Source organism: Fistularia commersonii, chromosome 9 (assembly GCF_037954325.1).
Source record: "Fistularia commersonii isolate RoL2024-O1a breed Wild chromosome 9, RoL_Fcom_v1.0, whole genome shotgun sequence".
NCBI lineage: Eukaryota > Metazoa > Chordata > Actinopteri > Syngnathiformes > Fistulariidae > Fistularia > Fistularia commersonii.
This window is the reverse complement of record NC_141292.1, coordinates 2,593,293-2,654,638: the sequence shown is the minus strand read 5'-3', so window position 1 is coordinate 2,654,638 and position 61,346 is coordinate 2,593,293. Positions and strand designations below refer to the sequence as shown.

The 61,346-nt window shown below is 40.7% G+C and overlaps 6 protein-coding genes across 16 annotated transcripts; 3 read left to right on the top strand and 3 right to left on the bottom strand.

The window, feature by feature from the left end:
* The first annotated feature begins 3,310 nt into the window (after window positions 1-3,310).
* On the top strand, window positions 3,311-17,969 carry LOC147230941 (prostaglandin G/H synthase 1-like). Its single transcript, XM_086151885.1, has 11 exons — window positions 3,311-3,419; window positions 3,535-3,618; window positions 8,827-8,943; window positions 10,635-10,775; window positions 10,872-11,015; window positions 12,459-12,640; window positions 14,055-14,138; window positions 14,461-14,707; window positions 14,851-15,137; window positions 16,397-16,544; window positions 16,838-17,969. The coding sequence occupies exons 1-11, from the start codon at window positions 3,413-3,415 to the stop codon at window positions 17,185-17,187; spliced, it is 1,791 nt and encodes a 596-aa protein (XP_086008011.1). The 5' UTR covers window positions 3,311-3,412; the 3' UTR covers window positions 17,188-17,969.
* An 878-nt stretch (window positions 17,970-18,847) lies between these two features.
* pdcl (phosducin-like) lies at window positions 18,848-24,413 on the top strand. Its single transcript, XM_086151886.1, has 4 exons — window positions 18,848-18,978; window positions 22,171-22,358; window positions 22,501-22,682; window positions 23,351-24,413. Exons 2-4 carry the CDS (start codon window positions 22,184-22,186, stop codon window positions 23,912-23,914), a joined length of 921 nt encoding a protein of 306 aa, XP_086008012.1. The 5' UTR covers window positions 18,848-18,978; window positions 22,171-22,183; the 3' UTR covers window positions 23,915-24,413.
* A 515-nt stretch (window positions 24,414-24,928) lies between these two features.
* Window positions 24,929-30,164, bottom strand: LOC147230939 (uncharacterized). 2 transcript variants are annotated; one of them, XM_086151909.1, is made up of 3 exons: window positions 28,932-30,164; window positions 26,662-26,736; window positions 24,929-26,470 (listed from the first exon to the last, which is right to left on the bottom strand). In XM_086151909.1, the coding sequence occupies exons 1-3, from the start codon at window positions 29,110-29,112 to the stop codon at window positions 26,328-26,330; spliced, it is 399 nt and encodes a 132-aa protein (XP_086008035.1). In that variant the 5' UTR covers window positions 29,113-30,164; the 3' UTR covers window positions 24,929-26,327. The 2 variants fall into 2 exon arrangements, with proteins under 2 accessions (XP_086008035.1, XP_086008036.1); XM_086151910.1 differs by having other exon boundaries at window positions 28,935-30,164.
* Window positions 30,165-30,267: 103 nt separating this feature from the next.
* On the bottom strand, window positions 30,268-32,390 carry rpl28 (ribosomal protein L28). Its single transcript, XM_086151908.1, has 5 exons — window positions 32,361-32,390; window positions 31,796-31,883; window positions 31,277-31,400; window positions 30,528-30,646; window positions 30,268-30,400 (listed from the first exon to the last, which is right to left on the bottom strand). The coding sequence occupies exons 2-5, from the start codon at window positions 31,874-31,876 to the stop codon at window positions 30,311-30,313; spliced, it is 414 nt and encodes a 137-aa protein (XP_086008034.1). The 5' UTR covers window positions 31,877-31,883; window positions 32,361-32,390; the 3' UTR covers window positions 30,268-30,310.
* Window positions 32,391-32,538: 148 nt separating this feature from the next.
* On the top strand, window positions 32,539-37,846 carry LOC147230937 (uncharacterized). Of its 4 annotated transcripts, none has more exons than XM_086151905.1 (6): window positions 32,539-33,006; window positions 33,572-33,686; window positions 34,095-34,204; window positions 34,408-34,507; window positions 34,627-34,748; window positions 35,211-37,846. In XM_086151905.1, the coding sequence occupies exons 1-6, from the start codon at window positions 32,949-32,951 to the stop codon at window positions 35,339-35,341; spliced, it is 636 nt and encodes a 211-aa protein (XP_086008031.1). In that variant the 5' UTR covers window positions 32,539-32,948; the 3' UTR covers window positions 35,342-37,846. The 4 variants fall into 4 exon arrangements, with proteins under 4 accessions (XP_086008031.1, XP_086008029.1, XP_086008033.1 ...); XM_086151903.1 differs by having other exon boundaries at window positions 32,539-33,066; XM_086151907.1 differs by having other exon boundaries at window positions 32,539-33,066; window positions 33,564-33,686.
* On the bottom strand, window positions 37,350-56,852 carry sec16a (SEC16 homolog A, endoplasmic reticulum export factor). 7 transcript variants are annotated; one of them, XM_086151899.1, is made up of 32 exons: window positions 56,724-56,809; window positions 52,047-55,441; window positions 51,738-51,889; window positions 51,554-51,642; window positions 51,314-51,437; window positions 50,882-51,089; window positions 49,533-49,716; window positions 49,315-49,457; window positions 48,912-48,973; window positions 48,577-48,715; window positions 48,225-48,467; window positions 48,040-48,137; window positions 47,870-47,951; window positions 46,819-46,936; window positions 46,616-46,727; window positions 46,348-46,453; window positions 46,060-46,200; window positions 45,850-45,963; window positions 45,303-45,504; window positions 44,759-45,213; window positions 44,614-44,655; window positions 44,342-44,506; window positions 43,779-43,859; window positions 43,623-43,679; window positions 43,384-43,504; window positions 42,893-43,030; window positions 42,656-42,738; window positions 42,287-42,358; window positions 41,407-41,466; window positions 39,995-40,063; window positions 38,751-38,827; window positions 37,350-38,166 (listed from the first exon to the last, which is right to left on the bottom strand). In XM_086151899.1, exons 2-31 carry the CDS (start codon window positions 55,365-55,367, stop codon window positions 38,768-38,770), a joined length of 7,041 nt encoding a protein of 2,346 aa, XP_086008025.1. In that variant the 5' UTR covers window positions 55,368-55,441; window positions 56,724-56,809; the 3' UTR covers window positions 37,350-38,166; window positions 38,751-38,767. The 7 variants fall into 7 exon arrangements, with proteins under 7 accessions (XP_086008025.1, XP_086008028.1, XP_086008024.1 ...); XM_086151902.1 differs by having other exon boundaries at window positions 37,350-38,827; window positions 52,047-53,296; window positions 53,384-55,441; XM_086151898.1 differs by having other exon boundaries at window positions 37,350-38,827; window positions 56,767-56,852.
* Window positions 56,853-61,346: the final 4,494 nt, after the last annotated feature.

The following is a 61,346-nucleotide window of genomic DNA, read 5'->3' as shown; positions in this document are numbered from 1 at the left end:
GATCTCTTGTTGTAACCAGCGACTCCTCTTTCCTCTTCCGAACCTGGTAAACTGCAAGAGGCCAGGATACCCTGAGTAGAAGGCCTAACTACAGGCATCGGGCTTTCAGCTTTCCAATAAGCTGGGTTTTGCAGTGGTCCGGAAGAGTGGAAATTCCTCGATGCAGGAGCCGGGCAAATCTGAAGATACTTTAGTCATGAGAAAGCTTGGTGAAAGCCTCTTACAGTTGTCCAGGGCGTCACCGTGAGACAGTGATGGACGGGTCACTCGATACATCTCCCTTGTGAGCGTATCCAGGTGCAAACACATTGTTCCTGTTTTGCTCATTGTGCATCTACAGTGTGCGTGAACATCTCGATGTAGCAAAAGCATCTCCTGTTTTCCAAGTATCCTCTGCTGATGGGCCATATCTCATCTCATTGTCCATCACATTGCATGTCAGTTGCAGTGCAAACTTTACGTTTTCTCTTATCGCTGGCCTCATGTGTCGTCCGGTGTGGAGCTTTACGAGCCAGTCCTCAGAGTCGGTAGCACCGAAGACACAGACCAGCCTCAGCCTCAGGTAAGGTTCCCCTTACACTGAAATTCTGACTTTGCTGCCTGCAGTGACACCAGATAGTTTGACAAGTAACATGGTAGAAACACAAATGGCTTCGTAAAGCAATAAATAAAAAATGATGAATGAAAGTAATGTATGGAGTCGTGGCCGGTAAAACCCCACGATCCGTTGCGAGTTATGACGTGTGAGAGAACGCCGTTGTATGAATTGTTGTGTAGTGTTGTTCTTGATGTGTGATACTAACCTAGTTAGTTGTTGTAACAGAGGCGGTGGGGGTGCATCCTCGGTTTAGAGAGAGATCCATCCATGCATCCATCTTCTTATCCTGCACTCAGGGTCGCCGGGGGTAACGGAGCTTATCCCAGCTGTCATCGGGCGAGAGGCGGTCAATCGCAAGGCCGCAGAATAAGACAGATAACATTCACTCACTCACCAATTCGGGGCAATTTTTCCCTATTTTTTTCCAATTAACCCGCTGCATGTTTTTGGAATGCGGGAGGAAACAGGAGAACCCGGAGGAAACCCGTGCAGACACGTGGGAGAACATACAAACTCCACATAGAAAGGACGGAATCGAACCAGAGTCCTTTGTGCTGTGAGGCTGAAGCGCTAACTACTGCTAGCCACCACTGTATATGTATACCGTATATACATATACAGGACTGTCTCAGAAAATTAGAATATTGTGATGGAGTGCTTTATCTTCTGTAATGCAATTAAAAATGATATTCATGATATTCTACTATTTTGAGACAGGATTTTTGAGTTTTCTTAAGATGTAAGCCATAATCAGCAATATTAAGATAATGAAAGGCTTGCAATATTTCAGTTGATTTGTAATGAATCCAGAATGTATGACATTTTTGTTTTTGTAATCGCACTACAGGAGATAAAGAACTTTATCACAAAATTCTAATTTTATGAGATAGTCCTGTATGAATAATTCTGTCTCAGGGGCTGGAACAAGCATTACGGTCTTGCAGCTTGCAGAATTCAAGGACGGTAGGAGAGGAATGGAGGTTAGTCGCAGCGAGACAGAGTATATATGTGTGAATAAGAGGAACCCGGGTGGAACGGTGGGGATCAAGAAGTTGGAGGATTTCAGGGAAAGAGGTGAAGAGACGGGTTCAAGCAACGGGTGGAGAAAAGCATCATGGTCACTATGAGATAGAGGACCATCAGCCAGAGTGAAAGAAAAGGTGTAAAAGACAGTGGTGAGACCAGCGATGCTGTACAGACTAGAAACAGTGACAATGACCAAAAGACAGGAGGCAGAGCTGGAGGTTTCAGAGGTGAAGATGCTGAGGTTCTCTTTAGGAGCTACCGGGATGGAGAGGATCAGGAATGAGTCCATCAGAGGGACAGTACATGTTAGATGTTCTTATGTCTTATGTCCCTACATTGGCTCCTGTTAGCCGCCCACATCAAGTTCAAGACCCTGGTTCTGAATGGGAAAACCCTGTCTTATCTCCAGGATATGCTCAAACCACGTGTCCCTGCCCGTCCCCTCCGACCGTCCACCCCATCGCTCGGAGCCCCGGCTGCCGATCCAACCGGTCTCGGCTCCTCGGTGGTGGAACGAACTCCAGAAAAAGGTCAGACAACGGGGTCGCTGTCCAATGTACTACCCTACTAATCGCACTTAACCCCCCAACCCTCCCAGAAAAAAAAAAAAATTAACGATGAAATGAATGTATGTATATAGTTCCAAGATGGCTATTTGATTGAGTGGTCACTTCTGACTTCCGACAACCGGTACTTCGGATCTTCGGTGACTGGAGTCGCTTTGGAAAAAAGAGAGTCTGCTGAATGATTGTAATGTAATGTTTTGGAGAGAAGAGATGGTTGGGTCACGTACAGAGGAGGGATAGCAAATATGTCAGTGGACAGATGCTGGAATTTCGGGAAACAAAGGACCCACCTGGATCCGGTTACCATCAGGGGTACGGAAGTGGACATTGTGGACACCTACAAATACCTGGGTGTCCACTTGGACAATAAACTGGACTGGACCTTGAACACCAACGCCATCTTCAAGAAGGGTCAGAGCCGCCTGTTCTTCCTCAGGAGGCTCAGATCTTTCAACGTCTGCAGGGCCATGCTGCAGACGTTCTACCACTCGGTGGTGTCCGGCGCCATCTTCTACGCTGTTGTGTGCCGGGGCAGCAGGATCAAGACACCGGACACCAACAGACTCAACAAGCTCATCAGGAGAGCTGGATCTGTCCTGGGAGTGGAGCTGGAGTCTGTTGTGCAGGTGTTTGAGAGAAGGATGCTGAGGAAGCTCCTCAGCATCATGGACAACGTCGATCACCCCTTACATGCAAACTGACGACCTGTCAGAGATCTTTCAGTCGTAGACAGAAACCACCAAGGAGCTCCACTGAACGCCACAGGAGGTCTTTCCTACCTGAGGCTATCAGACTTTTTAATTCCTCTTCCCTCTGCCGCAGGGAATCTTCAAATCTTTGTACTTAAGACCTTAGAACACTTGATTGCCTTAACCACGACAATTTATATTTTATTGTATTTCTTATTCTCCCTCCTTCCTACTATTATCTATTATTGTAATGTTTTTGTTTGAAACTCTGGCAAAACAGTTGTTCTCATCTCATCTCATCTCTCATCTAGAGGAAGACCAAAGAGAAGAAGGAGGGGCGGTTATATGATCTGGCCGCTAGGAGGCGGTAGTGTGTCGCCCAGCCCTCCCCTCTGACGTCCGCCTGCAGGTGAAGTCTCGGCGCGGCGCTTCGAAGCCTCTCACACCGGAGGCGACTCCGACGGCGCCAGACCCGCCGTCCCATGCAGACTCTTCCTCGGTGACTTGGGTTGACCTCCTCCTGAAGGGCCGGGATGAGATGTAAGTGTCTTTGGATATGGAATTTTTTTTTTTTTTTTTTTTTTTTTTGGTTCCTCAGTCCACCCCAAACCCCAACCCCACGCCGACTAACGTGCGCGAAACCCTTCTGCCGAAGCGTCCGTCTTAGGGTCCCTCTGCGCGCTGCTGCTGCTGCTGAGAGAGGCCGTTTGCAGGGGAGACGAGGTGACCTCCAGCACAGGTGAGGAAGCGACTGGGAAAGCAAATGCTTCATGCACTTTGACACATACGTATTAACCCTGCAATGCTGTTGAGAGGAATGCATTATAGTCTGTGTTTTCATCTGTTTTTTCTTTCTTTATCTTCATTTATCGTGTTTAGAAGATGTATAAACGTAGTGAGAGGGGATATGAAGTTTGTGCTGTGAGAAAAGGAGGGTAAAGAGAATGGGGTTAGATGGAAAAGGTGGATTTGCTGTGACGAACCCTGAAGGGAAAAGCGGAAAGGAGAGGAATATTTCATTTATTGTGTTTCCGTCTGAACGCAGAGGATTTTAAACATTCCCGCCATCTTGATAATTAGATATCGTGCCCCCCGCAGGCCTGTTTGGTGTGAAACAGAATGATGCTCTTTGACAAAAGAGATCATTCCCATGGCATTTTGATGCCATTTCACACTCATCGACCACTTCTCAAAAGTTTTTAACCCTCTCAGGCTCAAATTAAGTTGTGGCGTAATTAGCTAAGTAGCATTTAGCTGTCGCAAATCTGCAACATCTGCCTGGAGAGGGTTAATACATGTAATCGGATACATCCTGGCGGGAATGACATTAATTTCAGTTTTTTTACTGATATGCTTCACCGTATTTCGTGCAAAGAAAAGGAATTAAATTGAATGTTTTTGTCTCAATGCTTTTCCCCATTCATATGCACATAGAGAAAAAGATGTCTGGGATACGGCATACTTTTACATTTTATCAGGCAATTGTGCGCGCGTGTAGATGCCAGGACTTAATCTTCACAACACGGAAAAGAAAGAATCATGATGAAAAAAGAACATTTAAACAAATAATATATTCTCCATCAGAATGAAACTTACCAGCTGTTCAGAGACGGGCTAAATGATAATAATAGTGATATAAATAGATCATCGAGTTAAAAAAAACGTGTGTGTATTTTTGTGATGCAGCTGTTTAAAGCAAGATTTAATTACTGTTTATCGTCAGGATCCGCGGATTAAATGCAGGAGAGCGAGTTTTCTTTTTGTCTGAATAAACCAAACTGATATTTTAAAAGATTCCAGCATTCCCCAATGAAGGATTTAAAAGTAGATTAGTATAAGTAATAGTATTTCAAAACACACTTTTCCAGCCCAGCTTGTGACCACACATGTAGTTTGACCTGTACACACACACACACACACACACACACACACAGTCGCACACACACACACACATATGCATGCCCTCATCCTCCCCCAGAAGACGTCTGGCAACTATCAGCTCAAACACATCAGTGCAACGCTTTTAGTACCACATTCTTTTTATCTGATCTTTGCTTCATGAAGATATTCTTCCAACTACTTTTCTCAAGCAGATTCTCATCTCATCATATTTGTGGGTTGTTGCAAAATAGGACGCTAAATTTGAAAGGAAGATGAACATTGTCTCATAAAAAAAGTAAAACTCCGATGCACGTATACATTATTCTTTTAGACAACTCGTACTTAGTTCATCTTTTTGGGTTCTTTGCAATATTGATTAAGAAAAAAAAAAGGTCATCAAGACATGAAATAATCTCCTCACTGGCCGAAAAAGGCTAAAAGCTAAAGAATATAGCTACGTCATGGAAGGCAGTGTCCATCACATTGCAATCGTATGACGCAATTGATCTGTTGAACGTCCCTAAGAGATGCTGAGAGACGATATGAGGGGCAACGAAGGCAGGAAGAGGCACGTTTTAACAAGTTTATAGGACTTTTTCTTAGCCATTCCTTACAAGTCTCAGATTACCTACAAGTGAAGAGCCTTCTTTATATCCCCGTTTACACTGTGAACTTATCCGGAATCTTTCACACCTGCACTTTTTGCAAAATCAACATGACACTTTTACTCCAGTAAAAAAAAAAAAAGCTTATTAGGAATTATATTTCACTTAAGTGGTATGTAGTGGATTTTCACTTGCTGCATCTTGTTCTTGCTGCCCCCCCAAATGTTTGCTTTTAGATGAAAGTAGTATACAAGTTGCCTCATGCTTAAGATCTCACACTAAGTTGAAGACCGTTTGTGGGAGTTTAGGTTTTTGCAGCCATAAAACAAAAACAATAACGTGGGAGATTGTGAAAAAAAATTTAATAAAAATAAAGCTGTTTAACTTTCCCAGGGGTTTGCAAGAAAGCAGGGATTGTGAAAAAATTTGTCATCTCACACCACAAGGATGTCAGCGGACATACTCCAGTTAAAAACAAGAGGAAAATATGTTTATTGAACTGGAATGTACTCACGCCTTTTGATGATCAAATTTCTGAAGAAATATTTAATTTCCCCAAGCCAGCATGAAAACTACTTCTATGTCTTTTTAGTTAATACCTGAGCATTTCGAGATAACGCCATTGTTTATCAATCCGCCTTGCTACGTCAACATCTAGGTGTTCCCGAGAAGGTGCGTCCATCACTTAACAATAAATTCAAGCACCAAAGGCGAAAGGAATGATCATTCTTATTTCTTTTGGCTTGTAATGAAATTGAAAGATTGCTCAATTAAACCACAAAATAATATGTGGAAATTAGTCATCTGCCTTTTTCTTCTCGTATCTGCCTTTTTTCAAGTCAAGGATCAAGGATAATATAACATACAATAATTATATTATATTATATTATATTATATTATATTATATTATATTATAGACAATAATAATATTTAGAGGCAAATTTATATATCCATTATTTTTATTATTTTTTATTTTATTATGTTATATTATTTCATTTATATTATATTATATTATATTATATTATATTATATTATATTATATTATATTATATTATATTATATTATATTATATTATATTATAATATTTAGAGGCAAATTTATATATCCATTATTTTTATTATATTATATTATATTATATTATATTATATTATATTATATTATATTATATTATATTATATTATATTATATTATTTAGAGGCAAAAAGTCTCTATGTTGAGGGGGCAAGACAACAATAAATCTTCTGAGTTTACAACAATGATGCATCGAATTAACATGAATGACCAGTAATAGCAACAACAGTCAGTAATGATCAGCAGAGACAGGCAGCCGCCTGCAATTAGAAACAGAGCCCAAGTTGCAGGGCTGCAAGAGCTTAAGTCTAGTTTTTATCAGTGCCTCATGGGAGAAATTTATTCTCTGCATTTAACACCGCTTGGATGAACCATGACTAGTCGGCGTCGGGGAAGCAGTTATGGGTTCAGTGTGTTGCTCAACATTGTGGGAATCGAACCAGGACTGTTTGGTTACGAGGATTATCGCTCTACGTCTTGTGGTTCCCTCATTTACCCAACATCATAGACAATAACTGATGTGTGGCCCTTTACTTCTCACTAAAAGTTACAGATAATTTAACTTCAGAAAAAAGTTCACACTACAGTGATATTATCTTGAATGTAGGGCGTTCAAGTAGAAACATGCAATGGGGATTAGTCAAACAATTCATTAAACAAAAGCCAACAACAGATAAACCATAACAAATATTGTCAAGGTCTCAATAACGTCCCATGTGGCCTTGAGCATCGATTACAGCTTGACAGCGACATCTCATCCTGTTCCCGTGCATCCCACTCGTCTTGAGTCATTGGATTCTTCTCGGTGACTCCGCTGATCCCATCGGTTTTCTATGGGGTTCAGGTCTGGAGAAGGTGCGGGGCCACTCCGTCGCAGGAACCCCAGCCTCCCACAGACGTTCCCTAATGATGAACCTCGGGGAGTTGGAGCATCGTCATCCCTGAAGATGAAATTAGGCCAGTGTTATTCATGCGTGGGCACAATGACTGCATTCATGCTGTTATTCAGGTAGTAAGAGCCGGTCACTGTGTGCAGTTCTGTATTAACTAGACACACTTGGGTTTTACTGAAACACCTTTTCTATCCTCTGTATGTGTGAAACATATGGCGGGATTGACCATAAAATTCAAGATTCAAAGCGTTTATTGTCGCATTCATGGCGTAGAAAGGGGTTTCCATGTCCAGAGAAATTCCTATTTTGCTGTCCACAGTGCATTCGGATATCTATTGATAGGAAATAATGATAGTAAACTATGTTATAAATATGAACAGACATTTGTGCAGCTCGCAAAGTGCAGCTGCAAGGATGAGTGCGGTTTAACCCTCTTATTATGTTAAGGGTCAATTTCACCCATTGGGTCGATGGGTGAAATGGGTCAAATTGACCCTTAACATAATAAGAGGGTTAACTGGGCAGTCTTTACATGCACAGATGTCTTTGCTGCATGAAAAGTGCAATAAAGTTGACTTTTGCATGCCCACGCTGTTACACCGACGCCACCAAGGGCTCGTCCGATGCAGGTTTCAAACGGTCCGATGTGACATTTGGGTGCCGAACGGTATTCCCGATCCGCTTCTATGAAACATACATCAGTGTGGGATGTGACATAGAAGTGTGTCCACGTCCAAGCCTTTCTGTGACCCTTCTGGTCTTCACATATCTCTTGCGATCTGCTGACGACACTCTGAGACACTCTAAACTCAGCGCTTCGTAATAGCGGCGTTCGGTTGATCAACATTGGCTGGATCTCATGATGTCAAAAGGTGAACGGCATGACAAAGAGGACTGTTTAAATATCAACTCTGACTAAACCAGGAAAAAATGTACTGGTCGATTCAATCATCATCACCTCCCTTGTCGGAGAACAGCAAGTGGTGTAAAACTTACCGAAATACTGAACAGTTGGACATTTGCATTCAGAAGTTGAGGTAAGGTCACAATAAGTTGACATGTAAAGGTTTTTACTGCATTTAAGGTACAATCTTAATTTCACCTGAAAGCCAAACAACCTAACTTTTTGTAGTCGTGCGTGTGTGTGTGTGTGTAGTGGTAGTCGTATATATATATGCATGTGTGTGCCTATACATACATACATCCCATATCATGTATCATATCAATCTTTGTAGTTACTGCTAACAGTTAAGACAATTCATATTTCATTATATTTCTTATTCTTCCTCCTTTCTACTATTATCTATTACCGGTATGTTTTTTTTTTTTTTTTTTTTACTTGAAACTCTGGCACAACAATTTCCTTCGGGATTAATAAAGTTGTTCTCATCTCATCTCATCTCATATATCCAGTTTTTTCATCATTTTTAATAAAAAAAAAAAAAGAGCTTCGCTGAAAATGTGGTGCGAAATTCACTTTGTCACTCTTTTCCTCAGTGAACCCTTGCTGTTACTTCCCCTGCCAGCACTGGGGTGTGTGTGTCAGGTTCGGAAAGGACAGATTCGAGTGCGATTGCACCGACACCGGCTTCTCCGGAGAAAACTGCACCGTTCGTGAGTAAACTCATCCTTCTCAGATCGCGTCTCATATCCCTTTTTTTATTGCACGTTCAAGGAAATTCCTTTATGCATCAAACGGACGGCATTATAAGTTCGACACAAGAATGTTGGGGGTTCATTTATTTGGTCGTTGGGTCAGGAAATAGTGCCGCATACCGTGGTTCACAGAGTTTGGATTTCTCGGTTGGAACTAAATATTTGGAAAAAGTGGAAGAACGGGAGCCGTGTGGATGGAAAGGAGCAGCTGGGATACTAAAGCTGAAGCTGCCACTCTGCTTCTCATTAACAAGAAGGTCTCACGCGGAGCGCTGCCTAATCAGCCGCGATACCGTTGGCGTGCCGCTATGCGGTTACGTCATGCTCATCAGACAAAATAACAATTCACCCCGATTGTGTACGGGAAAAAAATAACAAGTAATGACGGGATGGGATGGTTCAAAATGCCAAATCGGAAAAAAAGGCTGTAAAGAGGCTGATTGAAGGCATTTAAGTCATGGATTAACTGGCGAGCTTGCAAATCCTGATGTATAACTAAATGTTAAAATAACTAAATATCTGTGCAGGACTTTTGGCCAAGCACTTCTTATGGAAATATAGATGTCACAAGTTCCTCACAACGGCCTGCAGCTCATTTATCGACAACGAAAACACAGTAACCGTAAAAAGCTTGTTTTTTTTTCTGTTTTTTCTTAACAGCAGAATGGCTGATACGCTAGCCAACTTTGAGGCGCAAATTTTTAAATAAACAAAACCCGGCATCTGTTTTGCGAAATACTTCGTTACCAATGCCAAGTAACCGAACTGTTTTTTTTTTTTTTCGAGTGTTTTTTTTTCCAGCCCATCCAATAAAGTCTCTCCAAGCATGTTCAGTTCATTCAAACTTGTCCAAGCAAATAATACATAATATGCAAGTAGTCCTTTAAATAGATGGGGACGGGAATCCCCAATATTTGCACTGTGAGTCCAAATGACTCGTGGTTCTCTTGATGTTTATATTTTGCTACTGTTAATGGATTTTAACTACAGGACTGTCTCGGAAAATTAGAATATCGTGATAAAGTTCTTTATCTTCTGTAATGCAATTACAAAAACAAAAATGTCATACATTCTGGATTCATTACAAATCAACTGAAATATTGCAAGCCTTTTATTATCTTAATATTGCTGATTATGGCTTACATCTTAAGAAAACTCAAAAATCCTATCTCAAAATATTAGGATATCATCAAAAAGTTGTTTTTTTTGTTTTTTTTAATTGCATTACAGAAGATAAAGAACTTTTTCACAATATTCTAATTTTCTGAGACAGTCCTGTATAATGCAGGTCCCGTTCAAAATCTCTCCGACTTCACATTGAAAACCGGGCGTTTTGACTTTGCTGAAAATGCAACGATCAAGAAACGGCAAAAATAAAGAGCTCAAGATGATAAGTTCTAACCCGTGACACATCCAGCCAGTCACATCCTCAATGGAAACCTCCATCGCCGCTCAACATTTGTCATCACATCTTTGTTTTCAGCCGGAAATACAAAAGGACTCCATCGTAAAAGACGAAGCGGTTTTCTCTGATTATCCTTTGGGGCTCTAACATAATGACACGGTTACAATTTCCACCTCAAACTCTGTCTGCCCTCACTTCCAGTAACAAGAGATTTTTTTTGTGTTAATTTGATTTTCCCACACAGCGGAATTTTGGACAAGAGTACGTCAGTTCTTGAAACCCAGCCCAGGTGCGGTGCATTACATTCTGACCCATTTCCAATGGTTCTGGGACATAATCAACAACACCTTCCTCAGGGACATTCTGATGCGGGTCGTGCTAACAGGTCGGAGGTCGATTATCTCGATCATCTTCGCCCGATTCACGACGGTGTTTATCATAACTTGCGATTAACGTCCTTTTTTTTTTTTTGTGCCGACAGTTCGTTCCAACTTAATTCCCAGCCCTCCGACGTTTAACTCAAAGTACAGCTACCTCAACTGGGAGTCCTACTACAATCTGAGCTACTACACTCGGCTGCTGCCCCCCGTGCCCGAGGACTGCCCTACACCTGTGGGGGTTAAAGGTACATTTTTCTAGAACATCTTTCAATTTCTTTCATCAAATAAAGTTTTTTTTTTTTTTTTTTTTTTTGCAGTGAGTCATTATCTCCAAATTCGAATATTTCAGTATTGTAGCAGAGACTCTATTTAAATCCAGCTCAAATAATAATTAGCAATATCTAATGCTAATATAAGGGTTTCTGGTTTCGGGTCATGGACGGCACATGGAATAGCTTTTTCAACTTTTTTTTTTGGTTTTCTATGTTTTCTTTGCTTGGTTATTCGAGAATTATTTTTATTGATCTCCCTTTACAGCTTCCCCATCTACTCTTTCACCTCACGGTACAACACGCTAACTATAGCAAAGACTTTTTTTAATGTTTTTATTATTTCTGTTTTATTTTCAGATGCTCCCTTCTGGGTTCCCCACAGCAAATCAACATTTTATCTACTGTAGCACATCAATTGTGAATGTCATTCAGATAGACTGTCATGTTAAATGTGAATATAATTCCCATTTTCATTTGGTTGTTCTTGCATATATTTATCAGCAAGCTTATAAAACTATTATTTCTTGTCCAACACTTGATCATTCCTTAAATCCCCCCAAAAAATTAGCGATGAAAACTAATTTCCTAATCAAGCTACACAGTATGTTTTTTTATTTTAGATTTTTTTTTAAATAACGTGACTCACAAGCCATGCTCACAAACAGCTTACATGTACTCATGTTGCCATCTTAATAATAATAATATTTACAATTTTTTAATGATAAATGACTAATTGTACAGCACTCTGTGATTTGGGCTCCCTTAGTCATGTCTATATTTTTCATTTTTTGTTATTCATATAAAATTTTTGTCTCACAAAACCTCGCTCAAAATCTATGCTAGTCAGTCATATTAGATGAATATTCACACCCAGATATCTAACCCCCCTAAATAAAACTGATATTAGATTATAATCTGTTCTACTTTTTCTTGTTTATTCGGTTATTCGAGCATCTTGTAAAAGTCATAATAAAATCGTTTTGCGCAGCATAACTTGTGCAACGACAAATAATGGCTTTTCTATTCTGCAGTTTTGTATCCGCAATTACCTATCAGGTTGGTTAAACTGACTCAATGTTTATATTTGCCTGAAAAAAAAACTTTTTAATCAACCATATCATTTATTGATGGGTACAGTGAGTATTTCCTTTTCCCTCACTGGCTGATTTTATCATCCATGTGAAGCTAAGGTGTGAAAACATGAGTGGTATTGTACACAGAACATTGCTGTGTCAGTAAAAGCTAAACATTTCAGAATGCATGCAGTTTATTGTCCTTGGAAGGCTCAGGAGTGCAGCGCGATGTGTAAACTGTATCAGTTTGCACAGATCGACCATCTCGGTGTTATGACTAGAGATCTGGTGTATGGGATTTTTTTTCCTGTTCTTGCAGTGACGCTGTACTTTTCCTGTTCAGGGAAGTCTAGGCTGCCTGACCCTGAGCTGTTGGTGGAGAAGTTGTTGAAAAGAAGGACCTTCAGACCAGACCCTCAAGACACCAACCTCATGTTCGCCTTCTTTGCGCAACATTTCACTCACCAGTTCTTTAAGACGTACAATCGCATGGGTCTGGGGTTCACGAAGGCTTTGGCACACGGGGTCAGTTCATTTCATAACAGCTTTCTTTTCGTCATTTATTTTGTTCTTTTAAAGAAAAAAAATAGAAAGTAAATTTGATCTCTAGGAACCGAAAAAAAAAAAAACACAGGAAAAAATGAAATAAATGTAAAATAAACAAGGAATGATCTACGACAAAACATGGTGTAACTGATGAAACTAATGAGATTAAAAAAATCCAATTACAAAGAAAAACATTACATAGAACTTTGTATACATATTGTCTTTTCCAGACTATTTAGCGCACCTGGATATAAGCGGCACTAGCAAAAAATAAGCAAATAAATATATGTGTACATTTTTAGATAATACATATTGTCTATAAGTCGCAGGTGTTCACGTTGTAACATGAGATATTTACACACAACATTTAAGTAAATACATACCGGTAACATCCACAAACACGTACGGGAAATACTTTTTTCTGAACAGTACGTGGGACCAACAGATGAAAAAGATTAATAATAATTAACACAAGGAAAAGTTCATCCGTCCATGCATTTTCTATCCCGTCTTTGTCCTACGTGTTCTTCGTGTCGGAAGTAAACGGCCTCAGAATTTCACGATAACTTCATTGTTCCGATGTGACGAGGCTCAATGTTTTGGCGGCGTGAAGCTTCTTGGCCCCCCCCAAAAAAATCCATAAATTAGCCGCTTCATTTTTTTAAGCCGCAGTGTTCAAAGCGTGTGACAAAAGTACCGGCTTAGAGTCCGGAAATGATGGTACAAAGTTAATAACTAGTTATTAGGGATTATTTTAAGCAGAAAGTAATATCCTCATCATCTAGAAGAACTGCATTTACTTTTCTTGTATTTTTTTTTAAGGCTAGTTTCTGTACAACCATGTGTAGCTCATTGTCAATATACACGACACATACTAAAATAAATGTGATTTTGGCGATATTATGTGCTGCTTTCAGCAATATAGGTTATAATTGCACCTGGTTTAAAAAGCTTTGCTTTCAATAATTCACTTTTATAAATATGCTATTTGCTTAGAGTATCGAGTGAACGTGTGTAAAATGCTTGGCATCGCAAATGGAGAAAAAGATGGCAAGTTTGTTCAGACCTTAAACGTTATCTTACCAGTTGATTAACGGCTACATTACTTTAGATTGCATTTCTGAACTGTTCTTTATTTTCTGATGTTATTTTTGTAGAGATCAACCATGAGGCATTATCATTTATCTGGAATTTGATTACTCTTTAGGTGGTCACCACGTTGATGAAAGGAAAACACAAATAAGAGAATCAGTATAACTCATTGTCCAGTGTCATATTCTCAACTGCTGTATGCTTTAATATAGTTTGATAAATGAAAAAGCTTACATTATTATGCATATTAACTAACATTTGATTATAAAATATGTTTATTTTGTGTTTGTTGCGCACACAGGTGGATGCGGGTCACATTTATGGGGACAACCTGGAACGACAGCTCAAGCTCAGGCTTTTCGAGGATGGAAAGCTGAAGTATCAGGTCAAAAAAAATAAAATAAAAAAAATATATATGTATATATTGATCCCAATAAAAAAAACACACCTCCAGTAACCTTGTAACCTTGAGATTTCCCTAGATAAATACACATTGTAATCTATTTGTGAGTTTAAAATCTAAGTATTTATTACTGAACAAAAATCAAAGCTGTCCATGATTCATATCTTAGTTTTAATTCATCGGCCACTTCTGCCGTAATCATTTACTTTGAGCAAGAAGTGAAGTCTGTCGAGAACAGGCGACTTATCGACCGGCAGAGTTTCAAATGCTCTGTACGTTGATCCACAACTATTTTTCCCATTAGTTAATTGATGGCGAGATGTACCCTCCCTCTGTAGCTGAGACCTCCGTGAAGATGAGCTACCCGCCCGGGGTCCCTCCAGAGGTTCAGCTAGCCATCGGCCAGGAAGTTTTCGGGCTCCTGCCCGGCTTGGGGATGTACGCCACGCTGTGGCTGAGGGAACACAACCGGATCTGCGACATCCTGAAGGTCGAGCATCCCACCTGGGACGACGAGCAGCTCTTTCAGACCACACGTCTCATCGTCATTGGTGAGCGGGACGCTGAATTTGGGATAGAATTCCCTTGTCATGTTTAACCCTCATATTATGTTAAGGGTCAATTTTCAAATGGGTCAAATTGACCCTTAACATAATATGAGGGTTAAATGCCGTATCATCCATTCCTTTCTCAGGCGAGACAATCCGGATAGTGATCGAGGAATACGTTCAGCACCTCAGTGGATACAGGCTGAAGCTGAAGTTCGATCCCACCCTTCTCTTCAACACGCCGTTCCAGTACGGAAATCGGATCGCGCTTGAGTTCAGCCAGCTCTACCACTGGCACTCCTTGATGCCCGACAGCTTCCTCATCGACGGGGACGAACTGTCTTACGCACAGTTCCTCTTCAACACTTCGGTTCTTACCAATTACGGTGTGGAAAAGCTGGTGGATGCTTTCGCCCGACAAGTTGCCGGTCAGGTAAAACGACATGGTCAATGTGAAATAGTCAGACGGAAATGCAAATTTTTATCCTGGGGTTTTTCTCCGCGGTTTTCTGTTTCCTCGAGTAAATGATGTGAAAGCATCATCTGGTGAGTTCTTGTATCGTAATGATAATAGGTTACGTAATTCTGCTTTAATACTACTTCAATAAAACAGAAAAGCTGGAAAAAAGAGTACGAAAATACCGATGAAATTTCATGCAAAACTTGTGAAATACAACCCACAAAAGTTGCAAGTCAACAGACTGCATTTCAGAATATATTGCGGTGAGTTGTCAAGCCAAAATCTTTTTACAGGAAATAACATGCAACGCTGCAAAAGTATTTCATAACATTCTTATCTCTGAGCATTTAACATTATCATGAGCTGATCAGATGTTGTGTTTCAGAAGGAGAGAAACTGTCAAATCAAATATTAGATCTTCTAAATCTAATTAGACCTTTCGAGAGCTGTTTTAAAGGTCCTGTCAGCATAAGTGGATGAAAATTTGTCATTGGCTTCAGTGTGAAATGTGTGCTGTATACAACTATTTGGCAGGCGTTTGCCGGAAAAACAAGAAGTACAACTTGCAGTTGCAGTGAAACTGAGTCTTTTGTTTGGTTACGAGTTTCAAACGGGATCGTTTTGTGCTTAAACGGCTCAAATCACACTAAATCCGACGTTCTCAAAAGGATTTGAATCTCAAGACAGATGTTGTAGGGTGGGATAATTGTTGAATTGTTTTCGAAAATAGTTTAGAAATGATGACATAGTACACAAACATGATGAATGTTATTTTTAGCAGTAAATTTCAAAATTATTTTTGCGGTCCTAAACAAATGTAAATGGCATTCCTGAAAAGCAGCGGAAGATCAATGTAAAAAATCCTTTTCAAATGAGCTGGATATTGGAAACTAATGGTTTTAAATAAAAAAACATTTAAAAATATAGAATGAATTGCACACATTAAGCAACCTGCAAAGGTAGGGAACAAAAAAACTATTAGAAACTTGTACAAGAAAGTGCCAAAAAATCTTATAGATACAGGTTATGGCCATTATAATTAAAGAAAATGTAGAAATACAAACTATAATTGAAATTTTGGACAGGACAGGGTATTTGTTGTTGTATTTTGTCACACAGGTTGGCAAATGGTAAGCTCATACTCTGAATAAGCGGAGTTTTTCAATTACTTTCAGGTCATTGTCTACTGCAACTAAAGACGTGAAATATTTGTTGTCATTTCTTTTTTGCAGATAGGCGGGGGCCGTAACATCAATGCCGCGGTGACTAAAGTTGCCGTGGGCACGATCAAGGAGTCCCGGCACCTTCGGCTGCAATCCTTCAATGAGTACAGGAAGCGCTTCAACCTCCAACCGTACACGTCCTTCAGACATTTCACTGGTAAATAAAAACAGCCGAGATCAGATTTCAGAAATTACAACTCTGTGATTTATGGCTTTTGCAAGTCCACGAGAGCGGCTGAACGTACATTCTTGGAATAAATGACATTTGCAAGATTCCTGCTGAGATTGTAGTTTATTATTTTACCCATTGTTGTAAAAGCTTGAAAGAAAAACTTTCCTTTCTACTAAGGATATTTCAGCGGGAGATAAAAAATGTGATAGATCCATTCTGATTGATGTATTGTACCTTATACATTTTCATAAACAGCCCGATTCTCTCAACGTTTGCAGATGACGAGGAGATTGCCCTTACGCTGCAAGAGTTCTACGGTGACATTGACGCTCTGGAGTTTTATCCCGGATTGATGCTGGAGAAAACTCGTCCGGGAGCCATATTTGGCGAAAGCATGGTGGAAATGGGCGCCCCATTCTCCCTTAAAGGTCTCCTGGGAAATCCAATATGTTCTCCGGTTTACTGGAAGCCCAGCACTTTCGGCGGCAAAGTTGGGTACGACATAGTAAACTCTGCCACGCTGAAGAACCTGGTCTGTCTCAACACCAGGACGTGTCCTTATGTGGCATTTAGGGTCCCGAGAGAGGAGGAATTACGGAAAGATCAGGTCAGGACCGATGAGCTATGACCTTCTCCGGCCACCAGGCATCATCAGGATCATCATCCTAAGGCTTTCTTTCTCTGTCGCACATATGGACAAAGGAATCCTTAAAGAAATAATATTAAGGTGTTCGCTTTGTGCCGCAGGATTGAAATATCACTAAACTACATATTCACATTCGTTCACAGCTACCTGAGAGCGGTCGCGATTCAATTCAACCGTTTACTAAAATGAAATTATAGACGAATTTTTAGAAAAAAAATAAATGTCCTTTGACTGGAGTCTTTCTTGCAACCTGGATATACAGTATGTCCTTTTTTATCCCCCATGATGGCATTGTGTGTAACTTTTGACAGGAGACAGAATCCGAATGGAAATGGTAGATTAAGATAGCATCAACTTACAATGGTTTCTAGAATGAACACCAGTTTAATAAGAAATAAAACCTCGTTCTCCTCAAACCTTTTACTACCGAGCTGTTTCATCAAGTAGGTTATGGTTCATGTTGAGGAATTGCAGACAATTGATGACAAAACGCGAATTTTTAATGACTGTTATTTTGTGTTGATATACACAAAAGGCCCTTTTTTTCATTGGTTATTTTCCAAGTTGTGTAACCGGACAAGCAACTTGTGAAGAGAGCCTCTCAGCGGGGAAGTTTTCTTTTGAAAAGAAATGTAACAAGACCATTCTTAAAACAAGGAAGGAAGTGATCAGCAGATCGTTCTACTTTGTCATTTAATGTCACCGAGTGAATGGTTTTCAAATGAAAGATTAATTGAAGCACAAATAAATATTGAATTGTGGAGTATGTATGGTTTTTTTTTGGACAGTTTTGCACCCTTATCTGTCAGACTTGACTAGGCAATTAGGATGTTTTATGATGTTGTTCCACAGGAAGGAGAAGGGCTCACTGATCGATCACAATGTTTCCTGGGTGAGTTTGTTTGCTCACTCTTATCCTAGGATGTTCACGATAGTTGCGCAACACTGAAGTTGGCCATCTGTGTGTTCCAGAGCGGATGGATGAGTAAACCTTCAGTATCTGTAGAGGTTCTCCATTATCCAGGTCATGGTGAATTCTTGTCGAAATTTTCTCAAAGATGTTCTCACCCTTCACCTGAGAGGCTTTTTCAGTTTAGTTCTGCAGTTCTGCTCTCAAAAGAGGGGTGAAACGTCTTTAAGTGAAGAAATTCAAGTCCAGTTTCCACAACAAGAAGATGCAGACAAGAACTTCTAGCATTGCTCTGAGCTAATTTGGCCATCTAGTGGCCAATGTTTGAACTGCAGGTATTAAGTATACGTCATTGTGTCGTCATCGTGCTTTCTTTAAGTACTCATGGTAAAATGGAAAACTTTTGTGAACACAGAATTTTTTTTCCTTTTTTTTTTTTTTTTTATTTGTAATTTTACCGTTCGTTTACGTTGCGGCAAAAAATAGCATTCGTTTAAACTGCGGAAAAAAGCGTGGCTTGGTAATTTCCATGTCGTGGCTGTTCAACGAATCGTTGTATGTTTTTCAACATACCAGAAGCATTTTGAGCAAACTCATGGAAGTGCGCGTTTGTAAAATGGTTTTACTTTAAACGGCACAAATGAATGGATGTCAGAAATGGGTGTATTGTCCATTACTCATAAACCGGCTAAAATGGTATACCGGAGCTAAATCGTGATGAGAGGATTTTCTTAATTCCAACAGTTTTAGTATTTGAACGCATCATCAGCTGAGCTAAGCTTATTGAAGCTTAAAGCTAGCGTTAGCTTAAGTAGCAGCGGGATTTGACATTTTTTCTTCCGACGAGTTGTCAAACAAGCACGGTAATATCAAATCTAACAATATTTGCTACACTAGTATAGCCATACGTGTTTATGATGGTTGTTCTGTGTTGCCGGTTTCGTTAATGGCGAGCTCATGTTTACGTTTTCTTCACTGGTTAAACCGTTTTCTCTGAGCTAAGTAAAAGCTAGCAGCCAAAAGTGGTAGTTCTTTAGCTGTTGTGTGCTATTTTATAAACAAGCTAATTCTATTCAATTTCGTTTCTTTTGTAACACTTAGGCGATTCTTTTCAACTAGTAACGCCAGCATTATTATCAAAGATGGTTACGTCGTCAAAATATACGGTTAAAAGTATCCCATCACGTATTTGTCGCTTGTATTACGCCTTTATTCCCCCATATTAGCCTGGCTATCGGCAGGAAGTTACTTAAAATTCAACAACAAAACTGAAATAAGGCACGAAGAAACCACTGTAAAATCTATATTCTATAGATTTATTCCGATATATTCTATATTCAAAATCTATGTGCAGTGACATGCAATATAATTATTGTATTGTATTGTATTGTATTGTATAATTACTCCTTATGAAACCGTACAATATGCATGATTTATGTTTTGAACAATGTTCTTGTCTTTGTAACTCTATAACGACATCATTAATCAGCCTTCAGCTGAGTATTCATAAAATGACACACAACAAGCCCTCCTGTTATGCCCTAGTTTTTGACCTAAGCCCTTTGTATCTGCTGATGGCAGGAGAGCTGTCAGTAAGGATTATTATGCTTCAGTGACTTAAGTCGACATTTTTGTTCTAAAAACTGTTGTCCCATCGAGGAAAAACTGTCTTCGAGATTGTAACTTAAGGCTAAATAACAGAATCGTTGAAGTAACCTACTATGCTTGCACTCCATATCATTCAAATGAAGTCAAATTTGATTTATAAAGCATCAAATCACAATAGAGTTGTCTTATGACACGTTACATTAAAAGCAGAAAAGAAATCCAAGATTAGCACATGAACAAGCACTTGGTAACTGTGTAAATGAAAACCTGCCCTTTACCAGACAGAAAACCTTGAACAGATCCCAGCTTGATGTGGGCGCCTTCTGTTGTGACCGGTTGGGGTTGAAAGAGAGAGAGTGATAGAAAGAAAGTGTGGGACTGGGACAAATAAGCTCATACTTAAGTAATGTTAATCCCTTTTTTTTATAATTTATTAATCCCTTGGGGGGGAAATTCCTTCTTTGCATTTAATCCATCATGGATCAACCATGAGCAGTTGGCTGCTGGGGTCGGCAGCCAGTGGCTCCTTGTGGCTTTTGAAAATAATTATAATGATGAATATTTAATTTAAATGTATTTTATTTTCCTTCGTTCATTTTTAAAGTGTGATTTTAAATTTAAAGATCATGGCGATCTTGTAACATCTAAATAAAATGCGTTAAATAGTTTTGTTGCTGTTTATAAGTGACAGTAAAAGCATGATGGCACACAGAGAGGGGGCAGCATTTACGGTTTGCTGCTGGTGGATAATTTAAGTTTGGCTTTTTTTTTTTCATATAAACAAGAAGGACTCAAACAGACATTGAGTATTTTGCTTAAAAGTAACGGTCGACCCCGTGTCTTTTTCAGAGTTCAAAATTTTTTTTTTGTTTTCTCTGCAGTTCTTTGACTTCAAAAAATGCAACACATTTTTTTTCATACATAGCATAGAGGCAAAAACAATAATGTTATATGCCGTGTTAATTGATTTTAAATTTCAAAAGGGTTATGTGGCTCCCGGTGTTTTCTTCACTGTGGGAAAACGGGTCCAAATGGCTTTCTGAGTGGTAAATGTTGCCGGGCCCTGACCTGGGGGCTCAGTGTCTTGCTCAGCAACATTTCGACACAAGAACCGGGATGTTTCAAGGACGATCACGTTACAATCTCCTCCGCCACTTCTGACAACAGCTTGCAGCTACAAGCTTCTGATGTAATAATACAATAATGCCTTCAATATTCATGGGCCGTCGGCAGGACTGTAGTAGCAGATAAAGCCAGGCCCCCTGGGAATCTGCGAAATGAGAAGGTCCATGGACTCGGAAGAAGACATGAGGTTACAACCAAGCATTGTTGAAGGTCACGCTCACAGGGTAGGAAGAGGGGAAGGAACGAGAGAAGTGACTCATGTGATATCCCTTAGCAGAGTAAGCTGATCGTAGCATAACTAGATGCTAGCCTAGCTCTGAATGCAAACTTTCTGAAATAGAAAGGTCTTGGAAGATGGTTCCACAAAAGAGGAACTTAGTAACTCATTGCTCTGATCCTTATCCTGCTTTCCTGACCTCAGGATACACAAGTAGTCCTGCGTCCTGGAAGCCTGGAGATCTGACTGGGTGGTAGGGTTCTAACAGTTCGGTAAGACAAGGGGGTGCCTGGTCAGTAAGGAGACCGATTTTAAATTATACTCTTAATTGTACAGGGAGCCAATTCAGAAAGGCCAATACTTGGGAGATGTGATTCCTCATATTAGTTCTTGAAAGAACATGTTGAGCAGGATTCTGAATGAACTGCAGAGTCTTAACCACATGCTAAGACAGGCCAACAGGTGAGAGATACAATTTTACAGTCTGGAAGTGACAAAATCAAGAATGATGTTTCCTGCGTCCTTTTGAGACAGGCTTTTCCTGATTTTTGTGATCCTATGTAAGTGAAAGAAGGTAGTCGTGGGAACTAAATGACAACTCTTGGTCAAAGATAACACCCAGGTTTTAACAGTGGTGTTGGAAACCAACCTCACACCATCCAGAGAAGCCATACCTTTAGGTGTAGTGTTACTATGATATTTAGAGCCCAGAATGATGAATTTAGTTCTGTCAGAGTTAAGCCACAAAAAGCTGGTTGTCCTCCAGATTTTCATGTATTTAAGACATTTTTGAAGCTCAATACACCCACTGGTCTCATCTGGCTCCAATGATAAGTTCAACTGGGCGTCAGACGCATAGAAGTGAATATTCATGGAGCGCTCACAAACAATATTGTCTTGGGGAATATTCACAAAACCATCTGACTATTCATAATAAATATATATTTGAGGTTACGAGAGTCTATAACACATGAAGATAAAATGCACAATAACCTATATCTCCCTTGTAGGAAAAAAAACACGATCAGTGTGTTTGGCCAGTATTGTGTTCGATAGTTGGATACATGTCTCACCTGAATATTAAAAGATGACCTTCTGCCCTCAGGTGAGCTGTAGTCATGACAACTCTGGATGACAAGATTCTGGGAGAGAAGCTGCAGTACTACTACAGCAGCAGCGAGGATGAAGGCAGTGATAATGAGGATGAAGATGGGGAATGCAAGACCATCCGGGACGGTAACGTCAATGAGCCCGAGATCGACTACAGTCCAGATGGAAGTGCTGTCAATACAGGTAGCTTAAATTCACTACCGAAAGCAATACGAGAAAAGGGACAGTGTTTGGCTAGATGTCATCAATGTCTAGTCATTAACACGGCATGAATTATTCAGTCTGTTTACAAAAGTAACAATGAGATGATTCCATTCTTTCGCAGGACCTAAAGGTGTGATCAATGACTGGAGAAAGTACAAGCAGCTGGAGGTGGAGCAGAAGCAAGAGCAGAAGAAAGAGATGGAAAGACTGATCAAGAAGCTGTCAATGAGCTGCCGGTCTGACCTCGACCTGGAGAAAGACAAAGAGAAGGAGAAAGAACTGCAGGACAAGATCAAGAGCAAAGTAAGTCAGTTGCACCAGAAGTTATTCTCCAATCCGCACCGCTTGAAATAAAGAACAACCTATTTTTGAGGGAAGCCCTTTCAAGTTTCAGATAGCGTATCGAACATGACAGGAGGTTAGACATGCAAGGACACAAGAAAAATGTGTTTATAAGCAAGCATCGCATAGATGCCTTTATACACCGTATTCTACATGAATGCTTTGACCACTGGGATCAGGCTAAAATTAGTCAAACAACACAAAAGGAAATAACACGGTTGGGTATTATTTAAAAATGAATCCAAATAAAGGTTCTTTATTCACGTCAGAAGAAAAAACATAAAAGGAAAATCATCACATTGGAGTCTGAAAATAACCTCCGATAGAATGTAAAGCTGTGAAAGATGAAACCAAACGGCATCATACCTGGCTAGCATTAGAGCATTAGAAAGCTTCACAGCTCCCCGGGAGTTTTATCATTGACGTCCTGAGACGACTCTTATATAGGCAAAAGCATAAAACGGATCATTTGAAAGGGGACCAATCAATAGTGTGTTTACTACCAGACTAATAAAGTTTTAGTGCAATTGCTAATTCATATCACATTAATATGACTACCAAGAGTTTTCTTATTGGCGCTTCACTTTGTTTGATCTAAGTGTTCTGGATGTTCTTTCCTCTCTGCACAGATGACCATGCAGGAGTACAATATGCTCCAGGAAGAAGAGGACGATGAGAACTTCCTCCAGCATTACCGCATGCAGCGGATTGAGGAGATGCGGCGCCAGCTGTGCCGTGGCAAACGTTTCGAGAAGGTCTACGAGCTTCATAGCGGAGAGGACTTCCTGGAGGCTTTGGACAAGGAGGACAAAGGCACATTGGTCATGATCCACATCTATGAGCCCGAAGTCCCTGGCTGCGAGGCCATGACCGGCAGTCTGCTGTGTCTCGCCCAGGAATACCCGCTGGTCAAGTTCTGCAGTGTCCGCAGCTCAGCCATCAGCACCAGTGCGCTGTTCAGAGACAGCGCTCTGCCCGCCCTGCTGGTTTATAAAGCGGGGGATCTCATCGGCAACTTTGTGCGGCTCACAGACCAGCTCGGGGAAGATTTCTTTGCTGTGGACGTGGAGGCCCTGCTACAAGAGTACGGCCTGCTGCCCGACAAGCCTCCGGTTGTCCCAAAGACCATTCGGAATGGAGCCATCATACAGAATAATCAGAGCGATGAGGACTCTGACCTCGATATAGACTAGAGCCATAATATCTTCACTTCCATGACATGTTTGGCAAAGATGAGTAAACGTGAAATCTTAGTAATGATGGACTGAGCCAGAATTTCCTTTTTAATAATACAGAAGCCAGCTTGGAAGCAGGACCTAAAGTAAGCGCACACGTGAATGACACGTAAAGACAAGTTTTTCATGAAGTCATCATCATTCCATGCCAAAAGCACCCGAGAAGAGTCCTATCCATTATAATTAGCCTGGACCTGTTGTTATGAATAGCGAGAATATGTGGTACCTTTCAATGTTTTGTTTTACTGTCAATTATTTATTAATGTCTGAAAAAACACGTCCCCTAATCGGTTCAGTGTGCATCTTCAGTTTCTTCAATGTTATTCTCTAGCACGTGAACATTCAGTCAAAACTGACTAGTTGTTGGTTTTATAACTTTTATATGTTGTTGTGTACTATTTCAAACCGTCGGGAAAAAAATGAAAAATAAACGTTTGCAATCCCCTCCAAGTGTTCCTTATTTATCAGTCAAACATTGAGTGAATGTAACTTTTAGTAACAACAGCTGTTATTGGACAGTTTGTACGTCTGTGTGGTGCGTTTGAGTGATAATTCGGGCGTGGGAATCGGGAGTAACTAGGCTCGAAAGCATCCGAAATAGATACAAATACATGATTTATACGCTTAAGTATATATATATGTACGATAATTTTTGTTCTTCGTTCAAACTGCGTGACAAGAGGCTATTGAAAAGAATTTTAGACGTGGTTTGTCGGGTGATCCGATATTACCTGATCGTTTCAACCGACCGCAAACTCGCTCAGCGGCTAGCCTGCTAAACGGCTAGCTTCTTCGGTAAGCCACACAACTTTCAACATTAACGGGTGATATAAAAAGGGTTCGATTCAGATGTATAGCTTAATATTAAATACATTTCTCCTAAAAAAATGATGTGAGTGTGACATTGCAAACAGTTGAATGCTCCCGCTTCAAGTCTTGCTAATGAGCCACTAAGAAATTATAATAGTCTGTTCGCGTTTAAATGCACTGGCTAAGGCGATATCGATACATTTAAATTAGCCGCTATTATTTTGCACCAAAGCACCACAACACAGTCATAAAATATTTCTTTATTAAAGAAAACATTTAGATAACGTCGGCATGATTTTAGTCGTTAAATGCTATGCAGACACCAGTGAAAATTGAGTAACTGTCCCGCTGCGGTGGCTTGTCCCGGACTTTAGACATGTCAATTTGTAAAATTCCCCCTATAAAGAAGCATTTAAAATTAAGAAAATAAAATGATAAATCGATTCCAAGCAAATAAAGACAAATTGAGTTTAGAGAGAGAAACACGGAGATGCTGAGATTCACTGTCACTGCATGGTTCGACCAGCAGGGGGCGCTGTTCGCCATCAGAGCAGCTCACAGAACACTGACCTGAAGATTTAGTACATTTCCCTTTTCTTGTATTCATTTAATTTTCAGCTAATTTTATAATAAATAATGAATCTGCTTTTATAATAATGTTGGAAAACTTACTCTGAACTTGATGATTTTTACCATCGTTTCTTATTAGCCAGGTATGACAATATTTTAAGAAGAATTAGAGTGCCAAATTAATTGTGAGAGTATTATCTACATTTTCTGCTTGTAAAGATAATGTATGATATTATAAATCAATATTAGATGCTTAGATTGGGGAGGAAGGTATAACACCCAACCACTTTCACATTAATGAAAGTATCACACTTTATCACAGTAAAATAGTTATCATTACCAAAATACTTGGAAACAGTATTGTCTCTCATTTTTAAACATTCATATAACATAATAGTTGTCAAAGACATACTGAAGACCAACTGAAAATATTACCAATCCTCATTTACTAAAGCTAAAAAATGTGTCTTCTGACAAATACCTTGTTATTCCTTCATTGTAAAGAGTCAAGTGACCCTTTTTTAAATTCAGAAGAGTTTTTATACTTACTTACATAGTGCCCAAGTATTTGTCAAATAAAATAAAATAGAAATACTTAGATGATGCCAGGCTGGGAAATTAGTGTAATTAAAAAAAAAAACCCACTGCATTTGCTTCACACTTGAGTTCAGTGTGAATCATTTATGATAGAATTATGTAGATCAAGGCTCAAGAATGCAAAAGATATTAGTGTTATAAAAACAAAACGGAATTGAGATTTAGCAACAGAAACTATCAACCAGTGATGAAAAAAAAATCTGAAATTAGGGGGAAATGACCAGATTGAAAAGAGATATTTATCCATTTTAATGGATTCATTTCACTCAATCCTCAAATTTGAAAAGACAAGAAACAAAGCCTCCGATCTCCCTCGCCGAAGAGGAAGAAAAGAAACGTGCGCTGTTTAACCCACTTGGCCATGAGATATTAAATACGTTTTAACAACTACAGGCTACAAACGGCCGAGAAGCAGTAGAGCGAGAGAGAGAAGCAGGACTGAGCAGCTCGGCCTGTCATGGAGGCTTCCAGCTGAGTCGTGGAGGTCGTGTCCACAGAAGGCGTGTTCCAGCAGCAGATGAGTTTCTGCACTGATGCCTGGCAGGAAGGAACAACGATGTCCCGTCAGCAAACTCACACTATTTTCAATGTACGATAATTCAATGTTTTCTTGAGGGACATCTTTGCAGTTATAGAGCTTCAAAAGCAAAACTCCAGATCCCACGGTGGTCCGCCTTGTAATAAGAAGTAATTTACCTTTTCATATTTACAATGGACATGATACACACCGTGCTGCAGCCATTCGTCCCACAGATGTTGAACATCCTCGCCGTGATGCTCATGGTGTTCATGATGATCCGGGTCTGTAAAACAGAAAGGTAAGCAAGAGTTGTAAGATGCAGCATGCAACTTTATTAACCAGTTCAGGAGACACTTGGAGTTACATTGTGCTATTTAAGTGTTCCCTTTATTTTTTTGCACATTGTGTGTGTGTGTGTGTGTGTGTGTATCAGGGGTGTCAAACTCATTCTGGTCTGGGGGCCACATACGGTCGAATGTGATGTCAAGCGGGCTGGACCATTAAAATCATTACTTAGAAGTAACACTTAGTCCAAAATTACACCATAAAAATATTGTTGAGTTAAAAGAGAAAATCTTGTCACTGTGGGAAAATTTGCCACTATAATTTATTGGAAAATGGATAGCATGTATGGGTAGCATGTATAAGAGGAGGGATCATGTGTACAAGGCTAATGGTGGCTATTCTGGTTATCAAATCAATCTTTTAAATTTTCCCTGTTTATTTTTCTCCCTATTGTTTTTGTGTTTTTTATAGAAATAAGTAAAGAAAAGATCGTTTCAACAATGTCACTAAATGTTTTTTTCATCAAAAAATAATTTTGTTTTCAAAATTTGAAACACAAAAACACATTGCAAAGTTACTTTTTCATGTTTTCCTTGCCCGTTTTTTTTTTTTTTTTATGAAACCCACTGTATAAAAATCCCCAGATGCATGTGAGAAAAAACGCATGGGCCGCACTAACACAAAGATTCGATTTCAGGCAGGGGGCCACAAAATACTGTTCTGAGGGCCACGAGTCTGAGACCCCTGGTGTGTGTGTGTGTGTGTGTGTGTGTGTGTGTGTGTATATATGCATCTTGATACATATGTTTATATATACATGCATATAAATGTATATATGTGAAGGGGATTTAAATTAGTCATGAATTCTTATTTCGCTGCTTTAGTAAAAGTACAGCTGCAGCAGTGACAAGTAGAGGCGGAATGATACTCCATTACTGATGCTTAGATAGAGTACTGATGTTGAGAGTAAAAATGTTAGGTTCAATGCATCAGCTGATATTTATTGGTTATCAGTCATATAGTATCAGCATAATGAATTAAAAGTAGTTACCTTACAGCTAGCTATAATACAAAATGCCCTATCTACTTATATATCTACTTGTATGGTGTTATACTCACTGACAAATATATATATATATATATATATATATATATATATATATATATATATGTATATATATATATTTTTTTTATTTTTTTTTATTTTTTATTTTTTATTTTTTATTCGGTGAGTGTAACACCATACAAGTATTTCAATGTAAATGATCCAAATCAATTTGTCAATTTATTGCAACATGCCCAGATGGACACATAAAAAACAACTGTATACAATAAAACCCTAGATAGGGCATTATAGTTAGCTGAAGGGTAACCGCTTTTAATTCATCATGCAGATAATTTTTGATTGATAATCAATAAATATCAGCTGATGAATTGAATTTAGCATTTTTACTCTCAATATCTGTACTCCATCTATGCATCAGTAATGGAGTATCACTCCGCCTCTACTTGTTGCTGCTGCGGCTGGACTTTTACTAAAGCACCGAATTGAGAATTCCCAACTGGTTTAAATCACCTTCGCACACAAATAATTGTAGTTATGTAGATTTTTAGAGAACAAGAGGGAGTGAAGCAGCAGGAGAGGATTAGAGACAGAACATAGACAGGAAATTGAAGAGAGGGAGGGAAATATCCAAAATAAAAGGGGCAAAAGAAACATCTCTTTTGACCTTGCAAGCTCGTGCATGTTATGGTTTTTAAGCTTTTCATATCTTGACTCTCCATAACTTGTAAAAAGCTCGTAATCCACATTATTCATGTGGTTGAAGCTTATAAATCTTTGTAAATGAAATAGTTGATCTAACATCAAATTATGTGATTTTCAAGTTGACAATGATTTACTGCAGTTGTTACTTCTTTCTATACTGGTGCCTACTTTTGCTTTTGAATGTAATTTTTTGCTTCTTTTTAGGTGATATCTTAACAAAGGTACATTGATTTCTTCCATGCATTTTGCAAGAAACACATTAATTTCCTTGGATATATAGAGAGTATTTATAAAAATAGCAAAAATAATTAAACAAAATGATAAATGGTTTCCTTCATTTTTTTTTAACAATTTATCCTTACAGCGGATTCAAATGAATCGTGTAAAACATACTGCAGACTTAAAAGTTAAACTGAAATCAGTACCACCTGACTGATGCCAGAGCAGGCGCTTGAGTTCCCGCAGAGCTTGGGTGAGGTTCTCCAGCTGGTCGTGGAGCTGGATGTTCTCCTCTATCAGCGCGTGGATCGTATCCTGTAACTCAAAGCTCCCACACTGAAGCACCAGCAGGCTGAGGGGAACGCACAGAAGCACGAGCCTCCTCATACTGACCGCAGTCCAGTGCCCAGGAGACAAAACTGGCACATCCTTGCAGATCCAGGGCGCACTATCGGTCTGATATCCATGTGAAAGATTTGTGATTCGAATTTAGAGTGACTGGGGGTGGGAGCCACTTTCTCTCCCTCCAAAGCCTCCAGTGGAAATCTGCCAGTGGGCTGTTTTTTAAAATCTATCCGATGATTCTACATCAGTGAGCATGGCAACAAGAACAATAGAAGCCATGCTTGCATCAATAGTATTTGCTTCAAATGATAATGATATGCTTTTAAATTTATGTTCTGAGAGAACACACCCAGACTCGAGTCTTCAGTTGTTCAGACATGGATGTTAAACGGGAGTTGGAAAAATTAGGTGGAGGTTGTTTGCCCAACAAGTGCAAAGGTGATCGATACGGGCATCGATGTGCTTCACCCTGGTATTTAATTAGTCGCAACTTTTCTCAGTCACGTGCAGATTGGAACCACGTGCACACCACTTAAAGCAATGTGAGAAAGCAACGCAACAAGGCTGACCGGAACTGGCTGATTTTGGGTTTGAGGCCGCTCAGTTTGATAGGGTCACTGGAGGTCAGAGAGGTATCGGCAAGTTTTGGTTAAAGGCAGCACGAAAATTGTAAATAGGTCAGTAAAACTAAGTGCCCACTTACTGACCTACTTTTAACAGCGGCAGCTCGACCATTTACACCAGGGTGTTGGCCTTCATGCAGAGGTTACCGATGCAGGGTGAATGGGTTGAAACTGACTTTACAGAGTAACATATTCAAATATTCGCCTAGTAACGCTGCCCTCTATAACCATGATACACCTTTAGGTCGTATCATTTGTGGAAATCATGAACTTTTTGTTAGTAAAAAATTGTCATTAAATGAAAGATTCTCTTCCTGATCATTAGCCAAATGTTACTCTGCTCAAATGACTTCAAATACAGGGGGAAAAATTCCCATTTCCTTGTTGAGCATTGAAGCCCAATGTGTTTCTGGTTATGGATATTAAGTGCTTCATTTTTAAAAGACTGCTGTTGGTTTTAGGACATTTGACTACTTGTAACATCCCTCAAGTATTTACACCTAACAACTATCTAGATATTAATAAGAACTTGATGGTAAAACATCCTATTGACCTTAAAAAAACGACGAGGTAGTATTTTTCGAACAAAAAAAGCCTTTGTTTAATTTTGCAATAGTTTATGCGGTCTTGGCAGCTCTGGTGCGCTTCTTTTTGACCACAACAGGCTTCTGGCTCTTCAGAATGGCACTGGCACGACGCAGGGCAGCCTGAGGAATCAAAATATAATTAAAACCATGTGCTAAATGCTTTCAAATCACAATTTTAAAATCAGACCATCACTTAACAAGCAGAGAATATATGTACATATACATATGTATATGAGGAGAAACCCACCATGCGCAGGTCCCTCCTGTACTTGTTCTTGCTAATGATGTGCCTCAGGCTGCTCAGGGTGGCACGGGAGTTCTTATTGATGGTCAGCTTCTGATAAGAGGTGGCAGGTTTGTTCTGACCTGAGAAACAAAAATTAAAATGCACATCCAATGTAAACAGTTTCCCATGTACATTCTAAATAAAAAGGATTATTAAATGCCATGTCTTCCTGTAAGTAACGAGGTTATGCTAGCAGGTTTCAAGGTGAACACGGCTGCTTATAACAGGCACAATATATTTGAAATGGTGGATGGCAAAGTGTGACCATCTGTACACAGTAAGATCAAGTTCTATATTATATTTTTGCTCATGGTTTTCTTCAGTGAGCACTGTATAGGTTTGTAATAATCTAAGTGAAAAAAAAAGAGACATTACTACCATAGTCAGTGAATCATTTCAGGCACTGAAGCATATTTTAACAAAAAAAAAAAAAAATCTCTAGATTTATCGGACCAAAGTCTGCATATTTGTAATGTCAAATAAATTCAACAGCGCAAATAGGGATGTCTTAGACCAATTCCCCGCAGTCAGAAAAAACTCATTTCACAGTCACTGCAGCACGGGCAGTTTTTTCCAAAGTGCATAAAGGGTTTAACAGGCAGCAGTACGAAAATGTCAAACCATCTCAGCTGCACAGAATTTTTTAAATTAAATTTCTGTATTAAACCTGTTGTCTTTCATATTTAAATTTTGTAATATAATAAATTTACCTGCACGCTTCTTCAGCACAACGACAATTCCCTTGCCATCAGCCGCGGGCTGCACGCCAACTGTCTTCTTGTGCACCAGCCCATTGAAGCGGAAAGAGTTCCTGGCCTTCAGGTTGTTAGGCTCCTGATATACAGATACACACAAACAGAATTGATTAGATTATTCAGCCGATTGGGGAAAATCTGACTTCTGACCGCTTAAAATTATTTTGGATTTTTACTCATTGTGATTACTTTCTCGTGATGTTAAGTGTGCTCACTAAATTCTTTCTGTCTGTCAATTGAGAACAATCTAATATTACAGTTGACAGACGCACATATTAGTTTTTGAAGTGAACCCAGTATGTGGAAACCCCATCAAATGACATGAAAATCTAACATGCAAAAGCCCTGTGTGTCTTGCAAGAAGACATTGAGACAATATTGCACATGATTATGCGTTAAGTTAAAGCGCTAATAGTGATTTGCTGCAACTTCTCAACCTTCGGTTGAGAAAGGCTCCAGTAAAAGGACACTCACGGTGCTGTAAGTCTGTCCGTTCCTCTTGAGGAGGAAGCTGGAGCAGTTCCTGATAACCATCCACTGCAAATGGGCCGACATGATGAACCTAAAGAATAAAACAAGATGTTAGCACACGTATTGGGCGACATCTTGGAGACGCCGGGTGTCTACTATTACCAGATGCTACATTGTGGCTAAGGAGTGTTTTCCTTGCTCGATTTACGTATATTTACCCATCATTCACTGATACCTTACCTCCCCCTTCTAAACATTAATATACCAAGTCATTTATACTTTATTTGAAAAAAACTACATTTAAAATAATCTTATTTGATCGCAAGCGGTGCTTTGCTAACATTAGCTTAATTCATATCAAACGAGAGTCGACGCACGACGAGGCCTAACCGGGCCGACGTTCCCCTAAACTTATCCACTTCTCAAAACAACGGCGTTTACAGCCACATAAGATATGGGACAAACTAACATAACATTATTTTACCTCTTGTTATTTGTAAAGTCGATATTAAAGGGAAATAGATATGATTACATTAGCGGGAGAAGCTAGCTGATGTGACCACGTTACCTTTCAGCGGAGGAAGAGGACCAGAGAGGGCGGAAACCGGATTACGGAGCCTTTCCCAGAAATCCCTGCGCCCCTCAAACTATACGTTTAAAAGGTTTCTATTGCCTAAACTCAACATTCTTTCCACATAAAGTACACTTATATACACCATGATGTGGGTTCCCTTGCATGGCGGCAGTGACACAACTTGACCTCAATAAAAACGTAATTTCATGGCGCACTACTTTCCTTTAGAGAATGAAGCGGAGCAACACACCGTCACTGCGCCCGGTGGGAGTCCTACGTCATCACTATGCGGCCGATTGGAGTCATACGTCATCAAGATGCGCACGATGTTTACAGAAACATCTCGATTCAAATGTTTTGTATTCACAGTCGAACGATTAAAACCTTGATGGAGAGGGGAAAACACAAACTGTCAAGACTAGGTACGGATTCATTAAAGCGTCGTATTAACATACACTTGAAAAGTCTTAGCATTGTGAGTGTGTTGTGCGAGTGAATCGAAGATAACGACAATGGAAATGTCGGTTGTGGATGAGAACCGTGTGAAGTCCGGCCTGTGTCAGAGGGCCAGTCCGGTGTGAGATGACAAGAGCCCGGGGATCGAGAACCATGGCGCAAGAGGAAGACTTGGAGACTCTCGGTGAGCAGCTGTACAATTGTATTTACCCCAAATACAACGAGGATGCTGGAAAACTCACAGGTGAGGAGACCTTCAGGGATGATGAGATGTACTTAAATGATCCCATGCTTGGGATATTATTTACCAGCAGCAGCAGCAGCAGCAAGACTTACAAGGACAAAACAGTGACAAGCTAATGGCAAAAATGTAAAAAAAAATAAAATAAAAAATATAAACTCTGAAGTTTAAAAGAATAAAGTATAACCTCTCTCTTTCTCTCTCTCTCTATATATATGTACAATGTTTTAAAATTTCTCCACATTTACCAATATACAGGAATAAATAATGAGCAAATTGGCAATGCGAAGTAGTGCAGTAACTGATTAGAGTGTGTTATTGTATAGGGTTTTGGCATAAGGTAGGAAAGATATTTCCTGTAATACACATCATTACTGAATGACGACTGACTACTTAATAGTCATAATTGATTACTAAAAATAATTGATGTGTGTGCTTTGCAAAGTTGTGTCCTCCCCCTTTATTGTTTGTTAAACCTGCAGCGACCCTTCCTGTCTGAGGTCCACAGGTATGTTGCTGGAACTCCCTGGTTCTGTTGTGAGTCAGTTGCTTGAGGATGAAGCCATGCTGACTTCGGCTGTGGAGAAAGCCCTCAGAGCTCTGCAAGCAGCAAAGGAAAACAGGTGCTGAGACATGGTCTTCATCGCACAAGCTGGTTTTATCCCCAATTCTTTTAAAGGACTGATCTGATCTATTTGGGGATTTATTTCTTTAAGGGTTCAAATCAAAGTGAGAGATCATTCCCCACTTTTCCTTCTATGGAAAAGTGAGTATCCCTTGTTAAAAAGATCTTCTGTTAAAACGTATACATTCAGCCTGTAAAAGTTCAATCCTAATACAACTTGGAGTTGACGGAGAAAAGAAATGTCCACATTTAGGCATTTTTGCAATTCAGGCAGAAATATAATACATTTAAAATACAGGTCAAAGTGGTATGTATAAGGAAATACATCATTTAACTAGTGTTTATGTTCTAGATGATGGTATTTATTTGAGTTTAAGCAATGTTTTGTGTTTTCTCTCCACCGCAGAGCAGCGATTAAGGATGAGGATGACTTATCGGTGTCATCGGACTCTTTGGGAGAGCAGCTGTTTGAGCTGGTGAATGTTTACAACACTGGCCACTCACAGAAGATTACCGGTTAGCAATGAATCCTCTGAAATTCACTTGAGGGATACATGATTTTTTTTTTTTTTTTTTTTTATATTTAGAGTCAAAATATTTAAATATAAACATGAGCTAGTCAGCATTGCCATTCTGAGTGAGCTGCCCCGGGCACAAGTCCATTTTTGTGCATGTTAAATTTGTTCAAGGCTTGTGTTTGACTTTCTTTTTCCCAACAGGAATGCTTCTGGAGCAGCACAAAGAGGCTGTCTCAAACCTCCTTTCTAATCCCAAACTACTGGAACAGCAGGTGCACCTAGCGCTGAAGACACTAAAAGAGTACGCAATATATTCATACCAAACTGCTATTGACATTTTTAAATGAAGGTATTAGAACAGAATAAAAATCAAACTTAGAAATGCCCCCACTGTGTAACACCGTGGGTTTTCCTCTCCAGGCAGCATGTGGAGGAGACAGATGTCAGTGATTCCTCGGACACTGATGACACAGATCGGCTAGGAGAGAGGCTTCTCGCTCTGGTAGAGGAATTAGATCCACGTCGTGCAAATGACATCACAGGTGAGCAGTAGATATTTCAAAATTGTTTGCACAAATAATCAGATCTGGTTGTTGTATATCCTTTCCTACCTGTCACACCTACATGTCAGAAGTAAAAATCTATGCGATTTTCATTTTAGATTGAAATGTAAAGTCTATCTCACGTGCAGCTGGATGTCTGTCCAGGCTCTGCTATGACAATTAAATATTAATCAAAAATGAAAGAATTGGGAAATAAATCTCATCAATTGAGCAATGATATGCAAATATTAACCCAACTGGCACTTTTAGTAAATTTTGCTGTCAATATTTGTATCGTGAAAATACCAGTAAACTCAGATGATGAATAATTTTCTTATCTTTGCACTCCAGTTTCTTAGTATCCCTGGAGCTTCCTTGTTAATCTTTAAATAGATCTGACTTGATGTATTTGTAGCTCAAACACACCATTGATGACTCACCCGTTGTTGTCTGTCGGTGCAGGTATGCTGCTGGAAATGGATTCAGCTGCTTGCCATCAGCTGCTCAGCGACCACAACACTCTCAGGATTGCTGTTCAAAAAGCACAAGCAGCGCTGGACACCCAAAAGTCCTTTCCAAATAAATCAATATGAAGGGTTTACATTAACAGGTTAACTTGGATGCCTCCAATCAATTCAGCCAATATAAAAGTTTCCTGATGAATCATCGGCTGCTATTCAGACACACGTGGTCATTTTGCCAAAACATTGTCAAAGAAATTAATGCGAGCGTTGGCGTCACGTTGAAAATATTGATATCTCTCCTCGCCAATCCATAGAAAGACTTCAAGGCGAGATGCTTTTTTTGAGGGAAATGGTGTGTCGGATCAAGGAGCGTTACCTGTGCTATCAACTTGTTCTGGCCAGAGAATTGGACTGTCATTGTTCTTATGATATGCAAAAAAATGACTTAAAACTCGACATCTAAGTGTCAAACTGAAATGTGGATGGGTGAATTGACCCTGGAATGTGCTGGTGTAACTCCACAGTGACAAATAGCTTCTCCAGAGAAAAAAACTGTTCGTTTGGGGTGAGGTCAGCGATTGGACTCTCAGAGCTGCGCGTCACGCCACGCAGGGGTCGACGGCAGCCAACACCCTCTGCTGCTCATTGTGGGGGAATTCTAGAGAGTTTCTGAATCATAACGGCAGTAATGGAGGGTGTCCAAAAAAAAAGCATTATTTAAGCAAGAATGAATATATTTTAGATTACAAAAAAAAGTAATTTCCTTAATGTTTGGGGATTTTATTGGTATGTTTTTTTGTATCTGCTAATTTTGAAGAGCATTTTCTTCAAGTTTTTCAAAAAAGAACAAGTATCTAATGTATTTCTAAAATTAATAATTGTCATTGTTTGTTACACTGTTCATTATGTAGCATGATACAGTAAATTATTTTTCTTTACAAATCTTACTCAAACTTTTACATGTACATCTGTCTACGGCCACTGATCTTGAAAGTAATCTGCCAGTGCAGGCAACATAAAGGTTGACACCACTGGTCAATGCTTCCAAATATTAGTAAATCAGTGATGTGCGGTCAGGGGAAAAAATCAAAAAATCAAAACAACAATAACTTAAGATAAATGTTAAACTTTTTCCATGGATTGGATTCGTAGTTTTATTTTCTGTATGATTCCAATCTGTTTTTTAAATGTTCTCCAGTACAAATTGCTGAATTTGTAAATTTTCTGATAAAATACAAGCTGAAATGCTGAAGCCGGGCTCACCTCTGCACACACAGTCCCTTACAAACTGGGCTGCGTGGTGTGTGTGTGTGTTTGTTTCTTTTTCTCAGCATGTTGCCTATAGAATGTTTGTAGAAAGATTTACTATATTATTATGTACACCAAGACCTTCTACAAGCTGTGTAATGTCTTTAGCATAAGTGTGTGACAGTTGTCGGTGATTGAAAAAAACACCATTGAGAAAAGTCATGAGGTGAGGCAGACAATACAGTGCCTCACCTGTAGGGGGCGTATGCAGGTTGGCAGGTGCAGGTGAATTCTGTTCCTCAAAAAGCAATGGATAACATAAATACGATAAAAGAAAACAAGGCCTTTTACAACAAAGTAGCTTTTGGAGCTTGGAGAAGTATATGCGCGTGGACTTCATATAGAAATAAAGAAAAGACCACAAATTGTTTTCAGTTTTATAAAGAAATTAAAAAAAAATCTTTCAATTCCTTACAACTGTAAATATCGTTCCAAAGGAAGCCAGTGCCTCACCGGCCATGAGCCTCACAGCATGCCACTGCAGTAAACTAATTATATGTTGTGATTAGAATATCTGGAGTATCTCCAACTCCCACCTACTCTAAATTTTTTTTATTTTTTTTTTAAACTTCACATCAGCATTCATCCTATGACAGTATTCAGCCATTTATGTTTCCAAAAGAATGTCATTACCATTCATTCGGCCATAGAATTTGTAGCTCTAACAACTGTTTTACCTCAACTACGTCTTCAAATACTTTTCGTCAGCCCAGAGTGACGATAATCTTGTTCTCACACACACAGTTTGGGTGGCTGAGGGAAGCTTGTCAGCGACAGCTGGCCAAGAAACAAGTTTCACAGATGCTGTCAAAAAGTTGTGCTCGAGTGATTGTACTGAAATATTCATTTTATTATTTTAAGTCTGCTATGAATGAAACAATAGACATGTCTTTTAAAGTGCTACAGAGCGCAAAAATACATGTATTAACATTTGTTTTTTGCCTGTTGTATTTGACTTGTACGTCACATAAGGGATTTTAAAACACTTGGAGAAAAATGCATTTGAGAAACAAAAAAGGGACGTCAAATCCTACTTATGGCTACAAAGTCGTCGAATCGAACATTTTGGAAGTGTGAAAACTTGGGATGACAAAGGACTGATTCAAAAAAAAAAAAAATCAAGTCAGAATCAGAATGACAAGTACATCAAATACAGTTTGATTTCATTTCACAATTAGGATAGAGATTTATTTGTAGCGTAAGCGGCCAATAAAATCAGTCAGATTATGAATTCATGACATTAATGAATCATAATTGCATTTCAAACCTAATCAGAAAAAAAAGCCTGTCGCTCTCCTTGCACACACACGCACACGCACACACACACACACACACACACACACACACACACACACACGCCTAAAGCTCATAAATACAATCAATCTGATATACAAACATTTGGATAGATTTATTCTTTAGTGATGTTTAATGATAATCCCGTTAGTCAGAAAGACACCCCTTATTTGGTGATATTGTGTAATATCCTAGAAGAATTTGACTAACCCCTTCAATGTTAAGAGTTGCTGATGGGCAGGACATGGAAATAAATATCTGCAAACAGGCAGCATCCTAACACCGCAGACTCTCCGACTCAGGTTGTGAAGCCAAGGATCAAACCTCCAACATCATTCGTTACTGGCGGGCGTCTGACGAAAAGCAAACAGCAGACGAAAAACACTATTGACAAGTCATTCTCACACAAGAAATGCTATCCGCAGTTTACAGCAAAACACTGAGGAACTGCAAATGCACACAAAAGTCCACATTGTGAAATTAAAAAGGTACTATTCTATCCATCGCACATACAATCAGTCAAATGTGGACAGCTGGACATAAAACTAAAACAGGAATTGGGATTTAACCGTTAGGTGTTGCGTTTGAAGCAAAGACGAGCAACATGTTTATTGTACAGCTATGTCTACATGGAGACACGATGTCCTTTGACGCTCCCACGGATGAGCCTTCAGGTCTGGTGTTTAAAAGCTCAACCCCTCTGACCTTCCTCTGTTCAGACGCAGGAAACCGCGGGTCTGTTAAAAATATACCCGTGACAGCATCTGATCTAAAGCAAAGATGAGAGAAGGTTCAGCTACTTGATACTTGAAAACAAGATCGTTCTCCTCTCAGGCATGAAGGGTCCTTAAGACAGAGAGCAAGTATGTCCATGTGCCTCGTTCGCCGCCAGGTAAATCACACTATCCAATACAGCTCACGATCTCCGTGGGCCGACCTTCACTTCAACACCGGCTACTGGCGCTGCCCGCCCAAACGACCAGAACGGACCCCGCCTCCTAATGGTGCACTTGTCTGTGGGGGGGGGGGGGAAGAAAAAACGAAAACACACAAGTTACTTTTGATCTGAGGAACTTCAAATCACCTTGTTATTATCAGTTAACCAATATTTAACTGATATAAGGAGTGACTTTCAACGGAGCAAAACATTCAATTTCATAAAACTTTTCCAAAACAATATTGCTTGTTTGCTATTGCGCAAAATGTGACATTGTGCTTTCTAAGGCTCAAGACAACTATGGTGAACTTTGAACATTTCTGCAAAATAAGCTTTTCCTGATTTCAAGGTGGCAAGCAGGAGCCAACATGCACAGGAAGTAACACGGCAATCAGGTTATTTCTGCTTGTAAAAAAGGTATTAGCAATTTGTTGTGAGCTAGATTTGCTCGAGTTTCACCCTCAACCTTTCCATTATAATTTCCTCTGAAAATCTTCCTGTATTAACCAGCTCACTCATTTTCTTGCGTTTTACTTCCTGAAAAGACTTTAGTTGCATTCAGATTTTGTTATGTCTATTTCACTACATATTTACTGTAATTTCCAGACTATTGTGCGCACTTAAATATAAGCCGCAAATATAAGCGTAAATATATAGGCCGCAATTGTCTAGAAGCCGCAGGTGTCAAAGTTGTAACATGAGATATTTACACAGAAAGATGTTACTCAGAAACATTTTTTTTTGTTTCAATGAAATATATACTGGAAAATGCACAAATACGTACTGGAAATGCTTTTTTTCTGAACAGTGCCTATAACATGGCTGATAAAAATGATTAATAATAAATAATATAAGGAGAAGTTCATCCATTTTCTATCCTCTCTTTGTCCTACTCCAGCTGATCGCTATCTTGGTCTTCCTCCTGCGCACGAAAACCATTAGTCGTCTTTTTTGGTGTCAGAAACTGAACGGCCTCAGAATTTCACGGTATTTTCATGGGTCTGATATGATGAGGCTAAATGTTTTGGCGGCATGAAGTTCATTAGCCCCCCTCCCGAAAAAAAACCAAACATGAATTAGCCTTGGCCGCATCATTGTTTACGCCGCGGTGTTCAAAGCATGTGAAAAAAGTAGCGGCTTATAGTCCGGAAATTATGGTAGAACCACTTTCTTTCCCCAAAACTGAGAACACTGACACACACAAACTACACACATAAGGGGTTGAGTAAACATTTTTTTTTTACCTGTGCAAACTGTGCTGGGTTATAAAAGGGGACGGCCCCTGTGGGTGCAGGTCCCTGGGCAGGGTGGCTCTGCAAAGACAAGGAGAGTTAGAACAGTCGGTGCTGTTTCATCGATTTGTCTTTGGCGCATAAAACCATCGTCTTTGTGCTCACAAACAAAACAAAAAAACAACTTGCACTCTTGATGCCATGATAAAAATGTCACAAAACAGAGGCAAAGAGACACTGAGGGTGATATCAGCGGGAGGGGGGGGGGTCATCTGTAAAATACGGGTATGCTGAAATTTTTTCTTTCAAAAAAAAAAAAAAAAAAAAAAAAGCGCTTTTTTTTTTTTTTTTTTTACTTTCAGTTTTCTAACCATGCAAACATAACAAGGTTAGTGAAGCTGTGTGCTGTCGTGGTAAACAAAGCAGCGGTCTCCAGCATGCTTCACTCACTCTTGCGGATTCTTGCTAAAAATGTCATCTTAACGTACAGTGACGAGGGGCGAGAGTTGATACGATAAGGAAACGCTTAGCTTAGCATGCCAAATAAGGGAAGTTGTTGTACATATTTACCAGAAATATAAGATAAATGAAAAAGTGCGAAGTAGAAAGCAATGGGTGAGATTATTTTGTGCCAAACAAAAAGCAACAAGTGAGATTATTTAGTACCTAGAAATTATTTAGAGGATTTTTTAAGTGGGTCAGTAGTGACAAAAAATGTAGATGGCTGGAAAAGCAATTTAAGAAATTAAATAAATCAAAACTAATTACAAACTGCCAATTTGAGCCAAAAGTCTAACGCAAGATAATAATAGTAATAACCATAATAATAATAATAATGATAATAATAATAATAAAACAGGCCAAAAGAAATCCTATTTTAAATTGATTTTCTTGTCAAAACCCTGTAAGGTTTTGTCTAAATTCTTCTCATTGTTTTTGTTCTGTTCCCCCACTCTTTTCAACTGATCGTTTAGAAAAATCAGGAATCTACAACTGTGGATGGACCTTCTCCCAATTTGAATGGTGGATTGTTAGATGTTACAAATCCAGCCAGTTCTGGCAGTTCTAAAATAAACGCCAGAAGATACCCACTTTAAGTTTCAGACCCTGAGTAACATGAATATCCGCCCTGAAATCCGCGTAGACGACATAAGCTGTTATCAAAGAGACAGAACCAAAGTCACGGGCCGACCCGTAGATGAAATGGATTATTTTAAAATTTGAGTGTCAGACATTCAGAGTCGAGCAAGGAACGCTGGAGACATCGGGCGGGGTGAGCAGGCAGACATCGAGGCTTGGATGGGGGGGTTCGGGGGGGGCAAAGGGGTGGGTGCGGGTGACGTGCTGCTAGTGATCGGCTGCGTTAGGTGAGTGGCGGGTGGGTGGGAATGAGAGGGGAGCATGTAAGCCCCTGCTAGAGGTACCTGATTTAAATGCTGACTCACTTCGCGTGATAAAGAACTCATTGAGCTAGAACGTGAGAGCTAAAGACAGCGAGAGGGAAATAAACAGTAGAAAAATGAGACAAGGTTATGGATATAACCCTGGTTCTCTGACTGGCATTAGTGAATGTCTCACTACCAGAAGGCTCCCCGTGTGACCATTTCAAAAGCACGAGTAACATTATGACGACCTAAATGGGCCGGCATTCGTCCGGAGAGACTGGGTTCCTCATCTTAGAGGTTACCTGAGTTACAAAAGTTGTCAAACAAGCGCTTTCTCAAGCAGATGTTTTCAGGTGACCGTCCACATATTCGACTCTGTGGACAGTTAAACTCAGTACTAAAGTAAAAAAAATTGGTTTTACAAATGACATCGGAACTTAGCCGACCTGTAACATGGGAAACAGGCCCTCTCCCCTCCAGGTAAAGAAGTTATTTCTAGCCAAGCAAGGCTGGTGGAATGTTGTTAGTGCTTTTGATGAGACCACACGGAAGGTATTCCAGGGGACAAACGAGAAATGAATGCAAGATAACCCAGATTAATAATCCATCCATGCAAACAATTACTGTATCCACTAATGCAGAATTAAAATTGAATCAGTTAGGAAATTACGATTCTTGTAAAAACGGACACAGAGAAACAAGATTATAACAGCAAATGAAACAAAGGCCTTCACATTTTTAATAAAGCTGCCCTTTTGCATGATTATAACAAAGATTTTAAGTTGGCAGGCATGCGTTCTTGTAGGCTCGGACATAAACTCAGTCAGACAATTAAGCAGAGTGCACTTTGTTTGTTGAGCACCATGTATGAGAGGCAGCATGAAGATTTTCTGGAAGATAAAGTACCATCATTTCTTACCTCCCCAGAGTGAGATCCATCAGGCACCGGTTGGCCCTCTGGAGCAGGTGGTAACAATGTAGGGTTGAACATCTGAAAAAGTAAAAGGGCAATCTCAGGGGTCTTTTACAAAACCGATTCAGATTCACGGAATTAGAACCGGACACGCAAAAACCACAAACAAGGCAAGCACATGAAAAAGTTTGCCTGGGTGTTGACGTATACACAGTGGTAATGTAGGGATTTCAGCATCACAATGTCAGATGGTATAAAAGAGCTGGAATGTATGTATATATTGTGTAAAAGTAATACATTGTGTTTGAAATGATCATATTTTCAGACGTTATTTTTTATGCGGTTAAATATTTAATCACAGGTTGTACTAGATACCTGTGGAACAGAGCTGGTGTGTGGTGAATTCTGCTCCTGGGTTCCCCCTTCACTGCCCTCCAGAGGTTGTTGGTCGTCTGGGGCTAAAATCAGACAAAAAAGGGGAAAACGGGCCACATTGGTCTTCCTTTACACTGTAACTTCTTCAGAGATAAAACAACGCCTTGTTTGCCCTCTACTAACACACATGCATTTACTTATTTTGATTTCCATCTTTATGTTATCTGTGACACTTACCTGAACTAGGCACAAACAAGTTAGCAGGCATGGGCATTGGTGCCAGAGGAGCAAAGATGTCCACAGGAGCGGGAGCCAATCCACCCGGCTTAGTAGTTCTACTGGGGTTTAGCACATCCACGTATCTGCTCTTTGTGCCTGAGGAGAAAGAAAGACCTCTAAAATGTATGAATGCAGAGTTCCCATGTTTCAAGGGATGGTGTTCACCGTAGGAGATTTGAGAAAAGGTCAGTGAGCAGCAGTTAATTATATAGCTGTAATAGATTCTTCATTAAAAAAAAAAAGTAAAAGAAGCTTTAAGTTGTTTTCAGAAATAATCACATCTTTATTTTGAGAAAAAAATCCATCTGTTTCAAATACCCTTTTCAAATGGTTCTTAATTGTACCCGTTGAAAGTCAATATGTCTCTTGAAAATCACAGTGTATTTTTAACTTTAAACTGTGAGGAAAAGACTGAGGACACCTTTGGAGATTGGATGACATTATCTTACCTGCTTTCCTGGAGAACATGTTGACAGGAGGACCGCTGCTTGGTGGCGCAGCGGGCCCTGGAGGGCCAGGCATTGGACCCATCTTGGGAAATCCAGTGGGAGGAGGTGGAGGGGGCTTACTCTAGCAGAAAGAAACCACAAAATAACTTGTTGAGATAAAAACAACTTCAGATTTTAAATCTACAAAACAAAAAAAAAGTAAAAATTATTTAATGGAGATTTAACAGAGCAAAACAGACCTCCTCCTCAGGCTCATTCAAGTCAACCCATCTCTGCTTCTGTCCGTCCCACACGATCTAAAAACAAACCACCATGACAGAATTGGTCGACTGAAAGACTTCGATCAGTAAGAATATAAAACAAGAATTAAGAATCGTTGAATGTATAAAACTTACAGATTTGTTTTTGTCATCTGGTAAATGAGCCTCATTCTTCCCTTTTCCATAAAGCCAGTTGAGCCAGCCACGACCACCACTCTGTGTAAAGAAAAAAAGACGATGGTTTCAATTCTCAACCTAAGTACTGAAATACAACTCAGCTAGTAAATGTTCATCTAAACCGGGGATTGGCAATAATTTTGGCTGGTGGGACACATTTCTTATTTAATTTTTATTCTTGGGCCAACTAGGTATCATGTAAATTGAACAAAATGAAATTTGCAATTCAAGTAAAATGTTTTGGCATTTTATTTCAACTTTAAAATCATTCATGATCGTATAAGTGTACCAACATTATTTTGTATGTATTCATCCATACAAAATTAAACAAAAGGAAAAAAATAAGGAGTTTCTTCATTCAATATTGATTGAAAATACTTATTAAAATATTCAAATGGTGGGCCGGACGTGGCCCGTGGGCTGTAAAATGCCCAGGTCTGATCTAAACAGTACTAAACACTGCTGGGCAAAGATTGAAGAGAGGAAGACTGAAAGAAATGAACTATAGATGATAAATAAACCTTTTTGGGTGACTCTTTCTTAGCTTTCTTAGCTTCTTCTTTTAGGGGCTGTTCAGGAATAGAGGGAGGAGGTGGAGATGCTTGGTTGACAGCTGAGTTGCTCCGTTCTCTTCCCCCAGAATGGGTTGAAGACTCCGAAGTGGTACGAGAGCGTCGGCCCGGAATCTGGGAACCAGAGGAACTCAGTGAATATACGCTGATCAGTGACATCAGCGAGAGTATATCCAACCATAGCTCTAATCCAGCAAAAATACTTAAAAAAAGAAATGCACCATTGAAGACTGTGAAGTAGTCCTCGATCTCCTCCCGGGTCCCTGAGGTGTCAGAAAAGAAAACACGTAACGATTCCGTTATACAAATACGTTGGCAAAAAAAGCGTCAATCATGAAAAAAAAATACATCCAAAAAGCTACTTACCATCTGTGGCATGTGGTCATTAAAGTCCATGTGAGGTGTGAGGGAGCCTCTATGTGGGGATAATGGTTGAGAGACCTGCATCTCTGGAGGCATATGAGGTGGCTGCTCCATAGGTGGCATATGTCCAGGAGAAGGGGACACGTGAGGAAGCATCTGGGATGGCGGGTGGTTCATTTGTGCGGCTGGATGAAGCACCTGAGGGGGCATGTGTGACGGCATTTGACCTATTTGCGGAGGCAGGGGGCATGGCGGCTGATGAACACCTGGATACATTTCTGCTGGCTCAGGTTGAGGCTGAAAAGGAGGAGGAGCAAAACTAGGATCCGGTGGAGGGTAGCCTGGGACAGGAATCTGGCCTGGAGGTCCACTCGGGGGTACAGGGTAAAACTGGGGCATATCAGTGGAAGGTAAAGAATGAGGTTGGACCATTCCATCTTGAAGGATAGAGTTGGGAGCTGAAAGAAAGTAGAGGGGAGAAACACTGGAATCATCGATATCGATAAACACTTCATATTCAAATTCCTGTTCATCAAAAGACACACACCTGGAGGCATCAGCTGGACCCCCTGTGGTGGAGGCCCAGGCAGTAAGGAGCTCATAAGTGGATTGTCAGGGGTAGGGCTATCCAGCTCCCGTGGCATGCTGTACGGTTCAGGTGGACTGGGCTGGTCCAGGTCTGAGCTGGGACTGCTGCAGGTAAACTGTGTAGGTGTTGTTCTGTCCGTATTGTAAGTAATTGCCCCAGTCTGAAAGCAGACATGATTACAGATTTCTAATTAAATCCAGCAAGGATTTAAACTTTTCTGCATTTTGTTCACATTATCTGGTAATAATTTGACTAATTAGCACATGAAAATAAATGCCCTCAAAAAAAAAAAATGGCTAAACTTAATTAACCTATTTGACACCATGAACACATGTGAACCACACACACTGACAATGACCTGTGCTTGGGTGGAGACTATATAATAATGTATCAAACACTTCCAACATTATAAGCAATTCCTGAACAAATCTCCATCATATTCAGTCAATATTAAATATAATGTACGGCAATACTTCTTTTTTTTTTTTTTTTTTGGGCCGCTCACCTTGATCTGTCCATCCAGTTGTCTGAGGTGGATCAACCATTCAGGCTCATTGAACAGCTCCTGCTCTGGCTTCTCTTTCAATTGTGGGTCGAAAAATCGCAGCTTTTCAGACATCTGTGAAAAGAGAATCAAACAGTCGTAAGATTACTGAAGCCGCGGTGAGTCTGAGGTGAAACAAAGGCAAAGACAGGAGGAGGCGTGCGTTCCTACCTGGATGACCTGACTAATGAAAACAGGAGAGTAGTAGGACGGCTGCATGAGAACAGTCCGAGAGATAACTTCACAGTAATGGAAGGCTTGAGCACTCAGGCCTGCTTCTGCCAAACGGCATGCATAGATCAACTTGAACACCTAGTAAAATACAGATAGAGAACGGACAGTGGTCTTGATTCCACTTTGTACACTTTGTACTACTTTGCACCATTAAGGAAATGTAACACGTGCCAAGAGGCAATATGTGCATTTGTTGTTGGTTTATTTTATCAGTGAGTGGAATACCTGGAAATTGGGCAGGGAGCAGGGTTGAGATCCGAGAGATTGAGCATATTCGTAGGCCTCAGTCCTCTGGATCGCTTCATTGGATGCAAATTGGTAAAAGGACAGGCTAATGTGAAGAGACGAGGATGAAAAAGTTAATTACGTGTTAATTTCATCCTGACTATATGACAGATCCATCCCAATTAGTCTCCAGAAAGATACCACAGACTAGGGAAAAAAATGTCCACAAAGTACCCCAAATTAATGAAATCACCGTTAGGGATGTTACCTGTGGTTGGAGCCAATCAGAACCATCTTGGTGCTTTTCTTTGTGAAAACTCCCAGACCGACTTGGGCCATCAAATAGCAGAAATGTGCAGCATCAATCAACCCCTTGGAAGCTAGCAGAAAAGAACAATTTTAAAGATGTTCAGTTAGCAAAACTGCCATCTTGGTCATTTTGATAATGAAAGAGAATCGGTGTTTTCCTACCTAGAGTGTCACCCATGGTGGTAATTGTGCGAGTGTCCAGGTCAAGTTTGTGTGTAAGGTTAGAGAGCACCATGGCCAGGTGAGGGCGCCAGTCACCCCATTTCTCCTCTCCGCAGCACTATGAGAATGACAACATCAAATGAGAGGCAGGAAATAAAATGCCGTAATAGACACCTGAAAATGTCAGAAGCCCTGGAAGACAATTAGATTTTTTTTGGGGGGTTTTGTATGACTAATTTGATTATAAAGAGGGCATTGTGAGATAAAATGCCAAAGAGGTGAGAAATATTTTTCCTGCTAATAACTGTAATGCACTGCATCCTGAAAAGCGGATCAATATTCGATTTCTGCAGACTAAAATATTATTCGAGGAGGACTTTTGCGTTTGCCACAGCAAGATATGTTACAATATAGTAATTTCTTTGTTTTTGGAGCTAGAATATATGTCTGTGGTGGCTCAGTCATCTGGGTCATGGTAACGGGTATAGCTTTAAATCCTTGTCACATCTTATTGTGGTCACTGGACTTGATTGATTCTCTTGAAACCATTTCATCTCTCATCCAAGAGGCTTCTTCAGCTCTAATAGACTGTTGGGAGTTTTCAGAATGTAACTGGGATTGAGAGAGTCGGTGTAAGTGAAGATGGCTTGTGTTAACATGACATTAACACAGAAGAAGCGCGTTGAATAAGAGCAGAAACATCGTCAAGAGAAGAAAACAAGTTTAGTTGCCACGATAGCCAATGACAAGGATATTAAGCTATACAATCATCCGTCAGTGTTTGCTACAGGGGTCGGGGGAAGGGCAAAGCATAACTGTTTTCTAAGACAGAATCTTGTGTACGTGTCTATGTGTTAGGCTGTTTTTTGCTTGTAAATTCATGAAGAAAATAGGACAGCAGTGGTGCTCATACATTGCCTGGGTGATAAGATTTTAGCTGTTGGAGGCAGCAAGAATCGTCCACCCATGGACTCGTGTCAACATGCACACCATCATAGATATTTATATCTAGTTTGCAGTGTTAAAGTCACACAGCCAAAACAATACTTACAGTTGCGGATGCAGGCATCCTTCCTGACATCAGCTGATAAACAGTCTGTAGAGGGTCATTTATAGGCAAACTATTGGCAAACCTGAGTACAAAGGGGAGAGAAATCTTGTTTTGTTTTTTTCTTATATGGATCACGAATAAAAAGCAAAATCAAGTTTCAGTCATTCTACCTCGTCATGACCCTTGCATGTGTTCTGTTATCCATTTTACTGGCTAATAGCAAGGCATGACCCCACAGTCCTCCCTTCATGGCTGCTTCAAGTGCATCCTATACCATTGGCAAAATGAAAACATTTCTGTTTTTAAAAACAAAATAAATATTTGACTCAAATACAATTTCGATGGGATTTCTTACCTTCTTGCGCCCAAACAGCAGCAACTCCCTGAAGCGTTCTGTTTCCTTACCAACGTTTTCTGGCACTGTCATGAAGGTGTCGGATAAGAGGGATAGTGGTCCAGCTCCCTGCTCCTCTTCAGCTCTAGCCAATGGTTCATTGTTGAAGTCGATCAAATTGGCTTCATTTGGACTCTTGCCTGGTAGCCAGACAGAGCGATGCTCCTTCAGCAAGAGGTCAGCGATGTCTGTGCCGACGACAGTCTTCAAGACAAAAAGCGGGACAAAGTGAAAAACAAGGCCCAGCAACAACAAAAAGCCATTTGAAAATTCTAAAGTAGCTACATTCAAAGTTACAATTCCAAAGTCTTACCCCATTTTGTCGACATAACAGGACGATGAAATCCCAAAGAAGGCAGGCCGAGTCTCTGTCTAAGAGGTTGTTGTCACGCAAACACTCAAGTGCCTTGTTCTGGGAGAATTTAATAACATCCACTTTATGGGTTTCCTCTCTGATGGACAGGATGCAAGACATGAAATAAGTCAAACCATGTTAAGAAACACCTGTTTTATATCCACATTTATAAGGTTAATGTAAACCAGCAAACCTTAAATGAGAATCTGTTCCTTCATAATACAAAGGCATCCTTTGTCAAGGTTTGTTGACTCAGACCTGTTTTTTGAATAAAAACGGATACTAATACTTACTTAACAAGTGGTCCAGGGAAACCCCGTAGCTCTGCCTGATCCATAGTATCCTGCAGCATAGTCTGTAGAGAATTCATTTCAATAAGAATAAGAACAACTTTATTTATCCCGAAGGAAATTGTTGTGCCAGAGTTTCAAGTAAAACATAACAATAATAATAATAAATAATAGTAGGAAGGAGGGAGAATAAGTTTGGATTAGAAAGTTGAACAAGGTCTTAGGTTACAAGATTTCACTGATTATTACTAATAAGCTGAAATATGAATGGCTAGTTTTTACATTGTTGGAATGATCGACAAAACAGAAGGTGTAATTGCATGGAGTACTGGAGGACCTGCAGCATCTGTTGCCACTGTTATGATAAATCAATGTTTTACAATCAATGTGCAAGTTAACACCGTACCTCCAAGTTATGGATATCAACAAGAGCAGGCTGTCCTGCAGAGGGAAGATTGGGCAAAACTTGGACCAGATGACCGCCGGGTCCAAAGCGGGCACATCTGTGAGGTATAGTGAACTTCTCTGGAGTGGCAGGACGGGGGGGAGCTAGAGGGAGCATATCGGTCAGACAAAGGAGCCACTGCTGAAACCATACGACTTGAAAGAAATGTGATCATTTACGTTGCTCGGGGGCGATCCACGTGCTATCTACTGGGTAATCAGAGGGATAGAGGTACGGGGAGTAGTTCTGAGAAGCATCAGTCTGGTTGGGGTACTGTCCGTAAGAGTAGTCGACAGCCAAGGTCGAAGCTGTGGTGTCATAGCCTGCTGACACCAAGTCAGGCTGACTCCTGTAGGCTTGGCTCTGCCAGGTTGGAGGAAAGGTGAAAAAAAAAGACAAATACGGCAGTGAAGATTAATGCAGTGTTAATCAGCACTTTGCCATTGAGTGATAAAATCAATATAGAGGACGATGCAAACATTTGTAAATACTATTAGGTAGGTATTATCATGGGACCACTCATTGATCGTAGAGAAATAAAACCAGTTAATTTTAAAAAAGGTGGCCACGAGCACGCAATCAGATTTTAGAAAATACTGTAATGAATTTTTTGTCAGGTTTTTGACCTCTTATCTATAACTTCAAGGTACATAGTAAATGTATTGATGAGGACACAAACTTCCAACTGCTAGAAGAAAGTGAACAAAAAAAAGAAAGTGTGAAAATAACTTCTTTTAAATCCATTAGTAAGACAGTAGAGAAAAGGACATTTCTGTGTTAACATTATGGTTTGAAGAATCTAATAACAACAACACCAGAACCACCAGTGGGTAAAATGTAACCGCAATTGTCTTTTAAGGGTATGTAACTTATTTTGCATGAAATATTGGCAATATTTGTCAGGCATCACCCTGTACTGTTAAAAATGTAGACATAAACTTTACCCCGGTTTTAGAGAGTGAAATTTTGCAGTTTCACTCAGTTTCACTTTTGCAATTTTGCAATTTCCTTCGGGATTAATAAAGTTGTTCTTATTCTTATTCTTATTCTTATTGACTGCTAAATTACAATAGATCAAAGACAGTAGCTTTTTTGGTATGCAGGGACCTCTGACATGGAGGCTGACATTCTCAGTAACATCTGTCTACATGCAATACAACCAATTCTGAAAAGTATTAACTAAACCAGTATGCACATTTTCAAGCCAACAGTTTTCAGTTAACTGGGACTAGAGTCTCATTTGGAGTCCAAAAAGGGCACAGAGAAAACACTCTGTACAAACAGATGCTTGGCAAATATGCCAGAAAACAAATTACACCGTAAAAGTGACATTACTCTGGGATGCTTTGAAGACACCAGGAACAGACTTGTGACTGATTAGATCATTGAGAAAGCTCTTTTACTCGAGATCTAGAAAACACTTACAGGGCACCTGACCTTTTAAAATATGTCCTCATATTAGAGCTACAATAGCGTAGGTGAGCCTGAATCAGCAGGAATCACGTTGAGGAAAAATATGAATATTTACCTGTTGTGACCGTGAACTGAAACTGCTCTGTCGGCTGTGGTGGCTATGAGAACTGTGCACACTGTGTGCAGACCGCTCGCTGTGAACGCTGCGTCGGTCAAAATCATCACCGTACATTTCTCCATGTATTGGAGGTTGACGGTAATCGTCATCAAAACTGGGGTCGTATCCGGGATAGTACCTCCACTGATCATCATACCCATCTTTCCTGTGAAAAGTATAAAGTGCTTGCTTTACAGAAAGTTCTAGATTTTTTTGAAAAATATGTAGCATTAATACAGATAACAGTGTTGCATACAGAAAAGTTGTAACCGGGAACATGCCATGAAAAAGCTTTAAAATGTCAACTCTAGAGTTTATGAAAAGGATTAATGAACTTTACAAACTATGCATGAACAGCAAACGCCTCTGTTGGTGGTTATACACGCATACCTGGTCGGATACATCGGTGGATTGTAGTAGTTCTCTCTGCCCCTGTAGCTGGCATCATAATTGGACCAGTACGCCTGGTCATAGTATCCTCTGTATCGTGGGTCATACTGTCCGTAGTTGTAGCCTTGCGACACAAATATGAAGAAAGGGGGGATTAACATAAAACATGTTTAAGCAACTATTTAATTTTCTGTAAACCATATTCATTAGTCAATATTCACAACAATCCATGCCTCATACCTCCATAATCATACTGCTTGGCATAATCTGCATAATATTTATTATAGGCACTTCGGTTTGCTCCGTGGTAATTTTCAGAATAGCCTTGTCTAGAAAGGACAAAGTAAAGAAATGGAAAAATGTTGGTCTACAGAAGGAACTGCAACAATATCTGCCAGTTTATTTGGGAAACGGATTTACTGACCTGGATGAAGGCCTGTCAGAGTACTGACTTGCCCTGGAGCTAGGTCTTTCTGGCGGAGGTTCCCTGTACTGGTAGTTTGGATCACTGTAGGGTGGGTTTGGCCCTTCATATCTGCCATACCAAGAATCTCCTCTGCCTCTATATGCACCATCCTGAGATAGAAAAATACAAATGATAAATTTTGATTTGAGTGTTAATATATTTCAAAGCAGCCGTTGATCACCAGACTTTGTAAATGTGTACATTTGAGATGTTTATATTTTCCTTTTACATTTGCAATTAAATGGCAGAAAGTGGATTACTGCTTACATGGTAATATTGCTGTGCTCTCATGTCACCAGGGGGGTAATGGCCAGGAGGATATGGTGCTCTATTTTCTGGATATTCTCCATAGCCACCGTAATAGCCTCCATACACCTGCCCTGGGACCGCAGGAGGAGGTCCATAGCCCTGCTGGCTGCCTGCAGAGGAAGGTGGTCGAGGTGGTTCTGCTGGTGTTGGCTGGGAAGTCCCTTGAAGAACTGGCCCAACGGGATGTGGCGGACCAGCGACAGCAGGTGGAGGAAGAGGAACATTTGGTGCTGCAGAGCCCTGCGCTGGCACTGGATACTGGCCAGGGCAGGGTTGCGCTGCATTCACTTGTACAGCGGCTGTATCGCCACCACCAGGTCCTGGTGGTAAGACCTGAGAATCTGAAGTCCTTGGAGGATCAATTGTTGGCTGCTGGATGTTTTCGGCAGCTTGGGAGTTGGGCACTGGCGGTACCTGTGGGGGAGATGAGGGCCCTGGGGCCTGGATAAGGGCATGCCCCCCCACTGGTAGCCCCTGTTGAGCATCTTTGGTAACCTGCAGGTAAAATCCATTACTGGACTGTGGAGACTCTTGCAAAGTGGAAGGATTGCCAGGTGCTTGATTTTGTGATTGGTGCATAGAAAAATCAAGCAGTTCATAATTTGATGGCTGATTATGGTTAGAGACAGGAGGAGTCACCAGAGAATTCTGTGGGCAAGCTTGGTGAGCTAATTGGCCGTCTCCCCCCAATGATTGCCCCCTGGAAAGTGGCGGACGAGCCGGCTGAGACTGCTTGTGAGCTATCGTTTCTGATACTCCCGCCTCCGTGTTTTCGCGAGTCAGATTGAGCGGGACCTGGTTCGAGGCCCCAGGTATAAACTGTGGATTTTGACTGGTAGTTACTGAAGATGGTTGGGCGGTACTGGCACCCTGGCCCTGCGCAAGGGCTCTCACAGGCGGAGTAGTTTCTCTAAGGTTATTCTGACCGGCTGCTTGAGCAAAGGTACTGGAGGGAATCACATTATAATTGGAGACTGGCGGAGCAATCAAGATTGGCTGATGGAGCGATTCCGACACCAGGAGAGAGGCATAGCCAAGGTTGCCTTGGGAGTCCACCGGCTCTCCCTCACTCACCTTTGGAGGGTTCTCTAAGTTCTCTGAGTGTTGCTGTGGTTTGGGCTGGATTCTCTGAGGTGGCTGGAGGTCCAGCGGGCCATCTTCTGGGGGCTGGATGACATCGGCGCTTGGCTCTCGTAAAGGAGCGAGAACTGTTGGGGCAGCGGGCGCAAGAACGATGTTAGAACCCAAGGTGGTGGGATCATTTTGTGCCCAGAGAGTAGTGGCCGGGCTCTCACAAGGACGATTGGCCCCATGCGCACGCGACGAGGGTCGAGAGTGGGAATGGATCATTGGGTGGGTCAGGTGGGGAACAGCACTTCCGGCCCCTGGGGCATATATATTTTCCATATTATCTGGCGGTTGCTCCAAGTTACCCGGTGTTGAATCAGCACCCCCTTCTGCAACCATTTTAGCCCTATCGACTTCAACAGGACGCACTCCAACCCCGTGTGAGCGCACAGGCTCAAAAGAGCTGTTAGCGCTGGCTTGAAAGATACCAGTTGGTTTAGGAGGGCTAGGTGTGGGAAGCCACATCTGCTCCATTGTGGGCTGTTGGGCACCCATGTCTGCAGCTGGAGAAGTGTCAATTTGCTCAAAGTAACTTCCAGTGGCTGCAGGCACGTTCGCATCATCGGTGAGACGGGGGCTTTCCTGCTGGATAAAGGTACCTACGACACCTTGATGTCGGCGGGTGCCAGTTCCACTTCCGTGACTCATGTTACTGTAGCTGGACGAGACACTCGCGGACCGAATCGGCCTCTGGACAGAATCCGGAGTCTCCAGGTTCGGCCCAGTTTCAAATGTGTCAACTCCATAGGGTGCATGAGCGGTAGGGCTACCGTGGGTTTCACTGGGTAACACCTCTTGGTTTGGAACACATTCTAAATTCTCCACATGGTCAAACTGGGAATCAAGAGGCTTTTGGATATTTCCTTGTGACGGAAGACTTCCATCACTCACGTATGGTGCATGTGAATTATCCTGCGGCGGAGCTCCTTGATAGTCAAACGGGACATCTGTGTGGCCGGTGGGGGCCTGTGCTTGATGCTGAAAGGATTCAGGAACACCGTTTATGGCCTTATTTCTTTCCCCAGCTAGCGTTTCCTCATTTTCCACATCATCCTTGAAGAACATTGAGAGTGTACCGGAATCCTGAGAGTAAGGGGCTGCGGCAGCGGCGGTATTCGACTGAGCCTCGGCGCTGGATACATGTTGGGAACCAAGGGAGTCAGACTGGGGCAGCATATGACTTGGTGCAGTCCCTATTTGATGGTAGCCTGAGTCTGGTGGTGGTGGTTGGTTGAACCATGAGTCTTGGGAGCTCTGACTGAAGTAACTCTGGGTTTGTAAATGAGAGTTATGCTGCTGGGCTGCATTTGGATCGGGCCATTTAGAGCCAGGGGCCTTGAAAAGATTCTGGGGAGGATTAGGAGCTTGCATTCGCGAATGAGTGTGTTGCGTTGGAGGGGTAGCTGTGTTGTGAAGGGGTGATGGGGTGTTGGTTGGATACATTTGGGCATGCGGCTGTACATTAAAAGGCTGCGAGGGAGGGTCGTTAGTGGGCTGGAAATAGTTCTGAACTGAAGGAGGGCGGCTTCCATGATCAGGGACCCACGGGGCTGAGGAGGTGGTGGGAGGCACTGGCTGGAAGGACAAAGGCTGCGGAGGCGGCTGTTCGTGATATTCCTGATTGAATGGCGTCTGACTAGTTGCTGAGCCCGAAGCCACAGGTAGGGATTCTGCGGCGACAGATGGTGTCTGTTCTCTGGAGTTAAAATATCCCTGTTCAGGATGTGAGGAGGGATATCCTGTGTGATTTGGTACTGGGTAAACACCAGGTGATGCTGAGCTGTGCTGAACAGGGTTGAAGAGGGTCACGCCAGGTAGGGAGGATGGCGGGGGGCCAGAAGGGGCATTTGGAAATTCCTCCAGGGTCTCTGGTTGTGGAGGCAGACCTGAGCCTGCCTGAGAGTACATGGTGTTAGGTGGGGCTTGCATTGGTGGAGGGAGGCTGTTAGGGATTGTTGGGACACCACCCGTAGCCATGGGAACTGGGGCTCTAACAAACCCAAAAGGGTCTGTCATGGGTTGAGTAGAGGGTGGCATCGAGGCAGAAGCTGCTGCTGTATGTTTGTGAGGTCTGGTCCTCCGGAACATATTAGGTCCAGCAGGAGGTGGGCCGGAGGCTCCAGGAGGTCCAGTCCGAGGAGGGGGCTGCATTGCTGCAGTGGGAGCAGGTCTGACGACCAGGTTGCTCTCGTAGATGTCAGTCAAGAGTCTGAAGTCAGTAGCGGCTGGAAACAAAGCAGAGCGAGATTGAGACAAAAAGCTTTGTTCATGGACATTACCACACCTATATTTGTAAAGTAATTTGTGGTGGTAGTTAAACAAACGGTGCAACGTGGAAAATTTGACATGGGTCCATTGTTAACCGACAGACTACAGATACGAACTGACAGACCTTGAGCTTAGCATTTGCCCAGTCATTTGCTGTTTTCACTCCCTTTACTAAAACTTATGCAAATGCTAAACAACAAAATACTTATACATGAGTTTGAGAATATCTGAACTGCTACTGTCAGCTACTGATCAAAAATGCCTGTACTTTTGTGTCACACTTCATATGACAAGGGAGTCTTAAGTCTTCTGGGGAGTCAACGATATTAATTGAAGTTTAACTCGACAGGAACTTCCTGATAAACTGAAGATAAACTTTCACAAATTAAGACCAAACAGCACCAATGTATACCGTTTATCAGGATGAGTCGAAGAGGACCAATTTTTGAAAACACACTGTCTGTCCAAACATTGTACATACATGCAGTAGATACACAGTTGTTTGAGTCATTTGGAAATTGAGGATTGCGAACAAAGTGAAATTGAACATGTTTTTCAGCAATTAAGCAATTCCTGGAAAAAAAGATTGTTGTCTTCATTAGGTGAAGACTTGTCAATTGATTCCAGACCAGGAGGCCAAGGTTACAAATTCACTAATAACTAAGGCTATCCCGTCAGCTAACATTAGCACCGCCGGAGTGACACTTCACTGACAGCGAATAAACACAGTGCATGTCAAGTCTGTAGAGATATTTGAGAGCGGCGGGTCATCACTATGTGACAGTTGTTGGAGTCTAACCAGAAGATTAGTCCCTTTGACTTTACGGCATTGTATTACACATTGAACATTCGGAGAAACGGGTCTTAGGAACTTGACACAACAGCTAGCGGCAGCGCTAACGTTATCAGCACTAACGCCATAACCAGCTGATATCCGAAGTCGGTCGATTCTGTCCGATTTTACAACTTATAAATGCCGACCACGAACGAAAGAGCAGCCTCTTTCGTACAGTGACAAAACTGACAGAGCCTTAATGGGGTAGTTATGGGTACCTCGCTACACGTCGACCCTTTTTAACAGGTTCAGTGCCAGTACAGCTAGCGTTAGCATCGGTTCATAATTAGCATTGCTGGCTAAGTAGCTTGAGCTAACTGCAGGGATAACAGTACAGTTTCCTGCACAGACACGAATAAGCTAGGAGTACAATATCGTCAATGACGGGTGCCATCTACTCTTACCCAGTCGTGTGTAATATGTGCAGATATAAATAAATAACCTCACAAATGTGCAGGACTGGAAGTCTGACACACCGCCACCATCTTCAATGAACACATCCTACTAGGCTACGTGTACAAGCAGCGTCACGGTCCAAACAATCACTGCGTCACGAGGGGCGGGGCTTATTAACGGCTTTAGCTGTCATAATGGGAAGCACTCCACGCTGCATATTTTCACACCATCGTATATCATTTATTCATGTTATTATTTTTTTCTGAGATTCTGGAATGATAAAAACATTCTCCTACCTATTTGTTTGTATGTTTTTTGTTTTTTTTTTTTCCCAGGGCCATGTTTTCAGTTGATGGGGCTGTTCACTGTTCACAAACACAAAGTTATGGTTTTGCATGTGCAGAAGTGCACCGATATTGTATGAGGAAATCTGGAGTGGCAGAAAGGTATGTTAAACTGATGCAGGACATGTATGCTAACTGTGAGACAGCGGTGCTATAGGTGGAGGTGGGACTCCATCAGGGATCAGCTCTGAGGCCCTTCTTTTTCGCAATTTTGATGGACAGGCTGACAGATGAGGTTACAGAGGGAGCTGCATTGTGTTTTTGTAGACCTAGAAAAAGCCTATGACAGCCTGCCAAGACAGGAGCTCTGGTTTTGTATGAGGAAGTCTGGAGTGGCAGAGAAGTATGTTCAAAATGGGAAATGTTTCAAAATGGGAAAAGGTGATCTAACGGATTGGACCCGCTACCATTTGACCTCAGTGTGACCTTGCTTTTACAGTCTTCCCCCTTGAAACACACACACACACACACACACACACACACACACACACACAGACACACAGACACACAGACACACACACACACGCGCAAACGCACGCACACACACACACGCACACACTAACACTTTGAAAACACTGCAACATGGTGTTCACCCACTAGACGGCACTATATTATTACCTTAACATATCATCAAACTGCAATAATTTTATTGTTTGTCTGTTTGTGTGTTTGCTGAATTATTCTTTTTATTTTGAACGGTTGCAGTTACTATCACTTGAAATGAATCGTACATGATCCGTTTTTCCGATTCGTAACATTGCAGCAAAGTCAAACCCTGTCTGTCACCCATCCATCAATGATATATTTGGTTTGTCACTTTCAAAGCATGGATATAAAATGTAGTATATGGTGACAGCTTTGGTGATTGCTAATCTCAGCAATACATATATTTTCTCTGGAGTCATGTCTTCTAAATAGATTAACTTGCAATTGTGATTATTTTGTACTAAATGTGTGCAATACATAGAATACCATAAGATATTCCTTATACCAGTGTTTCCCAACCACTGTGCCGCGGCACATTAGTGTGCCGTGAGAGATCATCAGGTGTGCATCTGTGTATCAGAATGATTAGGGATGCTTTGCGTGATACATTTTTAAAATAAAAAGTACTTGTATCTGCGTAAACAAACAGGCAGCATTGTTGAAAACTACCAAGATGAGTGAGAAAGCAGTGAAAGCTGCTATAACGTTGCTGAACTCATCTCTAAATCCAAACAGCCACACACCGTAGCAAAACATTAATACTACCTGCCGGCAAAATCATTGTAAAAGAAATGCTCGGCTCTGGCGTTGATAAAGAAATAGCCCGAGTTCTCTCAAATAATACCAGTTTCAGACATATTGATGACATGTCTTTGGATATTGCAAAAAAGGGTTCTGGAAAAGTTGCACATCAGTGGGAAATTTGCATTGCAACTTGACAAATTTACAGATATTAGATATATTAGATTTCACACTAAGTAAATTGAGACTACGGCTTCATTTTAATTCGTTAAAAAATGTTTTTGACATATTTATTTGATGGTGTGCCGTGTGATTTTTCTAATGTGAAATACGTGCCGTGGCTCAAAAAAGGTTGGGAAACACTGCCTTGTACGATGCAGTGTCTGCACTCAGCCATGATCACGGCAATCTAAATAAAGCACAGTAACCCAATCATGTGATCTGTGTGAAAATTCACAATCTTTTTTTTTAAAAAAAAAACACTGCAAAGTTTTGGTCAGGGAACACATATGTGAGAAACCACAAAGTCTCAACGCAGAGTTTAAAACCTTGGGTGTGTGTTCTGCTCATACACCACCGGGCTTCTGTGCTCAGACTTGTTAACCGAAACCTGCCCTCCCACAAGACCACGTCCGGGGAGGACACTGGGCAGGTCCAAACACCTAAAACCATCTAGTTTTTTTTCTGATTTGGTGCCGCGAGGGTGTGTTAAGTAATCTTGAGGAAGTCAAATATCTCTTCTGCCAGATCGTCTGATGCCAAGACAGTGTTGCAAGAATTCCCAACCTATTAACATTTAGCAAAATCGATGAACATGTTATTAATAATATAAAACTGATCAGTGTTGATCCAACCATTTTGAACCTCTTTTATATTAACACAAGTATTCATTGAAAATGTCAAAATATGACAAATATCAAATAACATGATTATCATTAGATGATCATCAAAATGATGCTCCATTTGACAAAGTTGCTTGTGGTCATTCTTTTTAGTTCTTCTGGCAAATATTTGGGTTTTGTTTAGGAAAGAAATGCAGCGGTTGCTCCAAAGCTGCTTCTGTTAAAGAAGCTGTAATTCACTGATCAGGTGCATCTGCGGATTCAAGGTGTTCTCTAGAGAGACCCCTTCTGTCCCCTCATTAAATCAGACTCCATGGTAAACATGGGTTAACTGTTAATATCTGGTTAACCACAGTGTAAACTCTAGAGATTGCTCCCTGCGGTTTAAAGCAATATTTCCCAACCACTGCGCCGCGGCACATTAGTACGCTGTGAGAGATCATCGGGCGTGCTGTGGAAAAATGCCCAATTTCACCCGATTGGTCCAAAAATGACATATTCAACACAAATAACGCGTGTTTGTACGTCGATCTAAGCGTGAGCAGCGGTCAGAAGAAAGTAAAAAAGGTGAGCTCAAGACAACAAAGTTATATTGCATTTGGATTCACTTTTACTTGGGAACCAACTGACTTGACTCCGTTCGAGCGGAGAAAAGCTGTCTAACGTTGCCATGGTTCCAAAAAAACTTTAACGCCATCTCCTAACTAAACACCCTTCACTTCAAGATAAGAACACTGACTATTTTGTTCATCCGAGGAAACAGTGAGAAAGCTCTGAAAGCTAATCAACGCTAAATCCAAACAGCCACACGCCGTTTGGCCTGTACGTATAGTAAGTATATTGAGACTACAGTTTCACTTCATTATTTATTTGGTGGTGTTATTTATTAGGTGTTTTAACGGGTCTTTGTCTTCCATTGCAATAGCGTCTCACAGAGTTCGTCCTTGCGGAGGAACGTGTGCTCGGCGTCAGCTGTCAAATTTGGCGTGTTTGTGATGGCAGAGATAGAAGCTCAACAGATAAAGGATGTTTTGAAAAACCAGAGTGGAATAAAGAATAGAACATTGCACAAACCCTCATGATAAACGCTGCCTGATTAAATCCAAGACATGCTTCGTCATATCTCATGATACTTGCATGGATGCGCTCGTTTGTCTTCATTCCCATAAAAATACTCCAAAACACCTACCCGAGGCCTGGGAAAAATATACGGACCTGTGTTTGAGTGGGAAAAGCGGAAAAAGGAATTTCCAGGCAGTTAGAAATGTTCTCCTGTTCTGTAACGGGTGGAGAAGAGATAGATATCTGAAATAGATTGCGGTTATTGCAGAGAAAACTGGCTCATTTCCCATATTCTTTGAAAACAAGCGTTAATATGAAAATCACTGAATTAAAAACATTGACAAAAAAAAAAAAGTTTCATCCCGAAGTATTATTATATTAACCATCATTATAATCATGGAAATAATGAATCTATGGGATTTTACCTCGATCCACTGTGGCTCATTTCCGATTCATCAATTTTACCCTTGGAGATAAAGAAAAATGTAAAAAAAATTCATGCATAGTCCTGTCATTATCTTTCTAAATTGATGAAAACCTAGTCAAGATGTTTTTAAATAGAAGGTAAATCATGTGAAAATGAACCTAAGTGTCACACCGCTATTACACCAGTTCAGTCACACTTGCAATTTATTTGCTTGTAGGGCAAAATCTTTATGTTTATTTTTTGTTTAACCACCTGCCGTACAAGTGAAAGGAAAATTGAAAGGTTTCCAGAATAAGCATCAGTTAGGAATCACGCACAGCTAACATTATCACGGATCATGGATTCACCGTTGACTTCACTGAGCCTTAAAGAAAGCGGGAAACTGCAGAAAATCAGGCCCCTGGGCGTGACAACAGCACACAGCACTGTCATCTGAAATAACCGCTCAGATCCGGCTCTGATAGCATTCATACCTGCGGTTCCAGGCCTCAAACAAACTGTGCCACACTTGGTTGGAGACCGGTGGTGGGAGACGTCCTCCACGCCTCCTCGGTCCAAACACTAAAGAACCGCACCAACAAGATCGCACAAGACCTTTGTAGATGCAGCACGAAAAAAAAAATCTCTGCTTTTTATTTCATAAAACTTGACACAAATGCAACGTAGTTGTTGCATCTAAAATTAGCTATCTGAAAAGGGTCAACTGAAATCGTTGACTCGTGGAAAGGT

What these genes read in the sequence shown, in the direction of transcription:
- LOC147230941 (XM_086151885.1), top strand. An exon ending in CGAGGTGACCTCCAGCACAG is followed by an intron (nt 3,619 to 8,826) that starts GTGAGGAAGCGA and finishes TCTTTTCCTCAG; the next exon opens with TGAACCCTTGCTGTTACTTC. An exon ending in GATGCGGGTCGTGCTAACAG is followed by an intron (nt 10,776 to 10,871) that starts GTCGGAGGTCGA and finishes TTGTGCCGACAG; the next exon opens with TTCGTTCCAACTTAATTCCC.
- pdcl (XM_086151886.1), top strand. Translation starts at nt 22,184, where the DNA reads ATGACAACTCTGGATGACAAGATTCTGGGAGAGAAGCTGCAGTACTAC. An exon ending in TGGAAGTGCTGTCAATACAG is followed by an intron (nt 22,359 to 22,500) that starts GTAGCTTAAATT and finishes ATTCTTTCGCAG; the next exon opens with GACCTAAAGGTGTGATCAAT. An exon ending in AGGACAAGATCAAGAGCAAA is followed by an intron (nt 22,683 to 23,350) that starts GTAAGTCAGTTG and finishes CTCTCTGCACAG; the next exon opens with ATGACCATGCAGGAGTACAA.
- LOC147230939 (XM_086151909.1), bottom strand. Translation starts at nt 29,112, where the DNA reads ATGAGGAGGCTCGTGCTTCTGTGCGTTCCCCTCAGCCTGCTGGTGCTT. An exon ending in GCTCTGGCATCAGTCAGGTG is followed by an intron (nt 26,737 to 28,931) that starts GTACTGATTTCA and finishes TCTGTTTTACAG; the next exon opens with ACCCGGATCATCATGAACAC. An exon ending in GGACGAATGGCTGCAGCACG is followed by an intron (nt 26,471 to 26,661) that starts GTGTGTATCATG and finishes CCTTCCTGCCAG; the next exon opens with GCATCAGTGCAGAAACTCAT.
- rpl28 (XM_086151908.1), bottom strand. Translation starts at nt 31,876, where the DNA reads ATGTCGGCCCATTTGCAGTGGATGGTTATCAGGAACTGCTCCAGCTTC. An exon ending in ACGGACAGACTTACAGCACC is followed by an intron (nt 31,401 to 31,795) that starts GTGAGTGTCCTT and finishes TCTGTATATCAG; the next exon opens with GAGCCTAACAACCTGAAGGC. An exon ending in TGTGCTGAAGAAGCGTGCAG is followed by an intron (nt 30,647 to 31,276) that starts GTAAATTTATTA and finishes TTTGTTTCTCAG; the next exon opens with GTCAGAACAAACCTGCCACC.
- LOC147230937 (XM_086151903.1), top strand. Translation starts at nt 32,949, where the DNA reads ATGACAAGAGCCCGGGGATCGAGAACCATGGCGCAAGAGGAAGACTTG. An exon ending in GCGCTGAAGACACTAAAAGA is followed by an intron (nt 34,508 to 34,626) that starts GTACGCAATATA and finishes TTTCCTCTCCAG; the next exon opens with GCAGCATGTGGAGGAGACAG. An exon ending in TCGTGCAAATGACATCACAG is followed by an intron (nt 34,749 to 35,210) that starts GTGAGCAGTAGA and finishes CTGTCGGTGCAG; the next exon opens with GTATGCTGCTGGAAATGGAT.
- sec16a (XM_086151898.1), bottom strand. Translation starts at nt 55,367, where the DNA reads ATGCAGCCCCCTCCTCGGACTGGACCTCCTGGAGCCTCCGGCCCACCT. An exon ending in CTACTTCACAGTCTTCAATG is followed by an intron (nt 44,507 to 44,613) that starts GTGCATTTCTTT and finishes TCTGGTTCCCAG; the next exon opens with ATTCCGGGCCGACGCTCTCG. An exon ending in TGAGTCAGCATTTAAATCAG is followed by an intron (nt 40,064 to 41,406) that starts GTACCTCTAGCA and finishes TTGTCTTTGCAG; the next exon opens with AGCCACCCTGCCCAGGGACC.